The 72,089-nt window shown below is 40.0% G+C and overlaps 2 long non-coding RNA genes across 2 annotated transcripts; both read right to left on the reverse strand.

The window, feature by feature from the left end:
• Window positions 1–14,584: 14,584 nt before the first annotated feature.
• Window positions 14,585–49,716, reverse strand: LOC101693520. The gene is made up of 4 exons (XR_001182111.2): window positions 49,507–49,716; window positions 39,599–40,328; window positions 38,443–38,602; window positions 14,585–14,768 (listed from the first exon to the last, which is right to left on the reverse strand). It is a non-coding gene; the product is annotated as an uncharacterized LOC101693520 (long non-coding RNA).
• An 18,291-nt stretch (window positions 49,717–68,007) lies between these two features.
• Window positions 68,008–70,536, reverse strand: LOC123390932. The gene is made up of 3 exons (XR_006605518.1): window positions 70,419–70,536; window positions 69,060–69,364; window positions 68,008–68,087 (listed from the first exon to the last, which is right to left on the reverse strand). It is a non-coding gene; the product is annotated as an uncharacterized LOC123390932 (long non-coding RNA).
• Between the last annotated feature and the right edge of the window lie 1,553 nt (window positions 70,537–72,089).

The following is a 72,089-nucleotide window of genomic DNA, read 5'->3' on the forward strand; positions in this document are numbered from 1 at the left end:
AATAGGTGGGATGAATATCCATGATACCTAGATTGAATCCTGGCCTTGTCACTGATTATCTGTGTGACCTTGGGCAAATTACTTAACCTCTTTATGGTTAAGTTTCCCCGTATGCAAAATGGAAGGTCCTGATTCAAACTTTTCCTAACTCAGAGAAATTTGGAAATATTTTATTTGTCCCTAACACAGAGCTAATGAGATTGTCTTTTGGGTGATAGTTTACGGCAATAAGCTGTACCAAAATGTATTTTTGAGAGCAGTGTTAAACATATTAAAATATTCTCACTTGCATAAATCGACTTTCTTATCTCAACTGACTTATCTGACATTTGGTAGGAACAAAAGTTCACCTGTCAATGCAAAAGACAAAGAAGTGAGAAAAAAAAGGGGGGGTGGTAATTTTGAGGAATTTTAAAATTTATTGGAAGAAAGAAAGACTCTCTCTTTAAAACAAAACAAATAAAACAAAACAAAACAAAAAACAATTATTCCACCCTGTATGTGAGTGTTATATAAACTGAGAAGGACCATGTATACATAAACTGTTTTGTTTAGACTTAGTGCTCACCCTTATCTGAGTCTCTTCATTTAATTTCTGGGAGAATGATAACTTCTTGTCCTTTTACAGTTAGATAAGATCTTGCAACTAGTTTGACCAATAAGCTGGACCATTCATTACTTCCTGGTTGAAGCACTGAATTACTGGTGGGAAACTAACACTTTCTTCCCATGCTGGATAGAACAAGGACAATATTCTAGATGATACATCAGCAAGATGGCAACTCCTCTCTTAGCCTGGATTACTGAGTCACTATATGGGGGCAAGTTGCTCCGGAGTGTTGCCTGGACCCACAATAGATTTTTTGATGGTGAGCAATGAACTTCAACTGGATTCAATCATAGACATTTGGGGGTTGTTTGTTATTGCACATAATCTAGCCTCTCCTGGATTATGATTCTATAAGAGAAGAATGACTTTTTCTCCCTTCATGCGCTTAGACAGCAAAATTAAGTGGATACCCTGGTGGGTAGAGCTGGTTCCCAGTACTAAGTCTTGTGTGGGGCACTGGAAGGAGCTGTTGTATAGTTCTATGCTGATGAGGAAGCGATGCCCCTTTGTGATCGACTCCGGGTTGTTTTCCCTCTTTTAATTAGCAGTTTTTGTTATTGTACTTGGGAGGCAAAGCTTTAGGAGCAAAGGCCATGGCTTTAATGATAAATGCCTCCTCAAACATTTCTAACCTGAAAATAAAATAACATAAAACCTCTCAAATGAATGTGGGAGCAACCTGCAAATGTCAATTCTGCCATTGTATGGATTTAAAATCAAATGTAAACAATGTTTGAGGAAACACTGACCTGAATCAAGTCTTTTTTTTTCACACTAGTAATTAGTTCTCCAGCAGCAGGCTCAGGCTGAAAGCTGGGTCAGTGCCCCCTTCCCCTAGGAAGCCGAGAAAATTCTCACCGCAGCCAGACCACAAGACAAGGCCCCTGGGGATGTTGTCTGCCGCTGTTGCCTCTTGGCCCACTTCTGGTAAAGGGCAGGTTTCTTGGCAAATGTCCCCTACCTTGATTTGCAGGGCGTGGATAGAAATTCTTTCTTTCTTCAGTGTGGACAGTAACAAAGTGGAGAGGCTTGAGTAGGGATGATAGAGGTTAACATTCTAGAAATCGGATGACAGACTTAACCAACACTGGGGCTGTCAGAACTGAAAAGATATTTTAACTAAAAAGAAAGGTAAATAGCCACAGTGTTATATACCTTTGCTCTTACTCTGGAACACAGTGCAACTATGAAGTCAAATGATCTGAGGGTTTCTTATTTTGATTTTTATTCTGCAGCTTTTTCAAGTACCAGAACTTTTGATAATGCATTTTTCTGATTCCTGATGGTTTTTTAAAAATTTGAGACTGAATAGCTAGTTCACCTTTCCCACAGTGAGCATCATCTCTTTAAGTCCAAGAAACAGATACCAAATTTTGTGTCAAAAGTACACACCAGCTAATCAAGGAGAACTCTGGAGTTCTTTAACCTCTGAAGCTATTACTCAGAACTCAAAAATTCGGACATGTCCTTGTGAACATCCGTGCCATTTCCAAGTTTATTTGAGAGCCTTTGGTCAGGAAAACATTTTCAGACCATCAAGATTATCCTCTTTGTTTCAAATTCACAGAACGAAAAGAAAGTAAGGCCCTACCTAATGAGGTGGAAAAATCATTTAAAAATCAGATAAATACCAAAGACTTCAGTATTAACAATTTATTATTATAGTATTCACTAACCTTAGGCAGGATGGATATAAATGTTCTCTAAAGTGCTAAGTAGAAAGAATTTAATGATTTCAGTTTAATTCCCTGTTGCACTGAAGTCCATTCTGGAAAGAAAAAATAAAAACCATCAACGTACATTATATTAAAGGTCTGAGTCTCAAAAGGAACTCTAATCTTTGGCTGAGAAAACAAAGTATTTGAAAATGCATCCTGAGTCTACTGAAACTCCATCGCTCTGGAACAAGTCTGCTGTTATCAATGGCCAGTTCGTCTGTTCTGACAGTAAATTAAAATACCATTCTTCGCCTTAACAAAAAAAAAAATGAATAAGAAGAATAAGAAATTTAAATGACTTTGCCGAATCAATTCTTGGGCTTGCTTTTCATATCTTCTTCCTTTATTGAGGCCTTAAATCTGATATCCTTCAAATAGGCAGGCCAGAGAGGCCAATGGCTCTTACCTGTCTGCTCCCCTTTCTCTCTCCTGATGCTTCTGGTCTTTGTTCATCATTTTTTTCAGGTCATTACATCCCTTCTGGATTAATTTCTTTAATATCCCATTGGCTGGGCTGCCAGAACTCATTTCTTCATTACTGTTCTTTGCTTAAGGGTAGTGGTTGTTGAATCCTCTACCACATCCCCTTTCATCTGCTTTGGATTTTTTTTTTTTTATAACATCTATTTCTTTTTCCTTCTTTGTTTATCCCAGTGGCAGAAAAAGAGGATTAATTATTTCTATGAAGCCAGCACTTCTCTTTGTGTCAAAGTGCTGGCAAACAAAACATATTTATCTCAAGAAAGAGCATTTCTCCCTTGGCTGCGGTGGATGGATTTCTCCGTCGGCTGGACGTTGGATTCACTGAGGGCAGGGTCTGTGTTTGTGGATTCCCTTGGCAGAGCCAGTGAAACAGGGACAGTGTCTGCAGGTCGAAGTCCAACTCCTTAATAAGTCTCCTTGTCGCTAACCATGCATACCTCCAAACCCATTCCAGAATAATCTTTCTGAAATACAAATGGGAACTGTTATTTCTTGGCTCTGAACGTTTCATGGGCTCTCCGAGGTCTTCAGAAGAAACCCCAGCTTTTCAGAACTGCATGATTAAAAACACCGTTTTTCTCCACCTTACTTCGTATCTTCCCACTTCAGTCCTATTGAAATAGATGGGTTTCCAGGCAGAAGAGTTGGGTTTCCATCTCTGGCCTTTTGAGCCTATTAGTCTCTCTTTTGGGAGTGCCTTCCCCTCCTTTCCACAGTTGGCAAAGTCCTCACACTTTTTAGGACTCAGTGCAAGATCAGCCACTCTGAACCTTCTCCTATTTGCCCAGGACCCACAGGGTCACTGTCCCCGTAGCACTTTATGTTCTAGTCTGGTGTTGTGCTCATGACGTTTCATCTGAGTACCTACCTGCCTGGATCACCCACTAGGTTTTGAGCTGCTTGTGGACAGGATCTCCAACTTACTTAGCTTTTGGATTTCCATGCCCTATTAAAGAGCCAATATTATCGTAGTGGTTCAAAAGTATTACATGCAGATGAACGAATGAATGAGTGGGTAATAAAATAACTCAATATTTCTCATTAGTTGCATCGCATAAATTATAAATCACTCTAGCTTTATTTTTCTTTTTGGTTGGCAATAAGAATATTCCCATGTGCATGTATTTAGTAGTTGTTACTGCTTTTAATTCTAATTAATTAAGAAGCATATTTTGAATAATATGAATTGATTACATACACAGTCTGAATTTATCAGAGAAGTGTGGCTTCCTTTTTAATAATTTTATATAGTTTCTCATCTTTTTTCTTGGTAAGCCACCCTTCTGTTGGTTTTCTGTAGAGTAAATAAGATTTGGACCTGTTTGCATTAAGAAGGTCTTCTTTTCTTCTAAATTCTAAAGAAAAAAAATGCATCATTGGTTTGAATTTATCGAGATAGCATTGAATTAAAAATTGGGGTCATACTATACATACACAATTGTTTTCTTACATTTTCTATTTTCCATTTTATTGTTTTATTGTGAGCATTGTAACATGGTATTAAATATTTTAGGTAAGTATAATTATTGACTGCATAATACATTATTTCTTCATTTCTACAGTCATCACTTACTATAGTATTATTGCATTGAGTATATGTAATGTGTATACTTTTGTATATATATTTATATGTTTGTACTATATCACAACATAAAACATATTTCTTATTAGAGATCAGGATCCAAAAAGTCTGATAGCCAATGACTTCCTTATAGACTAGTTCTGAGACTACCTATTCCTCTTTAATATTTTTTCTTACAAAAGAAAATCAGGTTAAGATGAACCTTAAGGAAGGCAACTTTGAAAGGTTTGACAAATACAAAATTTGTGAGTAGAAGTTAGAATAGTCCTACTGTAGAATTAAGTGAAGAAAGTCCTACCAGAGAAGAGTCAAACATGTGATAGATAAACATATTGTGTTTGATTTCCTTGTGTGACTTATGGGAGCCATACTCATTATTTTTAACTTCACTTGCTTTACCTCCATTAGGTCGCCTGTCTTCTTCTACCACCCTGAGTCACTGTGCCATTTACTACAGCAGATCGGGGACCTCTCAAATGAGGAGCCAAAGTTATAGACTCAGTACAACACAGTCAAGTGTTGTTTCTATATTTAACCAGCTAGCCTGGGCCCTCTGCTGTCCTTCCCACTGTGCTCTATGTATCATCAAAACTGAAGCATATCTTAAGAGTGAGAAGTTTCAATTAAGGATATCAGGGGGAGGTCCCCACTTTTAAAAAGTCTATCCTACCTTCCTGCATAGCAGTAGGCTTCTTGATTCAGAAGAAGGAGGAGATCTTTTAGAATCCTTGTATCTTACTTTCCTTGCATTAACACCTAGCATTAGCACATCTCACAAACATGGGACCTGGTAAGTCCTCTTGTGTAAGTTTTCCACAATTCATCTTTGTGATTCACCATTTCTAATGTGAGTAATTTACAGTAATGAGCCATGAGCTGACACCCAGGCTGGGTGAGACAGAGGCAATGTTCAATCTACAACAAGTGGCAAAGAATACTTGAGGGATACATTCTCTGCATTCTGAAAGCATCTTAATGATCCTAAGTGCTTTAGATGTTTAGAGGAAGTTCAAAGGCACTGAATCAATTGTACATCATTAAAAGAAAACAATACATAAAACTCGGGAGCTGGAGGAATGGTATCTACTTTCCTGTTTTAGAGACTGCAGAGACTGAGGAGATGGAAGGGTGGGAAACTGTTGAAGTGCTTTTGTTCCCTGGAAGCACAGGGTAAATGCATGTTTCCTTATGTGTTCATGGCTGGGTTCCAAATGGACCTGGGTAAGGATGAGTGAATTCAGGCGTGTTTTGGAATCATAGAACCTATCAAGCTATTGCTTTTTTCCAGAGGTATTGCATTCAGCAAAAAGCCAAACTCGTTAGCTGAACACTACTTCATATTTAATTTTTAAATTGATTCATGTATGTGACAGGATGGAATTTACATGTTTCCGAAGACTTTTACATTTTTTACAATACGGGTAGTTGGGTAACTTTGGAACTGTGTCTCTTATAACAGATGACTTATTTTGTGATAACAAGAATGGCAGATATATTAATATCAGAACATAAATATTATCACCAGGTAGGTGGACACCCTCGGTTCAGAAGGTCAATTTCTTAATATAAGAACACAAGCCATTAATTTGATGAATGGCATTTTCCTTTCTCTCAGAGTAGGCTTTTTAATATGAATCCATTATTGAATAGGGGAGAGAATACTAGTGCCAGCAAACCCCTGCCAGTTATTTTTAGATTCATATTTATGTTTGCCTTGGGTACCCACTGAAGGCAGCGGAGTACCTACAAAGTGGGAGAAACATGGCCATTGACTTCAGATGGCACTGGGTTTGAATCTTGCCTTGCCACTGATTGGTTGAGTGGCCCTGAGCAAATCACTTCACTTCTTTAAGACTTACCTTTCCTTTCTGTGGAAAGAGCATGGTAGGGTTCCTGGTTGTGCTCTTGTGAGAATTAAATGTACGTGCAAATTGTTGAACATAAGGCCTTTTGGAAGTTGTAGCAAATGGCTCAGAGATACTGCCCTCATGACTTCCCTCAGCACGGTACAGAGATGGATGTGGAGGTGGGCAGCTTTCCTCCGCTTGGCCACCATTTGCTCCCTGACTTGCCGCCATTGACTTATTTTCTAGCCCGGCCATGTTGAAGTTGTGCCCTTTAGGTGTCAGGCAGGCCTAAACCTATTCAGAGTCCACCATGTCCCTATTGATGGCCACACAGCAGAGCTGTCTTCTCGGGAGATCCTAGTCAGAGTTTGCCACTCCTGCCCTCTTTGCCTTGTTTTGACTTCCTCACTGTGTTTCCCCCGTGCGTGTTGTGGGTAATAGCCTCCCTTTCCCTATGCTGAAGGACATGGTAATCTGAGAGGGAATGAAGTCCTTGTGTAAAATACATCCTCATCTCTCTTTTTACATTGGTTCTGTGCCCACAGTATTATTTGGGTAATGAAACATGGAGACCAGAATTTAACTATGTCTGCCTGACAGTTTCTATCGATAGACTGGAGACTGAATATGGAAATAGAGATTCGTGGCGGTGTCTCTTATCTACCAGTGGATCAGCCTTTTCTCACCAAGCTGGTCTTTTTTCTCTTCTCAAGAGATCAGACGTAAAAGATCATTCCTACGACATGCTATAATATGATCAGGGGATCCTCATCGTTCACAGATTCCATATTTGTGAATTTGCCTACTTACTAACATTTATTTGTAATTCCAAATCAATATTCTCATGCCTTCCCCATCATTCACAGACATAAGCAGACTGAGAAAGGTCTGAGTCCCCTCCAAGCACAAATTCCCCACTGAGGTCCAACAAGGCATCCTTCAGTGCCTGTCTTTCTCTCATACAGAGAATGGAGCAGAGAATGGTGGCAGGAGGGGGCAGTGCAGTGTAGTATGAGAAGCTCTGGCTCTGGGGGCCTTGGACCAGAATCCCAAATCCGGCACCTATTAGTGGAGTGCCCATAGGGAAATCATTCAACACGTCTGAGCTTCATTTTTTCTTTTGTAAAATAAAGAAAATAGAATCCACTGATTAGAGCCATTTTTAGGATTTAAGATTATGATCTATGTGATATAGATGTATATGCACAGATCTACCTCTTAGGAGCAATTGTTCCGTATTCACTAATTCAGTGTTTGCAGAGACCTTGTAAAATGTAACTACCACAAATGATAAGCATCAACTGTTAATATGTATATTGTGCGTGTGTGTGTATGTGTGCGCAAATATCTGTCTGTGAAAGAGTACATAGGGAATAACAACTAGACCTTGGATTCAGTTCTGTTTCTATTGATAGACTCTACTGATGTGTAGATTGAGACAGGTTACTTTACCTCTATGCCTAGAGGTATACCTCTATGCCTCAATTCCTAATATGTAAAGTTAGGGTCAAGGTGTCTGCTGTCCCCATAACAAGAAGTCATTGTGGGGATAAAATGAATTTAATAGTCATAAACTTTCTTAGTAACTTTTAAAGCACCCTCATAATGGAAAGTTGTATTTTCATCTGGCTCCTTTCCAGGCAGCAGGAGCCATCAAGACACTGGGATGGTGATTCTGCAGGGTCTCTAATCCACAATGGACCATTCGAATTTAGAGTTCATTTATCCCTTGGTTTGTTTATTCGCTCTTTCAATGAACTGGTATTGAAACGGACCATGTGCCCAGGCCTATGCAAGATGGGGATGCAAATGAATAAGCCAGACCCACTTCTGAGGATGCTTACTGCAGGAGACAAAACATGCTTTTTGGATTCTAGGATAGGGGTATCACAGGCTCCCATGCTTCCGCCAGGCCCAAATTCTTCACACGGCCCTGGGTCTTCATCTGACGATGGGGACTTACCCATACTCATGTGAGTTACATATGTGTGTGTACTTGTGAGTGTGTGAGAGTGGGTATGACTCTGTCTAGAGAAAGAAATGGGGACGCAAACTCCCCTGACACTTTCTCCAGGTGCAGTCTGCTTTATGTTCTTTCATTCACATGCATCCCCTTGGAGTCCCATGGAATGTCTCTGGGATCTTAGTCATAATCCCTCATGCTACAGCTGCCAGCATATAGAACTTCAAAGATGTCCAGGTGACAGTTCCTGCATAAACTTCATGCACCTCAGGTAGTGTTTTGTGGGAAGCAGGTTGGGTCCTTTTTGTGTTTGAAACCCAGAGTAAATAATAAATAAACCCACTAATGTGATTCCCTTTGAGGAATCATTATTTGTCTTGCAACTTCAATTCTCTGATTATATATGAAAGCAATTCTTGGACAACATGTGTGCATAGGAAACCCCCTCAAGTTGTTTAAAGGGTCTATAATTTTGCAACTGGACTTTCAAATTGTCTTGATGATGGATGTAAAATAGGGAGAAAAATTACAGACTTCCTTGGAAACTGCTTTGACACAAGGTTTGAGTGGACATGAAACTGATCTTAAAAGACCTAGAAGGAAACACAGTAATCATGTGAACTCAATCCCTTTGGAGAGAAAGTCTGGAGTGGTGAAATAGATATCCTTATTTTTGGATTATTAGTTTGAAAATGTAATGCAATTTAGTCACTATACAATATACGTCTTTTCCTCTAGCCTTCTTCTCTTTGGTTTCTCCCTCATCAATTTGACTAGTTCGTCATCTTTTTTTTTTTTTTTTAAGATTTTATTTCTTTATTTGACAGAGAGAGAGAGACAGTGAGAAAGGGACACAAGCAGGGGGAGGGGGAGGGTAGAAGCAGGCTTCCCACAGAGCAGGGAGCCCAGTTTGGGGCTTGATCCCAGGACCCTGGGATCATGACCTGAGCTGTAGGCAGACGCCTAACGACTGACCGACCCAGGCGTCCCTTGACTAGTCATTCTTATCAAACTAATCAACACTGATTATTTATTCATTCTTTCATGCCTTCATCTATTACTAAGAGTGAATTATAAGCCTGTAACGTGCACAGCACTATCAGGACTTAAATTCCTCTCCTGGAACATGACCTGTGTGGATAAATGAAGTAGATATCCTGATGCGTAGCGTCTTTCTGTGTAGTCTTTCAATATTATATGTTTATTAAATTCTAGTAGATTCATTCGCTTTTATTAAAGATTTCAAAGATTTTTCTCCCAGTCTGTAAAAGGTAACATCAGCTCAGCCAAAGTAGGTTTGGGGTTTCTGTTCTAATAGCTGTTGAATTCAAACTGTCTTTTCCAAGGTCTGGCAAGATAGTGAGGAGGTTAAGAGCACGGGCTCTGAAGTCAGACTGCCTGGATCCAAAGTCTGGCTTGGCATTTTTCTACCTGTATAACTTCAGGCAAGTTACCTAACTCCTTTACACCTCCATCTTATTATCTGTAAAGTGAGAATGATGTTATCTACGTCCTAGGGCTGTCCTGGGTATTAAGTGGGAGGTCCTGTAAGCACATGGTAGAGCAGCTGAACCATACTGACCCCAGTAAGTACTTGTTAGATGTCAGTTGTTATTGCTGGTGTTGTATCATGGAAACCAATTGTTTGATTCCTGGATTAATTCGCTAGCACATTGGATATTCTCTGCCTGAAATTTTACATTTCCCCTAATATGACACATGATGCTCGTTTGGATAAACTAGAGCCCCTGAGTTAATTATTGTTAACGTCATAAATGCAAGGGTGCAGCTATGGGACGGATGGGCCCTACGTCCCTGAGTGAGGTTTGGGAAAGATACATCCTGTATCTGTACCTCTGGGAATAAATGTACTAAACTACCAATACTGTGACTAGGGAAATGGAAACCTAAGGAATGAATCTGGTGGGAATTTCATTCAGATTCTTAAATTGAGGAAAAAATTGGTGGTTTTTAGAAACTTAGACTTGATCAGTATTGCATGGGAGATTTCTAATAATATAGATTTCTGAGCCCCGATTAAGACCTAGTGAATTAGAATTTCCTGGAATTTCTATTTAACAAAAAAGTTCCCACCAGTAATTTGTATGCAGCTAGCTGGATCCCAGCATGTGAGAAGCATTGACTTATGGTAGTAGTGGGTTGTTGATAGCTAAATGCCATTAGTAGGCAGACATTCTAGACCAGGTAGAAGAGATTAATTTCAACCTTCATTTGGTTTACCTTGAGGGAATCCTAGGGCCCCTATGCTCCCACTTCTGGACCGGTGACATCAGAGGACAAGGAGGAAAGAGGCTCATTGAAGGGCTTTATAATTTGAGTGGATAGCCTTTGTTCTCTGTGAATCCCTTGGAACTTCCTCCTAAAGCTTAGAAGAAGGTCTCACATCTCACCCTTTGACAATAGTTCCTGGGTGTTCTGGGTGTATGTGGAAAACCTCCAGGAAACATGCAGCTCACAGTTATAAAGCACGATTTGACAAAAACAACAAAACAGAACAACCCCCCCCCCAAAAAAAACAAACCCTCCAAACACAAAACACTAGAAAGCTGAAAGACAGAAATAAAAAATTAAGAAAACACAGCAGAGCAAACCACCATTGTCTCAAGAAAGCAGTTGGCTTACACAGTTTAGACAATACATTTTGTAAGTGAAATGGTGGCCCTTTTCATTTGGATGCTAGAAAGTGCAGAGTCAAGTTTATGGGTCACATCCCACCAATATTGTGTGGCTGTCTGGCCAGATATTTTATGTACTTGTCTCCCTCTTATACTCTTCACATTATTTTTCTTACACTTATTTATCATTTGCCCATATTTCCTCAGTGAGGTATTTTTAATCCTCTTCTAGTACATATGGTACAAAGCATATAAAATCATTTTGGAAACAAGTTGGGATTTTAATGTATAAGCAAATATATAGTAGGCAATTGGCACATAAGATATTATTTTTGCCCTAATTTACACAACTTAGTGCTCAGAGAGTCATAGAAACATGTGCAACTAACTGCAGTGTGGTTTTCTAAGTGCTCTGAAGGCAGTGGTGGGGGAACGTGTGCTTCAAACGTGGTTGTTCACAGTGAAGGAGGAACCCCCCATTTGCCCAGGAGCAATTATTCTGCACCTGTTGTGTGCCAACAATTCTTTCAGGCCCCAAAGATAAAAACTCCCTGAGCCCCAAGGAGTATAAGTCAATGGGCATGGGGAAGACAAATATGTAGGCAAATAACTATACTATAACACGATTCATTCCAAAACTGAGTATATATAAAAGGCTGTGAAAACACAGAGAAGGGGCAATTAATTATATCTGGGAAAGGAAGTCTCAAGGAGAGAGAGCTATGGAGAGGTGATGACATTTCAGCTTGATCTTGTGCATAACAAATGACTTCCTATAAGGTATTTTCCACCTGTTTTGAATTAACTAAAATGATTAGGTCTTAGAATTTATAAAGGTCATCTCTACTAGAATGGGAAAAGTGGATCACTCTTGTAAAATAACCATTTAAAAAGCGCCGGCCTGATTCTGGATGGCTATCAGAACGAATTAATGCTAAAAACACAGAAGAAAGAAGACTCTTGAAACTGATATGGGGATTTGATAAAAAATAGTGCTGATAAATAATTGTATATAATTAAAATAAGGAATGTGATATCAAAATAATTTTATCTTCCTACTCTACCACATTGTCTTTTAGTTTGTGTTTGACTGATTTAGGCACAATTACAGGGAAAAACCACTGACTAAGGAGATAAACAGAAATGTTGCCAACCCTTAGGACAGAAGTAATGCTATGTGTGCTCCAAATCCACTTCGTTTTCTTCCTGGGTCCACCAGGAAACTCTGTTTTCTCATCACCCTTGCTGATCTCTGTCACTTCAGAACTGTCCTAAAAAATCTTCCACGCTTGATCTTTGACTCTCTCACTTTCTCTTCCATGGAGACTGCATGTGAAAAACAATGGCATCAGGAGCTGGGAAAAGCTCAGGTCCCTGGGGTACGCTTAGAGGAGGGCTCACTCAGAAAGCGAACTAGGAACGTCCGCACTCAGAAAGCGAACTAGGAACGTCCGTCCGCACTGGATTTTGCCTGAGCAAAGTAGTATCGTACATTGCGCAAGACTGCTGAGATTTGCGATAGTTTGTTACATAGTGGTTATTCTGTTCTCCCACACATCTCGTGTCCTCCTCCCTCCACGAGATGATGTCAGCACTTTTCCTTTACAGTTACCTTCTTTTGTTTCCCTCCATCCATCCATCCTCAGAATCACATAACACACTGTGGTTCATTCAAGACATGTTTACAGAATTTATGAATTAAGGTTTTCAGGCACTAAGATTGGTACTGTAATGCCAAACTATCAAGTATGCATAAAATAGGTCATGAAAATAAGCAGATCTCACTTCTCAGAGGAGCTACATTACATTGGCTGTGATTCATGTAGCACACGTATGGGACATCTCAAAGTCTGGCCCCTGTGCCAGGCCCAGGGCACACACGGAGTGTAAGGGCAGCATGTTCTGCTGTCATGGCTGTGAACATACTTGGAAGAGGGCCACCCAGCCTGTAAAGAATGAGTCAGGTTACTTTTTAGTCCTCAGAGTCTCAGATTCGTTTGGCAAAACAGTAAGGTTTTTAAATAGCTGTTTCCATGTGTGAATTCTGAAATTATTTCTGTGACATTCTCATGTACCTGAATGAACAATTTATTCAATCAAGAATATTTCATAAGCATATCCTGCATTTCAGCTAGGCATTGCTCTAGTTATTGGGATGAACACAGTGAACAGACTGGCCCCTGCCTTCAAGAGTCATATAATCTAGGAAGGAGAAACATTTAAAATAGCGCCATGAGTGTTTTCGCGGAGGCAAGGCACAGTACGTTGCCTTTATTTCCCACGTTTTCTCTTCTTTCTGGACAAAAAGTTATGTTCATACTTCTGTTTTTTAAAGCCAAAGCAACACCAAAAAGAACTGAATGTGCAAAATTCAGTTCACTTATTAAGATCTCTAAATTTATTTTTTCTCCTTGGTCATCATGGCTGTGGTTTGGGTAGAGAGTTGGGAGTTAGTGGAGGGGTATTTTTGTATCAAACATGCTGATTGATTTTAAGCTCCTGATGAACCATGTATGTGCATTTATCTGTGAATAGGTAGCCTTCCATATAGCTCTATGTAATATATAAGATATATATAAGATATATAAGAATGCTCTTTTTTATCCCTATCACTAGGTTGCTCAGTGGCAAAGGCCTAATTAATTCCTCAGTTCCTTAATACAATATCAAAAATAGTGAACCATTGAACCTGCAAGTATGTCTGGTTTTCTTGCACTCAAATTCCCATGCCTCCAATTCATCCCTTGCATTGAGGAATGCCAGTCTCTGAGATTCATTTCCCCAAGCTCATCTCATTGTACCTATTTACCTATTGAAAATACCCTCAGGGGCTCCCATTGCTTATTGAATTATATCCAATTTCATGCCCTCCTTTGCCCCATATAGACTGTGAATCTCCTTAGCACCCTTGTCATCTCTCACTGCAGGTGCAAAGTCCTGAATGTTCTTTCAGTTCCACATACCCATTAATCCTTATTCCCACTTCGTTATGGTATCCCAAGTCTGTCCCTGGCCTCCTCACCCATTGTGCATCCTGGGTGCCAGTTTCCTGCAGAAATACCTGTTTTCAAGCACTGGAAATGGAGTAGGGTGCCCATGGACTGGTCCCAGTGGAGATGGCTCCTGTGCTATCAGAGGGCATCTGTGGATCTTCATGCAATGAGGGGATATCTCATCCATTCCACCCCATCTGGCCTTTCCCTGGAGGGTCTCTGCCTGTTCCTTAAGGTCAGCATCTTCTGATCTGCTGTCTTCCAAAGAATGGGTTTGGGGGGATAGATATTGAGCCAGTGATGCCCAAGGACTGAGAATTTGGAAGTCTAGTCTCTTCCTCATGGCTGCCATCCATCACCTGCCTCGGCATCATCTGGAAACTGAAAAATGCAGAATCCTGGCCCACAACAGACCAACCAAAGCAGAATTTATAGGGTGATCTCAGACAACCACAGTTTAAATAATTATTCTGTGTAGGTGACTTAAGTCTGAGAGCCACCCTCCACAGATGGGAGACAGTCTGTGAGAGGATCCTGGTGTTAGTCCCGTTACGGCCGAATAAGAAGGGTTAATGGCTTTCATTTCTTTGTTCACCTTAGTGTTTGACTTCCTGGCTGCCATGTGGATAGTAGGAGAGTGGAGTCCAAGGAGTGGGGGAGTGAGGGCAAATCAAGGCCATATCTCCTTAACAAAGGGGACTGTCCTTGACAATCACAAGGAAAGGAATAAAGTATTATTGGGGGGGGGGGGAATTACACAGACAATCCTCAATGTCCACTCATGATTTTCTTGAGCACTAGGCCTTGGGCAGGCAAAGCAGAAGGGGTTTGCAGTCCTTGATGTGTTGTCCTACTTTGTGCCCCCCACCACATCTCGTTCTATTTCCAGAACTTCATCTTCATCTTTCAAGCTTGGCGACATTGCTGTAACCAGTGCTGACATATTGGAAGAATAAAAAAGAACATATGATTGTATTTACTTATTATTGCTTTATAAGTTCTTACTTTAGCATGGGTTTTATAACATATATGATGCATAGTGGAACATATATATTCATAAATTAAAATACATACGTTCGCATGATGCATATAGTCCCCTTTCTTTCCCTGATCCTGTATCCCTTTAAAAAAAACTTCACTATCAGCTATCTTGACCATGCAGCAACCTGGTCCTCTAAGTTAGAACCAACCGCTGACTCCTCTTTCCCAATGACTCTCTAAGGCCTGGGAATTTTGTATTTTGGACTCTCCCAGGGCTTTAATGAATTTCCTTTTGATGCTCGTCCAATGGAACCAGCATTGCTATTTGACATTTTGAATTTTTCATTTCAGTATGTGACCTTGTAGGGTGTTGTTTTGAAGTAACCAAATCCTGATCTTAATCTAGTGAGTTTAACCCTTGCTTGTTTCTCTGCCAATGTCATAGCCAGTTAAATACTTTGGTAGTCACATAACGTGCCAGAAAATTAAAGCTGGTCCTTAATTAAAAGTCCATCCTCTTCCCCCTATGACTTAACTCAAATTATTTTGTGTGACCTTACAAATTTGAGATACATACAGTTTATATTCTTAGCTTCTTGAACCTCCACCAGTTAAATATATAACAAATACCTGCCTCTTTCCATAAAGAGCAGCATGTGTGGGTACATTCCATAGTCATTTAATTTCTTTTTAAGTTGGGCTTTTTTTGGTCCAAGGATCATTTTTTTTCATAATAGATCTAAATTTATACCAGTTGGTTACTATTTCCAGGACAGCCTTGTCACCGACATAAATCATCTCATTTCAGCAGCTACAGTAAATAATTGGGCCCCTGAGACATTGTTTTCCATCTTCTTTGCAGAGAGCTCCCTACAACCTCTGGGTTCTCCCCTGGGTGAGCAGGGTGATGGTGCCATTGCCTCTGGCCTTTTCATTTATTATTTATTTCATTTATTGCAGGACTCAGAACAAATTGGAATTGGCAAAAAATGGAGAGAGAGTTTGTGGAATGATAATGTCCAAGGTTCTCAATGATTACCAGAAACTGTGGGCAGAGCAGACAGGGAGAAGAGAATAAGAGAAACACAAAATGCACTATCATTTCAAAGCAGAGCACCTAAGAAAAAAATGCTTCTAAGTGCACGAATTTTCATGTCTTAATAACAAAAGGCTGGTTTAAGAAAGTTTTTTGTGTTGTTTTGTTTTTAGAAGTCAAATGTAGGCTCCATTGCTAGAAGGAGCTCTAGCAGGAAGTTGACAGACTTGCAGGATTGGCTCCCTGGGGCTAAGCTTCTCCCCTGTAAGTCTCAGTTTTTCTGGTAGTAAACACCCATGGATTGATTACTTTTCTGGCTCCCTGGAGTATAAAAGGGTCAGCTCACCACTAGGTTGTAATAAAGCTTCCTCCTTGGTTTCTGGTTGATGAAATACTTTCCAGCTTTTGCGCAAAGATTAATTTGCTACACTAGAACTTGATTACAATTCAGTAGCTTTTTATCATACAGCTTTCATCTTGGACCAATTCTTAAAATAGGGAGCTTTTAAATGATATGATCCTGATGGATACCAAGTAGGATTTTACTCAAAGGCAGCCTAAAATGTATAAAGTATCTGGCCTAATAACCGAAACAGAGTAAATGCTTAATAAAACAGTTATCTCCTGTCTTTTGGTGTGTGTGTGTGTGTGTGTGTGTGTATCCTTTCTTCCAGAATTTCAGAGTTTGACTAGATCCTAGAGGTCATGTAGTCCAATGATGCATAATCTCAGATGCAATAATAGGTAGGTATTGTTTCTACTTTTTTTTTTATTAACAGTTTTTAATTTTAATTCTAGCATTGTTAACATATAGTGTTATATTAGTTTCAGGTGTACTATACAGTGATTTAACAATTTTGTACATTGCTCAGTGCTTATCATAGTAAGTGTACTCTTAATCCCCATTATCTCTTTCATGTTTTCCCCCTCCCACCTACCTCACCTTTGATAAACGTTAGTTTGTTTTCTATTGGTAAGAGTCTGTCTCTTGGTTTCTCTCTCTCTCTCTTTCCTTTGCTTATTTTGTTTCTTAAATTCCACATGTGTGAAATTATATGGTATTTGTCTTTCTCTGACTAGCTTATTTCACTTAATGTTATATTCTCTAGGTCCATCCATGTCATTGCAAATGACAAGATTTCATTCTTTTGTAGGGCTGAATAATATTCAATTGTAGATATAAACCACTTCTTTATCCATTCATCTATTGATGGACACTTGGGTTCCTTCCATAATTTGGCTATTGTGAACAATGCTGCAGTAAACATCTTTGTATTAGTGTTCTTGTATTTAGAGGGTAAAAACCCAGTAATGTGGTTACTGGATTGTAGGGTACTTCCATTTTTAATTTTTTGAGGAACCTCCATACTGTTTTCCAGAGTGGCTAAGACAGTTTGCCTCCCCACCAACAGAGAGCACCCTCACCAACACTTGTTGTTTCTTGTGTTTTTTATTTTAACTATTCTGACAGGTGTGAAATGATATCTCACTGAGGTTTTGATTTGCATTTCCCTAATGTTGAGTGATGTTGAGCAACTTCTCACGTGTCTGTTAGCCATCTGGATGTCTTCTTTGGCAAAGTGTCTGTTCATGTCTTCTGCCCATTTTTAATTGGATTATTTGTTTTTTTTTTTGTTGTTGTTGTTGAATTGTAGAAGTTCTTTATATACTTTGGATACTAGCTCTTTATCTGATATGTTATTTGCAAATATCTTCTCCCATTCCCTTTTAATTAAAAGGAAACCTATGTTGCCTTTTGTTAGTCATTCCCTTTGCTTAGCAGAAGTACGTATTGTTATTAACCATAGTCTTCAGATGAGAAAACCGAAATCTTAGAAGATGAAATAATTTACAGAATCATTCAGCTAAGACGAAACTCAGACCTAACTCTAATAACTGTGTTCCTCACTATTATCCTAGATGCCTTTTAGGTAATATTTAAACTCATGCTATCAAGTTGAAAGTATTAGTTATCTGTTGCTGTTTTACAAACCCACCCCAAAACTTGGACATACCCAAATACAATCATGAGTTATTTTCTTGCATGGTTTCTGGTGGGTCAGGAATTCAGGAGGATCCTGACGAGGCAATTCTCACTCAAGGTCTTTTATGAAGTTGTGGTCGGATGTTGGCTGAGGTTGTAGTTGCCTGAAGTCTGGACTGGGGCTAGAAAATTCACCTCCAAGGTGGCTCATTCACACACCTGGCAGATTGATGCTGGCTCTAGCAGGGGTCTTCCATTGCCCTCCATGTGGATTTCTTCCCAGAGCTGTTGAGTGTCCTTCCAGCATGGTGGCAGGCTTCCCTTATGATATGTGATTCAAAAGGTCAAGGCTAAAGCAATAATGCCTTTCATGATGTAGCCTTAGAAATAACATACTATTATTCCCACCACATTCTGTTGGTCACATGGGAAATTCCAATTCAGTATGTGAAGGACTATATATGGGTATGAATACCAGGAGGCATGAGTCGTTGGGGGTCATCTTAAAGGCTGGCTTCAATTGCAGACTACTACTTATTCTATTCTTTCATAAGCCCTTTCTAAACATGACTCTAGTCTATTATTCTTAGCCTTTATTGATCCATTATAGACATTCAATAAATATCAGCATAGCCAATGAACTCAATAAATATTTGGACCTAGGAAAGTGAAGAAACCCAATTTTTTGAGCTGTTGCTAGAGGAAATTACCTTACTTGGGCCTTCACCAATGACTCACTTTTTTCTGCCAGCCTTTTCCTTTTCAAAATCAGTTTACCTTCCCTCTAAGCTTATAATCTAGTGATTGTGCAAGGGAACCTTTCACTGATGCCGCTCCATCTGATTGAGAGACCTGAGAATAGGTTTGACAAATGGGTTCTTCCCGACTAATCAGAGTCTTCTCCAGGATGATGTCCCTGAGACAGCTTCTGTAGTAGCTTCTAGTCCTACAGAAAGCCATGAACCAGGTCTCTTAGATACTCCATTTCAGAGTCAACCATGAGTCAATTCTGTAATGTATAAAGAGCTATAAATATCTCCATGCATTAATAATGCTGGTTGTTGGTAAATAGAAATACAGTATATAGAAAAAAAAATGTTTCTTTGGGAAGAAAGCCATTTTATTTTGTCATCTCTAATTTACTCGCATTTTTCATCCTATATGTTACTTAATGAAGATAAGCCATTGAAGCTTTAGTTAGGACAGGAACTCTGCTTTTCCAGAAGCAGTGCCTGGTGTGATGTTTAAAAATACAGTTCTCTTCCAGTCCCTGCTCCTTACTTGTTCCAAGGATGTCATTATCAATACTAATATAAATTTTTCATTGCTTGAGCCATTACAATATACTGGGAATAGATTTTTCAATTTTTCAAGTTCCACTGAGTATATTAGCAAAATTATCTGTCTGTCAGTGGGCATGTGGTGACGCCAGTAGCATCTCTGATTTTGATTGTTCTGAATCTTTTATTTTTACAGGTCTCCAGTAGAGAAAAAGCCAAGGATTTATTTGCAAACCATCCTCTCCCCCTTTTCTTCTGATTGCTTTCTCTTATGCCTTTTATTCTCTTATCTGAGTCTTTAAGAAGATGGATACCAAGAGTAATATTAGAGAAAGGATGTGTATACTTCATTGGTAAAATTGTGAGCTTTTAAAAATCATGCTTCAAGGTGTTTTATTTTATTTTATTATTTGTAATATCCTTATAAGTTAGAGCAAAGAATTTGTTAAGGAGGAGGTTCTTGACCCATGCAGAAACTTACTATGCTTCAGGGGGCAGACTCAGAGTGTAGACATATTTTAACACTCAGTATAGTGACAATTCTGGATGCAAATGACCTATGGCAGGTTGAACTCCATATTCTTTTGTAATCATCATGAACTACAAGTGGGATGCTACCTTTAGAATGCATTGTAGACTTCAGTGTGGGGTGTTATGCAAGAAGAAGCTAAGAGAGGGTGATGGTGAGAGGGACAAATTTTACAAGCATTCTTAACTGAAAAAGCTAAGAAATAGAATGATGGGGTCATAGAATGCTAGATTTGGGAGGAACAGAGGGAGGGGGAGAAGCAGTCTCCCTGCATGGCAGGAAGCCTGATGGAAAACTCGATCCCAGGACCCTGGGATCATGACCTGAGCCAAAGGCAGATGCTTAACCGACTGAGGCACCCAGGTACCCAGGACTAAATAGATTTTTTTGTTTGGAATATTTGGTCTGAGTAACTAACTGCAGAGATCAAATTCAACAAATGGTCTTTTATTATTATGTGTTATTTATACCTATCCACTGAACTTGATCTTGCCGTGTAATGTCAGTGGTGCTCCATGGTTACACACCATGCAGACAACCTGTCAATGGACCTGAGGTCATTAACATCTGCCTTAGGTTCCTGTTGCTGCTGTGAGCAAATTACTGGCTCCAAACACTTGACATAAATTTATTATCATAAAGTTCTGAGAGTCAGAAGTCCGAAAATAGGTCTGAGGTGGCTAAAAACAAGGAAGGTGTTGGCAGGGCTAGTTCCTTCTGGAAACTCTAGGGAGATGCCATCCATTTCCTTTCCAATCTTCTACTTTTTTTTTTTTTTTTTTAAAGAGAGCACAGGAGTGCAGTTGGGGAGGGGCAGAGGCAGAGGGAGAGAATCTCAAGCACACCCCGTGCCTGAGCCACCCTGGAAGCCCCTACTTTCCTGTCTTCTGGAGGCTGGCTGCATTCCTTCACTTAGGGCCTCTTTCCAGCAATGGCATCACTCGGACACCTGCTTCTGTTCATCACAACTCCTTTTCTGACTCTCATACTCCTGCCTCCCTCTTATAAGAATCCTTGTGGTTGCTCCTCTCCAGAAAATCCAGGATAATCTTCCCATCTCAAGATCATTACTCACATCTACAAAGTCTGTTTTGCTATGGAAGGTAACAAAGTCACAGGTTCTGCAGATTGCAACATGGACATCCTTTGCGGAGGGGCGGCATTCTTTCATCATATCTAAATTTAATATTCAGTTTACAACATTGAGTGTGATGGTGAGAGCCTTGCAGAAAGCCTGAAAGCTTTAGTTTGCGTCTTATTTAGAATGCATCATCTGCGTGACCTCAGGTTGCTTACATAAACTGACAAGCCTTAGTTTCTTGGTCTGCACACTAACGGATAGAAATAAGAGCCAAAATGCATTACGCTCTTGGTATAGTCACTCATTCACCATTAAAAATATATATATATTCTTGCATACCTCCTTTGTGGCAGGGAGAGTGCTAGTTGCTGGGGGCACCCCCAGGATGAGCAGGCGCTGACACTAGGGCCTGTCTCAAGAGCCTACGGTGCCGTGGGGAAGACAGTTCTTCATCACATTTGTAGTCCTACGAAGTATTCTAAAACTTCAAGTCGGACAGCATTGTACTGTAGAGGGGCTTGGGCCGGGGGAGCTGGTCATGGATGATTTGATCTACGAAGGAGCATGGGAGAGACTGTCCTGAGGCAGTGCTTCCTGAATTGAGACATGGAGACTCTGTAGAGATGAGGAAGGCAGAGAGGGGAGGGAAGAGCATTGCAGGCAGAGAGACCAGCAGGTGCAAAGGGAGAAGGGAGCAGGGCATGGGTGGAGGATCCGAAGAAAGGTGGGGTGATGGACTGGGGAGAGTACATATATCCCAAGTACTACGCCAATGGCTGAAAGGGCACATTCCAAACACTGGCTTACTGGAGGAGGTGACCTCAGGCAAGTCATTAAACTCCGCTAAGCCTCAGTTCCCTCTCGGGTAAAATGCAAAGAATAGTTGTAGCTCTTAGGGTGTTGCAGGTTAGATAACAAAATGCCCATAATTGCAAAGCACTGGAATCTTCGCAATTTTCCTGATCATTAACTCCTTTATTCTTGCATCAACCTGATGAGGTATTATTAACCCTATCTTAACCCTATTTTATAGATGAAGAAACTGAGGCATGGACCCTTAAATAACCTATCAGGAAACACCACAACCTTGTAGCAGAGCCAGGATTTCAGGCAAGATCAATCTACCTGCAAGGAGCCAGCATTCCTTACCACAGTGTCACTTGCCCCAGGGGGGTGGCTTCAGGGATGGATGGGATAACATGGGCGTTTTGTAAAGTAAATGTAAATCCATAAGTAAAAGCTTATGATTATTCATACTTCCCTCCCGACCATTATGTTTCCTCCCATTATTACATTGAGCGGATTCATTTTATTTCTTTCCCAATTCATTTTCTCTCTACATAAATTCTGATGAAAGCTACAGAGAACAAGAATAAGTGAGAGATGTGAAGTGCATTTGTGTCCCATTGATTCTGTGGCCTTGTTCCTTTTGGGCCGGGTGCCAGAGCTTCTTTCCGAAGGAACAGGGAGACGAGAACAACTTACTGTCTGTTATACTCTTAGATTCAGTAATCAAGTGTTTGGGGCAACTAAATATTCTGGTAAATTGAGATAACCAAATAAACCATATGAGGTTTATGTAATTTCAAATATTTAGCATACAAAGATATATTTAACACTAAAACGATATATTTAATCTTCCTTTAATAATTTCAGAGATGTTTCCGAACCATGCTGGTTTTCCGGATTCCCATCACCAGGTCAATTATCTTTGCCTTGAGGAAGTGCAGGAGTGCTGGCTTAATAGTCATTTGTAGTCTGTAGGACGCCAGAGAACCGTCCCTTACTAGAAATTGTCATAGATTGAAATTTAAATTCAATTTCTTGATTAATTCTGTAAATTTAAAACAATACAGGGAGGCTTTTGCAATTGTCTCCTTTTAATCTCAGCATTAATGTGAAACAATAAAAAGGTTTATATCTTGTGGAAAATACATAACCCCCAAATGCTTCACCAATCCAATCAACAAGATGCAAAACGAAGAGAGAAGGATCTTCCATTTGTCAGGTTATAGATTGTTTTTAGCGTTCATCCAGGTGTCTGACGATGTCAGAACGCAAGTTTTTAGCAATTCTGATGCCAGAAGATATTCAAGGATAGATCTATTTTCATCAAGAACCACACAAAAAAAATGTATTTTCTTTTCTGCTGTTGTTTTGAGATCACCCAGTATTTAAGAGGAGTCCAACATCAATGGACACTTCTTAATTTCTATGATCCCAGATTTCTCATTGCTCCTACAAATTCAAGGTCTGAAGAAGCCACTGACAGCTTGGAGCTAGGCTCTCAAATTTGGAGCCAGCGGCATGTCTTCTGCAATGACTGAAATAACTCAGTGAAATTTCTTTCTCCCTTAACTAAAAGCTTCCTCCAGTCGTGAAATTCCCTTTGCTCTGCCGCAAACCCCAATGTAAAAGGAGAACATGTTCAGATATTGAAAAACCGTAGGCCATTACCTACTTTATCACTCATATCAAAGACACTGGAAAGATAGCACATGTACAAGTGATGGATTATTCTGATCATGAAAGTCTGATGACCCCACTTGGGTTTTCAAACAAGGCATTTAATAACCACTGCCTTGTTAAAAGGTGGAAAATGATCTGGCTGGTGGCCTGATAGGACGAGGTTTTATTGATTTTACTGAGGCCCTTGACTTGGGAGATCACAGGCTTCTTAAGGGCAAACTTAAAAGGAACCATTAAGATGGATGAGTAATTACCTGTGTGATGGCTGTCATTCTGTAAAAACATCAGGATTGGGGAGCTTCTCCTTTGGGTATCACTTGATGGGGGAGGGCAAGACCATAGACGAAGTCTTGTTTCAACCACTTTTAGTCCTTTGCATATATATATGAATTAGCTTTGTTCTGTTAGAAATATTGGGTGTAGATGATTTTTAAAGACATAGGCTTTGTTTTATTCATTGAATGTCAGTGTACAAGGAAGAATAGATAGTTACAGGGGCTAAAACAGCTAAATGATGTTTCAAATGTTCCTGAAAAAAAGAAAGAACTTTATAAATGCCTTTAGTGCTCATGGTTCCGAATCCACGCTGGAATGAGGATCTCCGAAGCTTGGGACTCCCAAGGGGCCCGGTTGGACTTGAGACAACGTCAGAAAAGAGAGCACTGCTGGCAGACTGGGGTAGGAGGTACTGGGTTGGACTCAGTGCTCAGGAAATGTGGAGGCGGCCTAGGGTGCTGGAGAATGGAGCTGATGATCAGCACCCTGAGCAGTAAGACAGGCATTCGGGACCCCAGGGAGCAAGGGCTCCGAGTGCATGATGTCCTGTGGACTGGGAAATGGCTGTCTGAGAGATTGTGCAGTGGAGTTCTCAGGCCCTCTCTCCTTTGTTCCTTGCCCTCTTTGAATTGGCATCACTCACTGAGTTGCCAAGACTATCCCCAGGGTGGAGAGGGAGTAGAGGAAGAGGTTATGTTTACTGGAAACCATTGGACTACTGAACCTGGGTGAAGCAAGACTTTCCATCAGTGTTAAAATAATCACTTATCTATCATTCACTTATTCATTTATTTGTCACATATCTATGGGGCAAATATTGTATACAAGTGCCAGAATCACTATGTTGTGTAATAGAGATCGACAATGATATTAACCTGATTGTCGTTCTCAAAGAGATTCTAGCTTAATAGAGATGGTCACATATGTAAATAAATGCATTATTACTATAGGTGCTGTCATGTACTGTATAGAGAATATACTGGACAGAGCAAAGCCATAAGAAAATGTGGCAACTGAATTTTCTGAACAGGGAATGGAGCTGGGAATGACTCAGAAAGGAGATAATGTGTAACTGAGTCCTGAAAGATGATTGGCCATTAGCCGGAACTGTGGTTAGCTGAGGTGGGCAGACGTGGAGTCACGCAGGGGGCTAGAGTAACTCCAGGGAGAAGGAGGAATCTCGCCATCAGGGGTGTTTTCGTGTGGGGGATAAGAGGGTCTTTATACATGGTCTGGGGTCAGGGAGAGGACAGGTATCTGCAAAGCAAGGTTTCCTTGGGTGAAAGATTATATGAACTTGTTGCAGAGCTTCCTTCTAAAACTCCAAATTCTATTAGGAAGAAGAAAGTGTGGACTCACCATTGACATCTTTGTCTGTTTTACTGAGCTTGGGTACCTAAGTTTTTGCCTTCTCGAGGGGATCCCAAATGGGTAGCATTCCGTCATGTTCGTATAATGTTTTGGGCCTCCCCTTTGCTAGGAGGGATGACTTGGCTGCTATCATCCTCTGAATCTAAGTGAAAGTTTGTTCTTGGCAGGTCTTTGTAGGAGATGCTGAATCTTCCTACTCATCCATGCAGATGGAAAGTTTTTGCTCTTTATGTGGGTGTGATTCTGCTGGCTGCTATTTTGTGGGTTAAAGAACAGAGTTCTTCTGTATCCTATAGCAAGATGAATCAGCCACCAAAGAGCTCACTGTGACATGAGAATTATTTGTAAGCTATCATACAGGTTTAACTTGATTTATACTAGATGAAAGCATTACCACAGCATGTGTGAGCTTAGGAGAGGAGAGGAAATCCCTTGCTTTATTTCCTACTTGGAAATACATTTTTTAAAAGGTCAGATCCAAGAGTGAAATCATGGAGGTGAGGTGCTAAAAATATGTATTAATTCCATCATTAAATGAGCTGATCATTGTTAGACAAAGAAAAAAAATGGATGGGATAGCACTTGGGAAAATGATTTACAAAGTATTATAATGACAATATTGCAATTAGATTCCAACGATGTGATATTACATAGTAGAGGAATATTTGGGAGGTTATATTTCTATGTAAGGAACTAATCAATGATTACATTTTTCATTATATGAATTTTTATATATTTGTGTACATTGGCTTTCTTCCCAGAGAAAAAATTAATACATAAGATATTTCACTTTGTTAGAAGCCATCTCTAGTAAAGGATCGTTAAAAATAATGAATGTGTCTGAAGAGAATTTGAACTGTTTTTTTCTCCTTGTCTTTTATAAATGTTATAAAGTATAGCACTACCACAGGGTGACCTGTATTGGAAGAGTAAACTGCCAGAAATTTATTGATATCACACAGAAAAGAAGAGAGAAATCAGAGACCAATTTAATGTATTTCTCTTATTTTCATTATTCTTTTATATTTTAAGCCCACTGCGCATTCTTTGCCTTTGAATTTCAATTCCAGTATACTCATGAACACTTCCTTAATTGTTAGTATCTGTGGGGTAGAATTCACTGGAAGGCCTACACCTATGGCTGTGGTTTAGCTCTAGAAACTAATTCTCTACAATGGCTTATTTCATATATTGTTGATAAATATGAATTATTTCATATATTGTTGGCTTATTTCATATATTGTTGAGGGCAAACTGCTGAAGTGCAGATCCTATATTCCAAATGCATTCATGCGTAATTCATTTGGGAGGACATCTGTCTGTTGAACATGTTTTGGGGAGCAATTTTTATGCACACGATTTGTATCCGAGAACGCACAATAATTTTAGGAATAAAATTATCTACATCTTTTTTTTTAAAAGAGATCCATAAATGTTGGGAGTCTTTTGTGTGATGAAAAACAATGTCTCCTAAAATAAGTAAGGATTGTCAGTGAAGGTGCTCCAAATAGCTTGATTGGAAACAATGGGAAATCCTAGGGAGAGCCCAGAGACTTGGCAGGAAGTAGGCCTGCACTCAAATACCGGTTCCACCATTTGCATGGATTGTGTCATATTACATAACCTCCTAAGCCCTTGATTCTTCATCAGTAAAATGGGATTACTAATCTAATCAAGGGATATTTATTAAGGTTCTTACCATTGCCAGTTGCATTGTGAGTTTTAATAAATGATGGTTATTGTCATTAAATGTAAATTCATGAGTAGTTTTGAAAGACTACCTTCTCTCCTATGGAGGTGAACTGACTAGATTGTAAATATAACTTAGTTTATTTCAGAATAACCCTGACTTGAGGATCTCTGAGAGTCTGATTTTCGTAGAATCTGCTTAGGTGGCTGTGATAATTTCACTGGCAGCCCAGCAAGACAGTTTCCAACATGGTTGGGAAGTTGACTTGAGCCACATCATGTCGACTTCTGACAGCTAGAGCATCAATGTTAAGAAGTACCAGACCAGAAATGGAAAAAGGAAATGCATATGCAGATTTAAGTATCATACTCCCAAATATCATTACATGACATTCAAATAACAACTTCTATTTTTCTCACAATATGTGCTTACTGTAGAAAATTTAGAAAATACCAATATGAAAAAATGTTTCTTTCACCCATTATTCAGATATAATTTATAACTGTTAATATTTCAGTATATATCTGTCTAGTACTTTCTCTAATTATGCAGCAGATTTCTCCCAACGAAAATGGACTCATGTTGAACGTATTTCTTTGAAGTATGCTTTTTTGATTTAATGCTTTATTATGATCATATTTTCAAGTCTTTAGAGTACTCAAACATATTTTAATGCGTATATGATATTCCAGCATACTTTAATCAATCCTCTCCTTTTGGACATTTATGTTGTACCCAGCACTCCTCACTCTTTGTCTGATGGGTGAGTCGCAGGGAATAGTAGTGGAGTCATTGGACTAGGTCAGGGCAGCAAACTGATCAACGTGTTCACATCTAACTATGTGAGTCAGTCATTTCCTCATTACTAGAGCAGTTTGCTTAAGGGTTTTGTTTAATTATAGCCCAACTTGTGGCCCAAGGAACACCTACCTGGTAATCAGAATTTGAAGATTTTCATGCCTAAGGTTCTGATTTTAAGACTTTGAAATCATAAATACCTCCTACCAACTGAAAATTCATATTAATTCAATTCCTACAAGCAAGTGGTACAGCATCTTAGAAAATATGCTAAAGTTTATTCTGCATTTCATGAAAGTGAGCTTATCACCAAAGTATATGGCGATCCATGGATCTTTTGTGTCACTGTTCGGGGAAATGCAAACTATCCTTTTTCCAAACAAGTTCTGTTCATTGCCCTTGCCCCCCCTCCCCCCCTTGCCTTTATTTACATTAAGGCTTGGTTTAAAAAGAACTAGAACTGTTTCCCAAGAGTCCTGGGTTAGCATTCTTTCATTGGCCATTAATTCTCTGTGGTGTTATATAATTCATGAACTCTCTGTGACCTACTCTCTTTACTTGCTCTCCCTAACTTACAGTGCACGTATATAGACAAAAGGAAGTAATAGGTTCAAAATTTCTTTGAAAAAATACACAAGTACTATCCATTTATCTTTCATCTTTAGCCTTGTTTTCTTGGAAAACTTTAGTCTCAGTTGCCTAATTTTCAGTGATTGCAGGTCATTCTACTGTGGAAGATGACACTTGAGTAAAACACTGAAGGAAATGAGAGATATTTCTCAAGAGGGAAAGTCTTGCCAGGCAGAAAAAAACAGCAAGTGCAAAGGCTCTGGATCAGGAACATGTTTCGGTAATTGTAAGTTGTTCAGGAGGGTCTCTGCTGCCTACCATGTGATGCCAACATTCTTTCTCTCTTCTACTTTGACTCTTTGTAGCTATGTCTTCCATCACTGCTGATAGGCCACAGGTACAGTAAGGACACATATCTGAGCACAACTGTTAGTGCTGTCCTCACAAAAGCCAATGCCTAAGGACTGATGTCATGATACTCCCCCCATGGAAAAAAAAGCCTGGTGTCTGATTTTGAATATGGCCATTGCGACCATCATTTGTCAATGATTCAGATAACACAAGCACCAATCCCACTGAACCGTCTTACATATTGTTCTTTGACTCTAAGAATATTTTCTGTCCCATCTCCCCCAAAGTCACTTGACTCTAGCTAATTCTTACTCTTTCTGAAAATTTCAGCTTAAAAGTCTCTTCTTCCATTTGTAAGCTTCTCTGCTCTGTCCCTGTCCTATCATTTCTGAGATCCCATCTTTATTGAGCTCATGTCACTCTTCTGTTCAACTCCTCCATGGCTTTCCATCAGGTAAAAATAGGTCACATTGGCCTATTGGGTCCTACCTGAATGGCTTGTTCTCATCATTTCTCCCTGGCTCCACCCTCTACTATAATCCCATCAATTCACTCTACTGGAACAGTCTGTCTCAGGGCCTTTGCACTTGCTGTTCCTTTTACCTGGAAAGCTCTTCCCTCAGGTGTCTCTCATTTCTTCCAGTATTTTACTTAAGGGTCATCTTTTCAGGTAGACTCTCTTTGGTCAACTTATCTAAAATTTCGACATACCTCCTCAGTCTCATAGTCACTTCCCTGATTTATTTTTTTCCTTTAGAACTAGTTACATTATAAATATATTATGCATGTTACTTACATATATTTTCTCCCCACTACTCTCCACTACTCCCACCAGATTACAAGCTTAGGGTGGGCAGGGATTTGTGTCCTTCGTTAATGTAACTGCTGTGTTCTCAGTGCCAGGAACCCAATAAATACTTGCTGAAGGATTGAACATTGAGTCTATGTATGCATTTATGTATGCATTTATTATCTACTTATTTATTAATTTTACTTTGTTTTATTGAAGATTTCTTTTCTCAGGACCCAGGCAGGAGGCCAAGAAGGCTGGCGCAGAGGATGATCTGAATGAGGATTGCCTTGCTGAGCTCAGAATTGTTATATACTTTTTTAACTCACAGCGTCAAAGAAGCTCTTGATTCCATACACCCTGTCCCCATAATCTTCCGGACATTTTCAGGAACACCCCAATTCTGGGATATAAAGCTAATGAGCCCCCTTGTGCATTAAAGTTAATAGAAATGAGGAAACCCTCATATATTCTACTATAACAAAATTTAAACATAGGATAGCAACTACTTCTGACATTCTCATCAAACTTGTAAAAAGAACATATATTAAGATACATAGACAAAGAAAAGAAAACCCTTTCCCTAAATGTTAAAAATTCCTTTTATAGTGAAAAATCAACACACTAGATCTTTTATTCCATTTAAAGAAAAGCACTTGCAATGCAGGAATGAGAAATCTAGTATGTTAAAATTTATAATAATCTATTTTTTAAGGCTTGAATCACAGATTTTTTTTTTTGATGGATATGGGCAGGTTGTGTCTTTCAAACAGAATTTTAAAGATTCCTGTGATGTTAGTGGGAAATTGCTCACTACTTTGCTCTTCAAATGGCATCCCTGGCTCTTGAGAAAGATTTCTGAAAGCCTTTATTTGATTCTTGACAGCTGTGCATTCTTCCAGGCTGCCAGATGAGACTCTATCTTGTCTAAATGTAAATACCTGGTTACTTGACTCCCTGGCATGGAGGGCAGTTTATTCTTTTTGTAGGAAGCCTTGATTTTAAAGAGAGGAGAGACTGAGGGCCTTTCATTAGCAGGCAGGCTTCAAACTGTTTCCAGACCCTGTGTTTACTCCTATAGAGCAGACTTGGTTTTCATGCCCAATAAGTTTGAGAAAGCAGTAAACTCTGTCCGGTAAATGGGTCACTGATAGAGAGTGGGAGGTCACTCTGGTCTTGCAGAATATGAAACTGTTACTCTCCTGGGACTGAGGACACCGGTGGGTCAGTGTTCACCATGCAGCACACTAGGGAGGACTGAGTTTCCCCTCTGCCCTGGGCAATTAGGATCACAAGGTGCTCCGGTCAGTAGACGGAGAAGGGCAACCCTGGGAGGAGGAACGGTTCTGACTTCGTCTTGGGCAATCTGAAGGTCTTGAATGAGGGAACTTTAGAAATGCCTCTTTTAATATACACAGGCACACGTTCACATACACACTCATAAGGCTATTAAACGCTCACCCCTCTTTTTTGGGGGCAGTTGGGGGTGGCCTGAAATTGCACAATTGATGCTGTCATTTCGGCAGCACTTCTTGTGAAGTATCTAGGTGTTTCTCCTAATATCTCCACTGCAACTTCCAAATCATAGTCTTCCTGTGTTAGCTGAAAGCATTAAAACCAGAAATTACCATAATAGTGCTATTTACCCCTCATTTATGGAGCTACTAGTGTTATTTTTCCACTGACTTTACAGAATGCATTTCAACCCACAGTATTTTTGGTCTGGTTGATGAAACTCAATTGTACTTAAAAAACACAGTTGGGCATTGTATCCGAAGACGAAACCAGCAGGCTTGTCATTTCACAAAAGGGACTTCCAGAGGTTGCAGTCCCTGTAATCGGAGAGTATTTCATTTGGTGTTTGATGCTGTGGACTAATGCCTTATTTCACAGCTAATCATCTCCATGTGCTTATGTAACTGGACCAGGGTTGGAAGGAAGACTGTGCATTTCAACAGCACTATGAACTAGGTGCAAGAAATTCAGTTTCTCTTTATGTAAAAACAGATCTGAAAGGGGGGGCTGGTGAGTGGGACATCAGCCCTGGAAGAGTTGTACCAAGATGTTGAAAGAAAAAAGTGTGTGTTTGTGTGTGTGTGCGCACATGCATGATGCGTGCGTGTGTGCGTGTGACATCCCTGAGGTTGTTAGCAAGGATTTACTTCATTGATGTTTTATGCTCAGGCATAGCACTTGGAGACTCTCTCTGAACTCACAAACAGCCCTGATTATGGTGTTTGTGACAATGCCACGGGGTCTTTGCATTATTTATCCCCGTCTGCTTTACTCATCCAGCTTTCTGGGAATATTTTCAGATGGAATCACTAATTAGCACATATGTGGAAACTTCTCAAAGCAGTTTGGCCCCCTCCTCATTATTTTTTAATTTTTTTTTCTCTATTTGCCTAATGTATGTCAAAGATAACATTTTACACGATGGGTCGGGGAAATGTTCACACTGAAATGGGCACGTTTCGTGGAAGAAAAAAATTAGTCAAGCAGGGGACCTTTTATAGGATCAGAAAGAAAGCAGCTCAAATGCATACTAATGAAGAATGGTGTTCGTTTGGTCCATAAGGTGTTCTATGGAGTATTTTATTAGTTGACCTCTAGGAGAGCTTTCTCAAATTGCCTCACAAATATGTTAACTTTCCTGTAAACTGTGCCTTTATTGATCAGTGCACATCCTGACTTTGCTAGATTACACGGGGGGCTCCTTCTGCTTCCCAGAGCTTTGAATTCTGTACATTTGGGACACATATTTTCCTAGTTAAAGCGCAATCCACATGTGTAAGAACATGCCTTTTTTTTTTTCCATTTTGAAAAACCAAGGAAAACGTGAAAACAAGGTCTCTGAATTTCTGCATCTCCTTTCCCAGGTTTCTTCCTATCTCTCTACATCAAAAACTGAAATGACTTCCTGTGTCTCACAGTAAACCTAGGGCTTGAAATGTGAATTCTCAAGCAATGGCATTCTTAAGATGACAGAAAAATCTAGGTTCAGCCAGAAGAGGAAATATTAACACTGGAAGAATTAAAAAAAAATAAAAAGAAAGAAAAAGAAAACAAACAAACAAAAAAACCCCATGGGGATATTTAACAATAAATCATCAAGATAAAACAGATATCTTAGACAAAAAATGTAAACTTGGCAATACAATGTTGAATTAGGTAGACTGTTATTTTCTGTGTAACATATGCCTACCAAATATATATATTTTTAAGTGGAGCAGCAGCACCCGTGTGTGAATGACTGGATTGTGGTGTCTAAAGGATTTGCTACCCAGTGTATTTATTACAGTCACATTTGCTTTCTGAAGAACTCAGTGTAAGTATGGGTGGGAACCCTTCAGAGTGTTCTCTATGGAAGTCCAAAATACATCCGTATACAGTCTTTTACACAGTGCAATTTAACTTCAGGCATAAAATGTCTCGTCATTTGTGAAGTGTCCAAGTTACGATCATCACCTACAGAATCTCATAAATGATATTAATTGAAGAGATTTTCTTCTTTTTTAATTTACCGTCAGTGGCTCTTAGAGCGTTTTATCTCTAGTATCCTAAAGTCTAGAGTTTAAAGCTTAGTCTGGAATGGAGACTTAAGATTTGCTTCTCTGCTATAGTCTTAAAGAGGAGCCTGGGACAGCATGTGGACCCGTCTTCTATGCCAACTCCATTCTCTGAGAGCGGCTGCCTGTGGGCTTAGAGGGAAAGTGTGTTGGGATCTAGAAGTAATATCTGTAACCACTACAGTAAGGCGTTTGTGGCAGTAACAATGCACATGCCGGGCATTTTCCAGCCCTCATCTAAAAATTTACATTCAGTCATGCGAGCTTGCTAATTTAACAGCTGATTTACAGATGAGAAAACTGCATCACATTTTGTTCCAAACTCAAGCTAATTCAAAATGTTCTAAATCTGAACTGTCCAATATGGCAGCCATCAGCTACATTTGGGTATCGAGCCCTTGAAATGCGTGGCTGGTCCAAATTGAGGTACACCGTAACTGTAAAAATACGTGTTGGGTTTCAGAGACTCAGTATGAAAAACAGAATGTAAACATCTTACTAATACTTCTTACGTTGTTATATGTTGAAATGATAATATTTTGGATATATTGGGTTAAATAAACTATGTCAGTAAAATTAATCGCACCTATTTCTTTTGATTTCTAAAAAAATGTGGCTACTAGAAGACTTAAAATTACCTAGGGGGCTCACATTTCTGGCTCATGTGATATTTCCATTGGATCACATTGCTCTCAATTAACATGTCTTCTCTTCTTTCATTAGCTCTAATGTTTAAATATTTTAAACTTTAAAGACAGATTGTGGTTTCTTTTTGACAATTCTGTAGAAAGAGATTGTTCATTTTATCCCCTCCAAATATTTAACTTATTTTCCAGGTTGCTTTATGCCTTTGGGCCTTTGCTCTCATGTGTTGTCTGGAAAGCCAGCATGCCCCTGGCCCACCTCCGAGTGAAAGCCCCACTCACTGATTTTCCAAGACTTGCCTCAAGTATCACTGTGGTATCATGCCTAAAATTAAAGCCCAGTACAATGAGCTGCCTTAGGGTCTAGTGAGGTTAGCATGGCCTCTGATAGCCTCACCCCAAGTTCCCCTCCTCACTCTGCTTCTGCAGAGAAGGTACGAGAGCCAAACAACCTTCCTTGTCAGGAGGTCCAAGTGCAGCTCTCGCCTGTCCTTGAGTAGTGGGTTTCACTTCCCTGCCAGCCACACGATTATTCAAACAAGCCAATCGCAGCCTCCTGTGGGAACCAGAGGTGCCCGCCTTCTTGGTGTTACAAAGCCAGCCTTCCGCAATCTCATTCAACCTGCTCCAGAGTGCAAGACTGGTATGATCTCACGTATGACGAGACACCTTCCTCCCCCTGGACATGAGTCTATGTGACTCACAAATTGCTGTCCATTGAGACTGCCCAGGGCTGGTGTCGTGTTCGGACATCCCATTAACCCGAGGCTGGAATCTCTTGCTCACCAACAGGGCGAATAGGAGGTCATCGAAACAACTGCCTTCTTGCATAAACCTTCGCTCATCCAGATCCTCCAATGTGGAACTGGCCAGCCCTCTCCTTTGCGGCAGTGGCTGTACTGGGTATCCTTCGATCTTAGTAACCAGCCCTCTCGCTTGCACTCATTTGTTTATGCATCTCTGTTCTTCTATTAGAAACCGAAAGTTGATTGAAGGTAGCAGAATTTCTCCTGTGTGTTTATATTTCTGGTTCTGAGGGCTGTGCTGGTACCTAGCAGGCCCTCGGCAAGTGCTCGGTGAATGAACAATTCCAAAAACCATGGCATAGTTGATGCTGGTATTAGGATTTTCCTACTTTTTAAACACAAAGAAATAAATTGATTTTTCCTCAGCCTAAAGATTGCTAGTGGAGGGGCAGGGAGGGAATCTGCTTATGATGCAACCTGCTAAGGAAGAGAAGAGGTGGTCTGAGGTGATGGGGAGAGAGCTGGTGACTTCTATCTCTCCTCCTCCTGAAAGCTCTGGAGTGGTAGAAAGAAGAGGATGCCTTGGGGAATAAATTTAAAGAAACATCAGGTCCAAAGAGTTGTTTGAGCAACCACATTATATCTTTTAGGGAACCATAATTTAAGCAAAAAGATACTTTTTTAAAATTCAAAAGCAAAGAGGGGCATAGTTGGTTAAGCATCTGACTCTTGGTTTCAGCCGAGGTTATGATCTCAGGATTCTGGAACAGAGCCCTGCCTCCGGCTTTGTGCTCAGCGAAAATTTGCTTGAGATCCTCTCTCTCTCTCTCTCCCTCTGCCCTTCCTGCTTGGGCTAACTCTCTCTCTCAAATAAATAAATCAATCTTTAAAAATAAATAAATAAAAGCAAAAAAAATGCTCACTGTGATTATGGATAACTCAGATTAGTTTCAGAGGAGAAGTCCATGTCCACAGAGGGAAGGAGCCTAAAGTAGGTATGCATTTGGTTGGAGAACAATAAGATGAATCTAATCTCATAGAAAGAACTGGGCTGAATCCAGTGCAGTTGGCAAGCCTGGGCTTGTAACTGATAAAGCTTTTACAAGGCTAGGTCTTGCTCTCAAGCCACTATGGTGCCTGTACCCTAGGGACATGAGGACCTGCAGAGTCACAGATGGAAGAAGTCCCGCTGAATCAGTCATTAGCCTTTCTCTCAGCCCCTTCCAGGGCCAGACATCTGGTCTCCCACTGCTCTTCTCTGGCCCTTGCCCAGAAGACAGGAGGAGCATCCAAGGCCAAGAACACTGTTGCTCTGCTACTTCTCAGTTTTCTCAAATGTTCCCAGTTGAATGAAACAGTGATAGCATTATTATCTCTCTGCTATCTGATTTATACTGTCACTAATCTGTACAAGCTGGACTTCACCAATTAATAAATGACTATCAGCAATTCAAAACAATTAAAATGGTCAGATAAAATATCATAGTATGGTTTAACTGTATTAAAAATTAATACTGAGATGGCTTATATTTTCTAAAATGTCAGTAGTCATGGGCTAACTATCCTAGTTAGGACTTTCGTTTCTCATTTTTATCTCTATGTATTTTTCATGTTGAATTGTCCTGTCCTTTACATAATTATTGTGATAGTAGATAGTAGATTGTTTTCAAGTCTTCGCTTAGCAACAACAGCTTTATATTAGTCCCTAAATGGCTTTAGGGTATGGTTGGTCCCTGGCAACCCTAGTCTAAACTCACTGCTTTCCAATGGAGCTGCCCCTTGCTGCTGGGGTGTCTGTTATAGGAGTGGAGTGGAGATGCGGCAAACTAGTAAAGGTGTCACCAAAGCCAAAAGGGATTCAGTAGCTGGGCTCTCTCCTGGCCAAGTTTCAGTTCCCAAATAGTCTATTTCACTGATAATCATGGCCTCTGGCCCAGAGGATCTTTAGGGTGGAAAGATAAAATTCGGGGTTTATACTTCTGAGCTTCAGTTTCTATCTCAGCCTGCGGACTGCCCTCCATTTAGAATTAAATTAACTTAAAAAGAGAGTGCAAGTACTTTGTTTGAAAAATCTGTTCAGTTTGCCTGGTGATCTAATTTTCAGCCCAGATATGATTTGGCCTCCCTGTTGGATAGTGTCTGCTTTTCATTTGCTGGGTGTTGTTCACAAGGTCCCAGGACATCGCAGGCAGCTGCCAACAGAGCAGCAGACCTTGGAAGGCCAGCCCCCATGCATATTTCTTAACTTCAGAGTCATAAGACTGGCCTCTAGCTCTGCTGCGATCACCCTGGCTTCAAGAAGGAAGGCATGCTTTCTGTTCCGCAAAGCATCTTGTATTATTTTTTAAACATTTTTCTTTTGATACATACCCAAGCACCACACATTTTTCCCCCTTAATTTTTAAACCCACGTACACTTCCAGGGAAATTGAATCCATATGTTTCTGATTCATTTACACACAACTCATCAAAATATTGTTTTAAAAGAGCGAAACTCAAATCCCACAGGGCCTGAGCGGGGTTTCAGACTTGGCTGAAGGCTCTCCCTTCTCTGGTCATGGCTGGATGTGAGCAAACCCAGCTCCAGTGGAACAGGAACCCTCACACTTCCCAGAGTCTGCACTGAATAGCACCTTTCTTTGAGGTTCAGATAGAACATGGAGGCTCCTTCTCCCGAGCCAGCTTTCACTTGCGCAGTTGCTATGGCCCCTGCTTGCCTTAGCCCAGACCGTGGGGGAGCAAACTCATGGGAAAAGTCACTCTCTACATCATTCTAGCCAAATTGGAATGATCAGAAATCTTCCAGGGAGCCTACTGATGTATATTTTCCTGCCTGATTGTAGACTCATAACATCATGGAGCTGTCAGGGACCCTTCAGAAATCATTCTGCTACCTTCACATAAGCCTCACAAAACTCCTCATCAAACAGTAAAGCTATCCTAATTACAGTCGCCAGTCCTGTTGGATAGTAGAGGTTGGTTCTTATTTCCTTTTAGGTAATTCTGACCAAAGCTCCACAACTCTCAGTCAGTAATTCTGTTAAATTCAGATATATATCCAAGGTCTGTATGCTTGCCCTCAACTAAATTCTTGAGGTTCCACTAGTTCTCAGATAATGAACTGTGAAATTGTCCTATTGTGCCATTTGGTAACTGTCGAAGCAAGCATGGAGACTGGCAGGACAGCCAGCCCTGAGAAGCTTTGTCTGTGGTTCAGAACTCTTCTCTTATGCCTGACTTAATCGGGAAGCTCAGTCGGAATGGTTGAAAGAGCTGTCAACATCTGGACAGCTCTGCCCTGAAGATTCCCAAGGCAATCACGGCATGAAAAAACAGCGTCTGGGGGTCCATTCTTCCATTGCCGATACAGAGAATAGGAACACTGACGTTGCAGGCACCACCGAAAGGTTAGCGAGGGGGCTGAGATGCACTGGTGAGCGGGAGCTGGGAGCCTCCCACAGGGTTCAGGACTCCCAAAGGCAGCACATTTGCTCATTGGCAAGGGGGCTTCCAGAACTCAGGGCATGTCTCACTGCTATCCTGAAAGAACGGGTGAACCTTTCAATATATTTTTTTGATTAATGTCAATTAATGTAACTGCTCTGAAATAGTGGGGCCTCATTAGTATCAAAAAGTTCTGTGAGTTGGCATTAAAATGGCATCAGGCATTCAGTTAAATTCCTGCTTTCCTCAGGGGCCGCCAGCTTGCTCAATTTGCCTGGGGCTTTTGACTCGACAGCCTCTTCCTACATTAAACAAGTGAATCTGGGCACTCTGGTGGGTTCGCAAATCCTGACAGATGTTTCTTTACAAAAACATGCAGGCCCAACATCCCCTGAAAACCTGAAATGGATGAGGGTCTTCTTCTTTTTTCAAACTTTCTCCACATCGCTTATTTATTCATTTTACTCAAATCCACATGAAAGAGTCTGCTGAGCCCAGCTCCAATATACCATTTTGCATTATAACATAGATGTGTCGGAGCATTTAAAGATGTGTTTATTCTTATTTTTATTTGTCTCTCAGTTACTCAAGTGTTAGAACTGTTTAGTGGCCATGGACTATTCCTCTGGGTGATTCTTTCCTGGCATCATGTTATGATCTAAATTTATTATGATCGGGTTGGTTGGTGTAGCTAAAAATAAAAAAGGACAATGGGGCGTATCACCACGGCACACTTTGTATAGGCTTTAGAAGGCAGCTTTTAAAATCAGCTGAATCACTTAGCAACTGTATTGGAAATGAAACACATCCACTTCTAAGTATCCAGAACGTGGGTAGGGTACGTGATTTTCACAAAATCTTGCTATAATCAGGGTGTAGTTAGGCATGAGATTTGTGGCTCAACTTTTTTTTTTTTTTAAAGAGTACTATTAATAAAAATACCAGCAGCTACTGCCTTTGGTGCCAAGACATGTGTCAGTCTAGCACATCCCTGACATTACCTGATAAGATCACAGCAAGCAGTTGAAGAGAGCAGTCTATAACATCCATTAGACAGATGAGGACACTGAGGCCCACAGGAGTTGGCTCGTTTATCCAAGACAACACGGCTAGTAAACGGAAGAAGAGGGACTCAGATCCAAGCCAATCTGATTCCAAAGCCTATAAGGAAATGAAAAAAAAAAAAAACATGAAATCAGACAAAATCAAGTAAAATGGCCTTGGAAGTCATAGGCAGTACTATCAACTATACTTTATTTTAAAACATTTCATAAGAGAAGAGTACTTTTGCAAATGTTAGGTATTCTGCCTGTTAGATGGCTGTCGCACTGTAGAACAAGGATGGAATGCAGAAACCAGCCCCTCTGTGATCTTCTCCCTGCTGTCCAAGCAGTACCCCCTCCATCTCCCCTCTGCAGAGGACCACCCCCTTCCCTTCTACAGGATCCTCACTCAGCTCTATCTTTCTTCCGTGGTCTTTCTCCCCAGCCAGACAGTACTGCCCTCTGGGGAAGGGACGGAGTGCTCTGGTATTCCCCGCACCTGGCACAGGGCTTGGCATGGAGTGTAGCCATTCAGCAGGTGGGTAGTGAATGGGGATATTGAAGAAACTGAGCAGCCACCCCTGAAGCCAGAAGGCCATAGGGAAGAAAGAACAGGACTGTAACCTGAGCCAACTTCTGTTCGGAACAAAACCATCTTTAGGTAAGATCTGACAGAGGCTAGTTGGTCTAGTTGGTGCCTTTTGCCTTAGAGATCTAGTTAGAGGTCTAGTTGGTGCCATTTGCCTTTATTTTATTATCAGACAGAATTTTCCATCATCTTCCTACCTAGATGCCAAATTACCTATAAACCAGGTGTGGCTTTTATGGAGAAACTTCTGGCTAACCTTTGGGCTGTGCGGAGGCTTAAGAAAATCGTCAAAGCTTATTAAGAACTTATTTATTTAGACAAAAGAGATCAAAACCCTTCTAGGCCATGCTTTGTTCAAACTGCAAGCTGTTGGCTGGTCCCAGCACGGTCCTTTGGTACAATCCAACTGACACCCCTCTCCTTTCAGAACACAGAACATGACACAGGCGGACAAGCAAACATAATTAAACACTGGCCCAGATAGGGTTTTTCTTAATTAGTTGTGAGTTTCTATAATGAAAATACCTGGAGATTTATCTGACTTCAAAGTCCCATTAAAGCTGTGCTGCTTTTGTTGCTTTGAAAATTTGGGAGTTGAGGACTCCTCGCCTCGTGCCTCTTAATGATGATAATTATATGATATGCTTAAAAGTGCTTTTGATCTTGGCCTCTCAAAGCACTCAAGTGAGGCATCAATTCCCTCAACCCCACTCGGAGGCAGGCCTTCCTTGTTTACGGACAATGCGCGCTGACACGGATGTCACAGGCGTCGCTGCTTCGGAGGGAGGCTGCCGGCCGCTTTAGCGAGAAGGCACAGGGATACTTCGCAGTCGCCGGCCGAAATATCAGTCCGCGGGCATGATGGCAAAACCTCACACATGTAGCATGTCTTATGTAGCTTCTGATCGCATTTAAACAAAACAAAAAATTCATAGAGGAACCAAGTAATACAACACCGACTGAACCTATGACAAGGTTAATAGAATTTCTCACTCTGTCTTTTCCTTTCTCCGGGAGTTTCTCAGAAGGCAGGGCACCAACCAGGTGACAGGTGTGCGGCGTAAATCTCATCTCGGGCTACAAGGAGCGAGTCCCCACCTTTCCTACAGTTCCCCAATCTTGCTAATGAAACAATTGGTGGAGTACAGCCATTCCTTCATGCATCCGTAACTGATTTTGTTGACTTTGTATCTCGCTAGCATGTTAGCTTCTGCTGTCCTCATTCACAGAGCAGGCCTCAGACAGACATTAATACCTATTATGGAAAAATGAATTACAAGTTAGGCAATTAAAGCTGGATTTTGGCACCCACCTTTTCAAGGAAATATATTATGAGCAAGTTGAAGTTGAGTGAGTGTCCCTTGTACATGATATAATTTGTACATTTTTTTTTTAACCTAGAGTGATTAAATAAATCTTTGATTTGAGCAGATGGCTCAGGAGCCTAGTTTGGGGGACTTCTCAAGATCCATACAGAGGAGAACTTGATGGAGGGGAATAAAACATGAAGACCATCCTTGCTTGTTCATCAGCAGGTCCTAGAGTACCATGCCTTCACCTTATTCCTGCCTCTGAGAGGAAGATGACCGGGGATCCAGTGACATCAGAGATGAGTGTTATAAACACATATAACCGGGAACTTCTGGCACATTGGAAGAGAGACTTATTGTCAGCAAAGCATCCCTATTTTTACATATCCAGATCCACGGAGAGGCTGCAAAATCCAAGAAAATCCAGAGCAAAATAAATAAAACACAACAGAACAAACCTAGAACTTATTTAAAGATTGTTAAATTAGACCAAGAGTAGCAATGTTATTGTAATTACCTTGAACATCCTATAAAATACAATGTACATTTTTAAAAAAATCTCAAAGACCTTGGTATATTATTTTCTTTGTGGTGAGGGGTTTTGTAAAGTTAAGAAAAAGGAACAACTGATGTGTATTGTATTCTTTTCCTATGTGCCAGAATTGTTCTAAGTTCTTCCGGTGTAATCTTCCCATCAGCCCTACAATGTGGGTTTTGTTTTCTCATTTAGAGATGCAGAAACCGGGATTCAGGAAGGTTAACTAACTTGCTAGAGGACAGTGTTAATAAAAGAGCCAGGATTATTACTCAAAGCTGTCTGACTCGAAAGCTCACGTTCTTATCCAGGAGATTATTCTGCCTGGAGGATGCAATTTGAGCTGGAAGACAAGGGAGCTGGAACCAATAATGCTAGCACAAGAAAAATCCATCTCATCATCTCATATATTGTTCCTTCTATGGAGCGGTAAGTGTGCGTGCGCGCATGCGCATACACACACACACACACACACACACACACACACACAAGAGAGAGAAAGACATAGGTCCCATCATTACATTTTCTAAGTCTGGGAAAACTGTACAGATTAGCCTAAGGTTTTAAAGTTATCACAGTGGGTGTTAAATGAGTACTCAAAATATAACCAATAATCAAGCATTAGACACAATAATACATTTTTTTCTTTTTTCTTTTTTGGTCATTCTGGTCTTTCAGAAAGCAAAACCCTGTGTTGGATAAGACTATTCAAGTTTTGGAAATGAGGCAAAGGCAGGTAGTTGCAATGTTGCATTGGAGTACTGCGTACCAGGTCCTCTTCGGGGGGAAATCTTTGCTTTATCTTCTCTTTACTCTTGGTTAGAGCCCCGACTCTATGAAAGTATAAGTCAACTTTGAGATTCTCATTCAAGAGACACAGAGATGATCCTGTGCACAGAGTAGATAACCATAACCCTAAAGCTTAGGACTGCGTTGTCCTGAAGGACATTGGCCAGATTTGTCTTTATTTTATTTTTTTAATATTTTATTCATTTATTTGACAGAGAAGTAGGCAGAGAGAGAGAGAGAGAGGAGGAAGCAGGCCCCCTGCTGATCAGAGAGCCTGATGTGGGCTCAATCCCAGGATCCTGGGATCATGATCTGAGCAGAAGGAAGAGACTTTAACCCACTGAGCCACCCAGGGGCCCCTAGGTTTGTCTTTAACTGAGAAAACCCACCTTAACACTCCTTAGCTGAGTGATGAAATGAAACTCCGGTCCTCAAATTTGCCTTTCAGCCAGGCTTACCTCTCCCTGATGTTTCCCTCATTAGTAAGGTAAGTGAACTTTTGATGTATGCTAACGTTTTATTTGTATAAGAGTCATGCACTTTTACTTGTTCGAAAATTAAACTCTGGCATCTGAGAAAGCTGAGTAGGTGAGCGAGATACATCTGAAATGTGATTTTATTTCTTTTAAAGATTTTATTTATTTATTTGTTTGTTTATTTGACAGGGGTGGGGTGGGGCACAAGCAGGGGGAGTAGCAGGCAGAGGGAGAGGGAGAAGCAGGCTCCCTGCCAAGCAGGGAGCCCGATGTGGGCCTCCATCCCAGGACCCCAAGATCGTGACCTGTCCTGAAAGCAGATGCTTAGCAGACTGAGTCCCCTAGGCACCCCTGAAATGAGATTTTAACAACAGGTCCAGTACAGAAGAACTCCAGATAAATAAAACACAAGAGACCAGGTACATCAGAAACACCTTAAGCCTATGTAGCTGAGACTTCAACACTAGACAAGCTTCCTCTCTGCTCAGGCCGGGCCTAGCCTCTTTGATGGAGAGAGCTGCCAGGGGCAGTATTGCCCAAAGTGCCCCAATTGAAGAAGACAATCCAATCTTTTCTCAGGCACGGGAAAGCAGAACAGTGCACACTTCTGGCATCTCTTATCCTCTAAGACTGAATAGATCAGAGTCAGGCTGATATGCTCCATGCATGCCAACAGAGAGGGATAAAACGCTCGAAGTTGTTTCAGGATGTCAAAGGTCAAATTATTCTGGCAGTTATCTGCGATGATCTAAGTGATATGTTTTAGAGAAGTGTTTCTCAAGTATAATATACGGCCCCGCTGGAGAGAGCAATTACCCTCCTAATGGACCACAGACTCATCCGAAATGTAAGACATTTTTTGAGTGTCAATGAAACACGGTTCTTTAGAGTTCCTCTTTTATATGTGGCCAAGCCTACTTGATAGCAACCTATCAAGTTTTTATATTAAGAACAAAATTAAGACTCACCAGAGTTTACTGAGGATTCCAAAGTAGACTACAGGCTGCGCTCACTTGGCAATATGGCAGCTCTGGGAGAGGAAGGACTTTGTTTGTTCCCTGCTGTATCCCAGGGTAGCCAGAGGGATGCTCCGCGCACCTAGCATGTGGATGATAATGAGGATGGACTGAACTATTCGAAGAGATGGTGGCTCCTCCTTCACATGGGCTTAGGCCTCAAGTTTTATTTCCCACCATCTTGGGGAAAGGATACATTGTTATTAGAACATCCACAGTTTGTTGTGATTTTCAGTTGCGGCGGAACTTGCTTTAGAATTATAAATTACTGCTAGATTGGCTTCATTGTTACTAATTTTGGTATGAGGTGGGTTGTTTGGCTAACCCTAAATGTGTAGCTCTGCACATTTGCATCAACATTATTTTGGTCTATAATTTTCCAATAACTAGATTTTAAGGCATGCCTGCAGTGAGTTCAATAATGAATCATCTATATGTCTAAAGATAAGAGAGACACATACAGGCATCATTTGCCAAACTGTGTTGCCTTCACTAGTTATGTGCTGTCTCTCCATTTGCTCTATTTAAATAAAATGCACTACCAAATGTAACAGAAGTACTAGATTATTTTTAACTTTGTTTCATTGTTTTATAATAGAAAACTGTAGTAAGTTTATAATTAGTTTCTGAATATTTCTCATCATCTTTAATCAGTCAGTGGGTTCCTATACATTGAAAGTTAGGAAACAGGTGGGAAAGGATGGTGTCTGTCCTACTAAATGGTCTCTGATGTCTCCTGGCCCACCAAACTGTGTTCACCAAAAACGGAGAATCACAATTTCAGAGCCCAGTGCCTTTGTATGTAGACACTATCCAAAAACACTGTCTAAAAAGGTACCAAAGAACCTCAAAGTCTTTAGAGAATCCCTCTGAGCTCACCTCCTCCCTAAATCGATCCTCCTTTTATTAGTTTCCTCAGGCTGCTGTAACAAATCCTCACAGACAAGCTTGCTTAAAACATCAGAAATTAATTTCTTAGAGTTCTGGCCAAAAGTTGGAAATCAAGGTGTTGGCAGAACTGGCTCCTCCATGCCCTTCTCCGAGCTTCTGATGGCTGCTGGCCGACCTCAGTGCTCCTCAGCTTGTAGACACATGACTCCAGTGTCTGCCTCTGTATTCATATGGTGTTCTTGCCTGTACATCTGTGTCTCTGTGTCCAAATTTTTCTCTTCTTATAAGGATACAATTCATTGATATTCTTTTTTAAATTATTTTTTTAAGATTTATTTATTTTTGAGAGAAAGAGAGGGAGAGAGCTTGAGCAGGTGGAGGAACAAAGGGAGAGGGACCCCTTGTTGAGCATGGAGTCCTACACTAGGCCCCACATGGGCCTTGAGGTTGGGCTCCAGCCCAGGACCCTACGATCTTGACCTGAGCTGAAATTGACAATAGGCTGCTTGACCAACTGAACCACACGTGTGCCCCTCATTGATATTCTTTCAGATGACCCTGGTCATTGCATTAAGGCAAGCTCTAATCTAACATGATTTCATCTTGATTATGTCTGCAAAAACCTTATTTTCGAAAAGGGTCCCATTTACAAGTAGTGGGGATTAGGACTTGAAAGTATCTTTCTGGGGGACACAGTTCAACCCACAGCATTCTTATTTGATCCCCCCCCCCCATGATTATTATCTTGGCTCTATGTCTTATCTTCCTCTCCTTAATTAATCTTACCCTTTGGTACTTGAAGGCTACTTGGAACCTTCTGGCTTGACCGCCTCCAACACCCTGCAGTCCACACACCCAAGATAGAACTATGCTTGCATAAAGTAGGCCCTTGATGAATGTCTGTGGCATGACTTCCTGGTTCCTAAAATCTCCAAATGTTAATTCTCTTATTTGAAAGAATCAATACTCCAGAATGTCCCCCAGATTATCACTAATCACAGAAATGGTCAGGATTTAAAATATATTTTATTCTTTTTCACTGAAAACAACCATTTTCTAATGGCCACTGGAGAAGATAAAGCACGTGTTGTTGGTCCACTAATATACTTCTCTGAGGCTGGATGCCTCCTAAGTTCCCTAAGGCAGACTTAATGACCTAGTCATATGGCATACCTCACTGCATCTTTTTGTTTAATCATGTTTCAGACAAACTCAGTTAAAGCACATACACTGCTTTTTAAAGAGTGACTTGAGGGGTGCCTGGGTGGCTCAGTCAGTAATCCCAGGGTTCCAGGATTGAGTCCTGCATTGAGCTCCTTGCTCAGCAGGGAGCCTGCTTCTCTCTCTGCCTCTGCCTGCCACTCTGCCTACTTGTGCTCTCTCTCTGATAAAAAATAAATAAAATCTTAAAAAAAAAAGTGACTTGAAGAGAATTTTTATTTCTTATGCAAACTGGTATTTTTTAAAGGATGTCTAAGTTAATCTAAATAAATCTGTTCAGAAGGCAGAGAGTGACTGTACAGCAGAGATTGGACTCTGTAGCTAACTGCTTTCCCTGTGATGGTCAACGTGCATAGAACCTGGATGTCCTTCTTGCAGAAAGCACTGGGATTCTTCCCCAGGTCTTGTAGAGTCACGGTTAGAGTGTGACCTCAGCAAGAAAGCTTATCAAGTGCATACCATTACCTTAGGATTTGCCCTTTATAAAGCAATTATCTGCTAATAATGGTCGGCACAATAGTTTTAGAGGTATTTTAGGAAAAGAAATCATGTCTTATTTAACTTTGTATTATTGGTAGGGTGGTGTGTGAGTCAATTAATAAATGTGGAAGTAAGTGGGTGCCTGGGTGGTTCAGATGTTAAGCATCTGCCTTCAACTCAGATCATGATCCCAGGGTCCTGGGATCCAGCGCCATGTCGGGCTCCCTGCTCAGAGGGAGGCCTGTTTCTCCCTCTCCCCTTCCCCCTGATTGTGTTCTCTCTCTTGTTGTTTCTCTCTCTCTGTCAAATAATAACATATTAAAAAAAAATGGGAAAGTGAAGTTCAATTAGATGAAACAGAGCAAGGCATCATCCGGAGGCGAAGTGGCCCTCCAGATGTTATTTTGTCTTAAGAAGACAAGATCAAAAAATAATGATTAAAGAAGAGGTTTAAGGTAAAGCCATGAAAAAAAGTGCACTAGATAAATACGAGGTAAAAGAAAGTTGAGTACAGTTCAATACCAGAAACATAGATTTAGTAGAAGCAGTAGTCACATTGCATTTAATTAAGATAGGTTATTAGAATAACACAATTATAAGCTTTATGTAATAAACAAGTACAAAGTCGGAAATTCACATTTAGTGGGTATTCAAGCATATGTGGAATATTTCCAAAAAATTACCATATAGTAGTCTAAAATGTAAATTTTAACAAATACCCAAGAATCAGAATAATTAAGATCATGTTTTGTTTTTTTTTCACTAGAATGAAATTTTACTAGAAATTAAAAATAAGAAATAAAAATACATCCAAAAGAAGGCCGTACATTTGGAAACTAAAAAACACACTTCTAAATAATTCATGGATTAAAGAAGAAATCATTATAGAAATAAAGTATTTAGAAGGAAAATAATAAAACTACTAACATCAAGACTTGTAGGATGAAGCTAAATTAATGGTTGAGGGTTTTTTATAGTTTTAAATGTCTGCTGAAGGAAATCAGAAAAATTGATAATTACAAGCTAAGCTTTCAACTCAAGAAATTAGAAAAAGGGTGTCACAGTCACTCCAAAGAAAATAGAAAGAAAGAAATATAAATGAGCATACATTAAAGAAATTAAAAAAATTTAAAATAGAAAAGATTGACAAAAGCAAAAACTGATTTCTTTGAAAAGACTAATAACAGTAAGAAACTTCCAGTAAAATCAATCAAGGAAGTAAGTAGAAAATAGCAGAAAAGTAGAAAACAGTAATGTTAGAAATTTAAAATTGAAAAGTAAATGAAATAGAAATGAAAAACACAAAAGAATCGTATTCACAATTTATGCCAAGAAATTTGAAATCAATAAAACAATTTCATAAAAATTGTAACAATTGCCAAAGTGAACTCAGGAAATACTGGAAAATGTGAATACACTAGGGAGTTTATACCAATAATCAAAAACCTACCATGAAAGAAATACCAGAGGCAGATGACTTTACAGGTGAGTTTTCTTCAAAAGAATAAATAGCTTATATCTTGTACAAGGTGTTTCTGTAAACAAAAAAGCTGGGAACTCTTTTTATGATGTTTGTATAGCCTTGATACCAAATCCAGACGATACGAGGAAGGAAATTTATAAACTAACCTCATTTACCATGATAAAGGCAATAACCTGTATTCAAATAGAATATTTAATATGATATGAACACTTTATGTGTATTGTGTTATTAATACTAGCAAAAACCTTAGGAAGGGGATAGTGGGTGCTATTTTTGACTCTGATTCCCCGCTGGGAAAACTGAAGCATACATTGTCAGAACTTGGCTTTTAATGCCAAAATCATAATTTAAGGGAATCAAATCAAGATGTGTGTGTGTGTGTGTGTGTGTATCTATATTATAGATACACACACACACATATAGATATATACATATCTATCTACATATAATATATAATATTATATCAAATTATTAACATAATATTTATTTATTATATATTTATAATATAAATATATAATGATTTATATATTTATAATATAATCATTACATATATTATATGTATATATTAGATATATACATATAATACATATATAGATCTATATCTATATATGTGTGTATCTATAATATAGATATCTATATTATAGATATATAATATAGATATATAATATAGATATTATAATATATAATATATATAATATAGATATATGATATAGATATTATAATATATAATATAGATATATAATATAGATATTACAGATATCTATATTATAGATTCACACACACATATATAGTCTACAACATGTAGTGACTAAAGATGGAAAAACAACCACATTCATGTTGAAAATGAAATATGACACCTGTTAGTATCATTAGTGTATGCATCAACACTGTACTAGAACTTTTTTCCAACATGATAAAATAAGGAAGAGGAATGAAATATACAAGAACTAGAATATAAGAAATAAAATGTTCACACATGATATGATGGCCTACACAGAAAAACTAAGAGGATCTACAAACTATTAAAACAGGTAAGAGTCCCACAATGATGCCAGATATATAAACTATAAATAAAAATCAATGTGTGCCCCATAACCATGCATACTAGATCAGAAAACATTATTAAAAAAAGAAAAACATAGCTATTAAAAATCATGATTGTAAAGAATATTTAAATGACATAGGGCAGTGGAAAGATAATCATGATGTCATGTTGAGTGAAAAGAAGTCATACAAAATTATATTTATCCCTACATCATTATTTTTATCCCTACATATATTTATCCCTACATCATTATTTTCTTTACAATTTATAAAATCCAATCTTGCACAAGTTTTGGTTGTGATTCCCTGATATATGGAAATGAAGTCCAGTAACATGTCAAATGAATCACGGGATTTGGAATGATATTTTTTCTTCCATTTTCCTGTGTCTTTCAAGTGTTTGTAACAAGCTATATTTTGAAAATGAATAAAAACCTATGAAAAAGTCTTAATTGAACATGCTGAATAGAACCTGAAAAGAAGTCTTGGACAAATGCTTTTGGTGAAGATGGTAATCATTCTTGAAGGGAAAGAAGACCTAATTGCCCTTATAAAAGCTACAATTCCAGTGTCAAATCAAAGCCATGACCTTGGGGAAAGGAGATTCATTGGTACCCTAATACCTCAAAACCATTCATTCCCCAACACTTTCTAATATCTGCTAAATGATTCCGAGCCCTGGCCAAACACTACATTGGAAAGAGAAGGAAATGGATCTAATAATCAAGGCAATTGATAGATCTGTTTTTGGTTGCAATTTAAATTAAGCGTGGGATAGAGCAACAGCCTGAAATCTACACAGAGCTTTCCTTTTGTCAATCAAAGCTACGAGTCTTCTAATGGTGGTGTGATTCTCTGGTAGGTACCAGGTCACAAAAATAAATTTATCAAAAACTACTTTTAAATATTTTAAAATATTGGGGTACCTAGGTGGTTTACTTCGTTAACCCCTGCCTTCAGCTCAGGTCATGATCCCAGAGTCCTGGGATCAAGTCCTGCATCAGGCTCCCAGCTCCATGGGGAGTCTGCTTCTCCCACTGACCTTCTCCCCTCTCATGCTCTCTCTCACTCTCTTTCTATCTCAAATAAATAAATAATCTTAAAAAATTTTTTTAAATATTTTAAAACATTAAATAAATCACAACCTTATAGGAACTCCAGCTCAGTCTTTTTTCCTGGAGATTTTACCTAAGGTCCTCTTGCATTGCTGATGTCAGCATGTGGGGCTGCAGTTCTTGAGGTAGATCTGTGGGGCCCTCAGTTTAAAATGTGCCGGGGCTGGGATGGTGGAAGCCTTTCATGGCAGTAGGATGCAGTGGACAGGAGACCTTGCTTCAGAATACTTTGAGTCTTGTTCTGGCACTTTCCAGCTATGTGACTCTGGGCAAGGCACTTCGGTTTCTGAGCCTCAGTTATCTTGTAAAATGGAAATAATGAGAACACTTATGTTGCAGAATTGTGAACATTTGACTAAAGAACAGGAAGAACTTAGTGTGCTCTTATTAAGTTAACTATTGTTTCATAAGCTAAATACAAATTTCCAACCTTTGTCTGATAATCTGTTGTCATAGATAGGTCAGTTGATTTAAAAAAAAAAAAGTCTGCCAGTTTAGCACCTGGGTGGCTTAGTTGGTTGAGCTGCCGACTCTTGATTTCGGCTCAGGACATGATCTCAGGGTCCTGGGATTGGGCTCCAGGCTCAGTGGGTTCTGCTTGAGGATTTTCTCTCTCCCCACCTCCCCATATCCACCCTCCTGCTTGCTCTCTTTCTTTCTGTAAAATAAATTAAAAACCTTTTTTAAAAAATCTGCCAGCTTTATTGTCCTCTCCAGACACTCCAACCTTCAAAAAATTCCCTTTCTCTGAATTTATGTATTGTAAGAGCACTCATAGATAAAGCCCAGATTTCTTCATTCTTGAAGAAAATTAGCAAATGCTGAAGGGTATCCGGACTGTATAGCCTTATTCTCTAATTTAGGTTGAAAGCAGTCTTCAGGAAAATGCTCAGAAACAGGAAAAGTCCAGAAGGTACGCATAAGCCAAGTACGGATGAGGCTCGAAACGAGGCAAACCCACTAAGCTCAGCTTGAGTACATCCCCAGAATAGGGAAACGAAGCCAAAGGGTTGGGAGCCAGGCGGCTTCTGGAAACAATCTGGGAGAAAAGCTAGAGGTTCTAAATAAAACTGAGGATGCTTGGCTGGCTGGTTGATGGTTAGCACCAACTTCGAGGTGAATCTGCCTCTTTTGAGGACTCGGAGGAGGGTGGGCAATGTATTTTTCTAATAGCTGTCGACTGTGAAATTGTTTTTGAAAGAAAAAAGAAAAGTCAGTGGCTATCACAACAATCGAGAAACCAGATTACAAAATCTTTTATCTGCTTATCCGCTGCCGTGGCCCTCATGGTAATAAGTATGGAATGCTTAGAAGGAGAAATTTTGGGCAGTCAGTCCAAGGAGAGAAGTGAAATCAATGGAATTATACAGGACACATTCACAGAGCTCTTATTTTGTTCATCTCCGACAAATCTGGAAGTTGCTTTTTTGCCTGACAAATGGCATTGGCTTTGTAAGTCCCTTCTCTTAGATAGTTGAGCAAGATACCTTTGACCCTAAAAGAAGCCAGAACACCAAAAAAAAAACAGAGTTTGGAGGGAGAACCGTTCTATCTGCAGGCATTTGAGGAGTGTGTTGGAATAATTCCTTGTCTGAGGTTGTATGGACTTAGAATTTAGACTTATGCAGAAATGAGGAATTTTAAGTGCCTTAGTGACTAAAGTTTTTAAGAAAAAGACTGAATTTATCAGCATATTCCCCTCCTCCTCCCCCCCAAAAGGTCTAAAACCTAAAACATGGTGAGGATTTGGAAGACTAGAGAAGAAAAGCCTGAGTAGTGGCAATTTTGTACCACTAACAAATGAGAATCTTGGTGAAAACCAGGACTGGTGCGTTTGCAGTCGCTATTTCCTGTCTGTGTCCACCTAAACTGCATTTCCACTTCTCAAAACAGAATGACAGAAGTATCCTTGCGCATTCCTCAGATCAATGTATAAATAAAAAGTAACTGTACTAGAGTCCATATTTACCTTGGATGAATGCCCTGATGTTTTTGGTGCCCCTTTAAAGCAAACATCTTTAGAGAAGATGACTTGTCTGTATTATGTCTTTCCCTCCTGTCCTCTCTAGCCCGATCAGATTTTGTTCCCACAGCTTCACTTAGGGCTCTCATCTCACCAAATCCAGGAATCCGTTCCCTCCTGGGTGTTAGCTGGCAAATCAGCGCTTGTTTTTTTTTTTTTTTTTTAAAGATTTTATTTATTTATTTGACAGAGAGGGATCACAAGTAGACGGACAGGCAGGCAGAGAGAGAGAGGGAAGCAGGTTCCCTGCTGAGCAGAGAGCTCAGGACCCTGAGATCATGACCTGAGCGGAAGGCAGCGGCTTAACCCACCGAGCCACGCAGGCGCCCCAGCAGCTTGTTCTTGACTGCAGGGATTCCCCTTTCTTTTTTGGAATATATTCTTCTCTGGAACCCTGAGACATCACCCATCTTCTCATTCTTCCTCTTCCTCCGGACATGACATTGTGGATGCCTCCAGGGCTTGATTCACAGTCCTATCCACTGCTCTGTCTACCTTCTTTTTGTAGAGAATGTATTTCATTGAATCCCCCAGTTTTAAACATCATAGAACACAAAGCAATCCCAGTTTTTGCTTCTACCCTGACCTTTTCTTGAGGCACCAGACTCATGTATTCGATTGCCTGCTTAATATCCTCACTTTTAGGTCTGCATATTTCAAACTAAACAAGTCCATTATGGAACTCTTGAGTTTTTCATCTTGATTTTTCCCCAGGTTTTTTTTTTTTTTAAACTAAATTAGTCTCACTATCATCAAACCATTCTCTCAAGCCCAAATCCAGGACTCATTCTTGCTACCTCTTTTTCTTGCAATCTCCCATCCAATGCAACAGCAAGTCAACCCCCCCCCCCCACCAAGAAAACCATATTTGGAAAAATATATTCTCACTCTAATACCATTCAAGTAGGAGCCAGCAGCATCTCTGACCCAGACCATGGTACCCACGGCTGGTTTCCTGGCTTCCGTTGTTGCTCACATAGTCTGTTTGACGTACAGCCAACTGACTCTTAAAATACATCTCAGATCATGTCATTTTCCTGCTCAAAACTCACTGCTTCTCATTTCATTTTGAATAAAACTCGAAATCCTTCCTCACACACAAGAGGTTCTCCATACATTTGTCCCGGCCTATTTCTCTGCTCGTTTCCTACCCGTCAGTGCATAGGACCCTTCTATTGACGTTACATTTCCTATGGAGGGGATGAGACACCCTCATTTCTCATCTGTTGGTCCCTCTTCCTGAAGGACTCTGCCCCCAGGCCTTTGCACAGCTGGCAGCACTCACATCTTTGCTCCAGCACCACCTCCTAAAAGACTTCCCAGGCCACCCTAGGGAAGTCGTGGCACTCCCTCTCCTATCCTTCTCTGCGTTTTAATTGCTCATAGCACTGTCCCTAGGTCAGTTCATCTTTTTCACTCGTTTGCTTGTCTGCTTCTCTCACTGGAATGTAAACTCCATGAGGACAGGGGCATTGTCCTTTTTCCCCTGTTGGAGCCCCTGCATCTTGAAGAATGTCTGGCACAGAGCAGTCACACTGGTAACTGGTGGCAGGTATAAAGTGCCTCTTTACACATCTACAGCCAACTTTCTCTTTTGTAGGATAGAAACCGTTGTGTAGTGTTTAGTGTGAATCTCTATCCCATCCCCCCACCCCCAAAATGGGTTAACATCATGCAGAATGAAAGACCATTTTGTTTTCCCATCACTGCATGAATTAAAACTAACAGGTAGATAACAGACGGCCAACTTCCAATGCAGAGAAAACACTCGTGACGCTTCCATGTCATTAGCCAAGTGCAACCACGCTTCCTTGTCCAGTGTCGGTTCCGTTACCATTGCTTCCTTTCTTTCCTCTGGCGTTCCTGCCCCCCACCGCAGCTCATTTGGAAGTTATAAGCCCACAGACACCGGTGGCAGGTGGCAGGGCTGACAAACAGTAGGTATTTTGCTCCAAGGCACCCTGTAATTTAATGTACCAGTAGAACCTGTCTCCTGATTTATAGATTGATGGATCACAAGGACTGCCTGCGTAGATATTGGGGAGGCGACATCAGAATTCACAAGGCTGGTTGTCCAAAGCATGAGCCAATATCATTTAACTAATGAAACTGGGAGTCCTGGTGCTTCTTTCCACTCAAAACCAGAAACAAAACAACCCCACAGTCTTTAATCACCAAAGATTTGCAGACCTGAATAAGATCGGGTAACTTTTTGTCTAAATCGCTCTACGTGTAGAGAAAGAGTCTAAGGTAAAAAAGTTATGAAACTTGCCCAGAATCATGCACCAGCCCAGACTTCCCCCTATGTGTTGGATCACATATGAATCGCTGGACACCATGGTCCCTGTCTAATGACTGGCTTCCACCAAAATATGTTCCCATTGGAATTATATGTCCCTGGATGGTTATCCCCAATCCACACCTACCCCAATATTTATTTCATATTAACATATCAAGTACCTTGACTTTGGGTTTTATTAATATAGACTCATGAGACCTGAAAGAAATTGTTTGCTCTTGTCCTCATTTCTACAGAACTCAAGTAACATCATCTTTTCCAAGAAGTATAACTAAAATCCTTCCTCAGAGTGACCTTGTGTGGTATTTCCCTCACATTCATAAGCAAAAATAGCTCTACAGAATTCATCTTTATAAATGTTGTCAAGCCGTCCTCCATTTCCATCTGACTGGCTACGAGGCAGGACCATGGGTTGGCGGGACCCTGCGCCCTGCAGTCACATCTTGGGGTCCTATCCTCTTTTGATTGTCAGCAATCACTCATTCTGCTATTTTAGGAAAGGTGCTTCATCTTTCCCTCCGTCAGTTTTCATGTTTATAAAATAAAGATAATAATAACTTACTCATAGGATTTATAAGGGCCGATTGACTTAACCAACATAAAACATTTAGAACAATACCTGGCACACATTAAGTGTCACATAATGTTACCAAAAAGGGAAAATACTTAGGTGATGAAATACTTTCTAGAAAGGCTTCATTTTTCTGCCCTTCAATGTTTACTACAAGGAAGGTGGCGCACTGAGATTGACCTCCCCAAGACACAGCGAAGCAGTAAACACTACAATTACTGTTTGTAAGTTTGTAACAAAGTTTGGAATGAAGAAATTTGATTATAAAATTATCCCACTTTTTCTCCATTACCAAAACCAGAAGGGCAAACATAAGGCAAAAAGCAGCAACTGGGGCAATGGACTCATTATTTCAACGCTTAGGCACTCTCTGAACAATTTGGAAATTGAATCCTGTGTAATATTTTGGCAACAATTTAAAAAGCAATAATAATGGATGTTTGCCAAATCATCATATTTGCTTTAGTAAAGGGATAGCTTAATATCTGACAAGAGTTGTGGCTACGTTTAACTTTTCTTCAAGTAAGAGTTTAGTAAATTAATACATGTAGAATTTATTTACAAAAGTCTTTGGTTAGTTTGTGAAAACACGCAGCAAGGAAACCCCATTTTACAGAGAGAGTGTAAGAGGGAGAGAAAGTAAGCTTTCTTACTTTCTTAAGTAAGCTTTTTAAAGCAGAATGGAAGCTTTTCTAAACTCTTACCATTTGTGAAAGACTCAGATCTGAGACTCTGAAAGTCAAGTCTGTTTCTCGAAGATGATAAGCAGACTCTGACACCAAAGTTCCTTAAACAAGTTACTTAACTTCTCTGCCTCAATTTCCTTTCCTTATAAAATGAGGACAATAACAGTACCTATATCTAAGGTTGTTGGGAGAATTGAATGAGTTAATACATGCAAAGCACTTAGAACAATACTTGATAAGTGAGTGCTCCATAAATTCATCAATTTCTATGTCAGAAGTTTATTGGTCAAAGGAATTAGGATGAGAAACTACAAAGGAGAGAGGGAGGGGGGAGAGAGGAAGGAGGGGGAGTGAAAAGAAGAAGAAGAAGAAAAGGGAGGAAGGAGGGGAGGAGGAAGGCTGAGAAGCCGCCAGACGGGTGGGCAGGCTGGCGGTGGGAAGCCGAGCACATTCCAGGGTTACAGAGGGGATTGGGTTCCCCAGCTGCAGACCCTGTGCCAGTAACTTAAGAATGTGCTTCCGGGACGCCTGGGTGGCTCAGTGGGTTAAGGCTTCTGCCTTCGGCTCAGGTCGTGATCCCAGAGTCCTGGGATCGAGCCCCGCATCGGGCTCTCTGCTCTGCAGGGAGTCTGCTTCCCTTCCTTTCTCTCTCCCTGCCTCTGCCTACTTGTGATCTCTGTCTGTCAAGTAAATAAATAAAATCTTTAAAAAAAAAAAAAAAAGAAAGAAAGAATGTGCTCCCAGCAGAGCCTGGAAAGAAGAGGGAAGAAGCGGGACTAGGAAGGGCAGGAAGCTGAATGAAAGTAGGAGTCCAGTCAAAGTCCAGTGTGGGCCTGACCCCACAGGGGGTTGTGAAGTCTAAATGCCACTTTGGAGTTTGTCCCAAGTCTGGCAAGAGCTTTCATACTTCTCTACCTGTCAGTCCCCAACTGGCATGCTTCTGGGACATGTAAACTCGGGCACTGTTTAAAGCCCTCCAGGCAAGCAGAAGGTTCCTGTATTCTCCAAACTCTCCAGTCCTAGGTGGGGTATTTAGAAGGTACACCCAAAGAGGGAAGCACAGCGAGGTTAACTTGGCTTGGAGGGACGTGAGAGGGGCTGCCACACGGGGTTGGCCCCCATCTTTCTCCTGACGGGAGGCTGGTGATGAGCCCGTAGCTTGAAAGCCAGTGAAGGTCAAATGCAAAGAGAGGGGAGGCTCAGCTGAGAAAGCAGGTGTTTTGTAAGCACAGACACATGAACACGAGCCACAAGTAGTGACTGGAGTGGTTAAAATGGTTTGCATGCTCTGTCAGAACAATGAAAACTTCTGGAAACAAGTAAACCAATATGACGTTTGATTTGCAGTGGATGGTTTTCATTCATTTCATTCTCCCACTTTTTAATAGGCCCAGTGAGGGAGTGGTGTTAATTTTGTCTTGTGTACGGCATGTATGACATTTCGCAGGGCGATCTGTTATGCTTCTCACACTCTACATAGTAACAGAACTCATGCAGACTGCCTGTTTTGGTATTTAGGAAGTGGCATCTATATTTACATATTACTATGTATATACAAATACGTATGTGTATAGATATAAATATATGTGCATCTGCATACTTCTCATTTGCATACACATACATGGTCATGTGGAGAGACAGGTCAGAGGCCAGAGTGCGATTCAAGATAAACTTTCTGGATTTGGCTTTTGGTGGTTAAGCTGCCTCTCAGACTTCAGATGCATGAAGACGCACAATAACAGATTACATGTGCTCTGCCTTCTGACATTCTTTACCTAACCCAGACATTCCGCAGGCAAATTAGAAGAGCAATTAGTATTTTCCTTTACATATTAAAAAAAAAAAGTATTGTTCTTTATAGCCAAGAGTTTCTGGCAAATTCCAAAAAGTCAAGTCATGAACAAGGAAAGAAAATCTAGTTTCAACTTAAACTTTTTGCAGTCACCATGAGGATGAGATTAAGTTTTACCTCAGTGACTTCAGGTGAAGATACTTATGTAAATAGTTTCATCATCAGGGAATAAATATGCTATGAACTGTCCCAAACATGGTCACAAATATAATACAGTAGAAGCAGAAGACCTAGGTTGGAATCTCAGCTTATTGTAGATGTGACTTGGGTCACATCCATTTCCAGAGCTTCACCTGTAAAGGGACAATAACAATAGAGGGTAGTTTTCAGAATTAAATGAGATGGTACATGATATGGCACTTCATGAACTGTCACGTACAACACATTGTAAAGTTTCAGGATCGTAGCAGCCATAGTCATAATCAAGGTCAAAGTGATAATGGGCACAGAAGATACCCAACTCCTGATTCTAACTTATATTCTTCAGGTGGAAGCTCCAATATTGTGAGATCCATTCATTCTATCTGAACAGAGACAACACTGTGGATCTATAAAAATCACAGGGAAAAGAAATATCTTTAAAAATTTGAGTTATTTGTAGCATTTTCTTGCATTTTATGACTTGTTATTTCCAAAGTAGATCTTGATAAAGGCATCTATTTTTTTTTTTTTCCCTAGCCAGTAAGAACCTTCTGGATGAGTTATAATTTTGGGATATGCTTAACTAATTTGTTTTGATGCATGCAAATACTCTTCTACTTGCTAGAATCTGACTCAGAGAGCAGGAGATTTGGGTGATAGTTTCCCAATATTTGGGGGCTGTGGGAATTTAGAAATGGACATGAGCAGTTGTACAAGGTTCAAGCACCAGGGATGCAAGGCCCTCCAGTATTTTTTCTGAATTTCTGTGAACTCCTCAGCCCCCACCTTCTTGCCCTGCTGATTTTCTCAACCTGAATGCAGTGTGCTGTCAGACAACAGTATCTGTGTACACCTGGTCAGACCAGCAGGCTCCTTAACCTTCAGTTCCCTCACCTGTAACCGTGAGACAATAAATATGCACCTCACAGGGTTCTGTGCAATAAATGAAAGGGTTATCTTGGTCCTAGGCATTTAATAAATGCTTCTTCTATTTCTTCTTCCTCCTCCCACTCTGTGTCCTCCTCCTTCTCATTTTTTTCCCTTTCATTACGATTAGTCTTCCACATACTCACTCTTCTCCCTGTATTTGCTCATTTATTTAAACCCGAAATTTAAATCTCTCATATCTGAAAATCAGAAATACTCTAGGACACTCTGGCTTATGACCTGGGTGTTCCCTAGCTGAAGGGTCTGGGAGACCCTGTGCTTATTCTTAGAAGAAAGCAACAATGAATGCTGCCCTCAAAGGTCAAGATCCCTCCTTCAGTGGGCAGTTAGAGTGATGCATCAGAGAACACTTCTTTTTGTATGCCCAGGGTCCTAGAGAAGGGCCACAATATTAATAGCAGATTATGAGAAATTTGCTTGACAACACCAGGGGGATCATTCCATCCATCTTCTTGTGTCAGCCATTACCAGTCACTGGTCGAGTGTTAATGTCAGGTTTAACCTTGAAGCATATCTACTCAGATGGAAACAATAAAAGGCACTGAGATGAATAAATGGATATACTCATCATCAGGTGGGAAGGAGAAAAATTTAGAAGACCGTTCTCTGCTTCCTAAAATGTCAGTCAAGAAGAAATTCTTTGGGTTGTAGATGGAATGCCCTTCCAAAGTGTTTTATATGATTTGCACAACGTGTTCCTAGTTCCTCAGAACAAGGAGGAAATGCATTATTTTTGTGATTCCTCCCCTGATTTTCAGTAGGTCTGCCTTAGTTTGTTTGGCTTTGGTCCTGTGGTTAATGCTATCATAATACTCAGAGAACCATAAAATCTAAGTATTGAAGGGATTTTGAGGTCACTTAGTGCACTTAGTTTAAGGTATTGTTGTTGTTGTTTTTTTTTTCCCTAAAGCATTTCTGGAAAATGGCCATGCAGCTAGCCTTATATGCTCCCATAATCATATTCTCCACTGTATCGGTCCATGATCTGCAACTTGTTCAAGAATGGTTCCACAGCCTTGGCTTTTAGAAGAGAAAGAAAGCTTAGAGATGATGTGTGTCTGTACCTTTCAATCTTTTTCCTACTAGGATCATCCTTCTCTGTCTCCTCTGCCTGCTTCCCCTCCCAAACATACTTTTCTCGAACACGTTCTCTGTTTCAAGTGGTGGTACCAGCCACTGACCAAGTCAGAAATTTGGCAGGCTCCTTTAGGTCCTCTTGTTTGTTTTTCACATCTAACCAGTATACGGACAGAACTCTGGAAAATCTTAACAAGTAACATTTCGGGGCTTTAGGTATGGAGAGGAAACTAAAATGGAGAGTGGGTAAGAATGTTCAGAGAGGAAGTGAGCCCAGGAACAACAGGCCATACAAGACAAAGGTAGAGAGAGTGATTAGCGGTGTAAAGTACTGCAAGAAATTCATCTTTGATGAGGGCTACATGGTGTCTGTTAGATTTTGTATTTTAGAAGTCACAAGTGACCATTACCGAAATCGTTGCTATGGAAGTGTCTAGTCAGATGTTAGTTCAAAGGAACCAAAGAGTGAGGAAATAGAAACACAGAAAAAGCTTTGATTCTTTTCACAAGAACTTAGCTAAAAAGAGAAGTAGAGGGGCACCTGGGTGGCTCAGTGGGTTAAGCCTCTGCTTTCGGCTCAGGTCATGATCCCAGGGTCCTGGGATGGAGCCTCGCATCAGGCTCTCTGCTCAGCAGGGAGCCTGCTTCCTCCTCTCTCTCTGCCTGCCTCTCTGCCTACTTGTGATCTCTGTCAAATAAATAAATAAAATCTTTTTTTAAAAAAAAAGAGAGGTAAAGAGATAGTTGGTACTCAAATCAAGATATACGTAGATGTCTGATGTACACTTGTATTTGTAATTAAGTTATGTGCATTTTACAGAAACTAAATGATATATGTATAAATGAAATACAAATATATAAAATGCACATATGTTTTTAAATAAGATGAACTCATGCCCATTTATAGACTGAAGGGAATGGGTTCAAATGAGGAACAGTTTAAGAAGAGAAAATAAAGTATTTGAGGATAATCATGAAACTAAATAGTAGCTACAAGAGTTGACAGGAGTGAGGTTCCCTACTAGTGAAAGCCTTGAGGGAAGGAGTAAAATACAGGTAGAGATATAGCTTATTTGGCCTTCAGCTGAACAAAAAAGAGAGAAATAAATAAATTTTCTATTAATGCTAGGAAATTCCATAATTCACATCAGAAGAATTAAATTTTCAAAAAGAAAATGCCTTGATGGCCTCTTGATATGAAAAGATAGAAGTCTGCTACAGCATGGCCTGGGTGGTTCTCAAACTTTGTGGTCCTAGGATCCCTTTATATCCTTAAAAAATTGCTAAAGACTCCAAAGAGTTTCTGTTTATATGAGTTATAAGTATATGTATTTAGCAAATTTAAATTGAAACAGAAATTTAAGAAATATGTGTTTTTAAAATTTATTTAAAAATAACATTAAACCAAATGTTAACAGAATGACATATTTTTATGAAAAATAATGTTTTCAAAAACATTACTGAGAAGTGTTTTACCTTTTTGCAAATCTCTCTAGAGTCTCTCCTAATGGAAGACAGCTGGATTCCTATACCGAACTCTGCATTAGTCTATTGCAATATCTCCTGTCATGCATCTTCTAGAAAACTCAATATATGCTACCAAAAAGATAACAGTGAGAATGGCAAATAATTTCTTAATTACATTACGAAAATAGTTTTTCCCTTACAGATGACCCCTTAAAAAGGTCATAGTGACCCTACATGTCCCCAGACCACACTTTGAGGACTGCTATTCCATGATTAAACCAAGTTAGAGTGGAAGTATTCTGCATCATATAGAGAGAGAAGGAGGAATGCAGAGTTTCTGGAAGAGGCATTTCTGGAGAGGAGAGTTAGAAAGATATACCAAGGAGGGCTGGTTCTCAGGATCTGAGAAGGTATTTGGGAGAAAACCCTGAGAAAATGGCATCAAACTGGGGGGTTGGGAAGCTTGTGGTCAGTAGAGAATTCCAGGTCAGAAGGAATGCCCAGTGAGTGTTCAGGTGTGTAATGCCTAACATTCAATTTGAAGAATAGCTCCTGTTGTTCTGATCCCTAAATTCATGAGTGAAGAATGGTAACCACTGGTGTGAGAATAAGGTTTTTGCAGTAGAAAGAAAGTTCCTGTATAAACAGTTTCAAGGGATACACAAGCCATCTCCACCTTGGTAAACCATTTTGGTCTTCATCACAGATGTAGAATTGTGGTTAAGATATTTTTCTTTAAATGTCAAAGAAAGATCTTACCTGGGTATGAGGTCATCAGAAACAGGATGTAGGATAGTTGAATCAGGTCAGGCTAGATTGCCAAAACTTTCTGGAAGCACCAAACAAGATACATGAAAGTGAGAGAGTTGGTGACTGAGAAAGCAGTTGAGGAGAATAACAGATTTTTTTAATAGTTGCTGAGTGATATATTAGTCAGTATGCTCTAGAGGAACGGAACCAATAAGATGGATATATATATATATATATATATATATATATATATATAGAGAGAGAGAGAGAGAGAGAGAGAGTTTTACTTTAAGAAGTTGGCTCAGGGAACTGTGAGGAATGACGTGTCCAAAGTCCCCAGGTCAGATTGGCAGGCTGGAGATGGATGGGCGAGTCATGTTGCAGTCTGAAGTCTGAAGGCAGTATTTCTTCTTCCTTGGGAGACCTCAGATGAGGCCCACCCACATCAAGGAGGATAATCTGCTTTACTCAAAGCCTACTGATTAAACAGTTAATTACATCTAAAAAATACCTTTACCACAACACCTATTCTGGTGTTCGACCATTGACTAGCCAAGCTGACAAGTAGATAATATCAACTATTAAAAGGGATATTGATAGGTTGGACCAGGGTCCAAGAACAAATAAAGGAATTTCAGGTAATAATAAGGGCCCAGGAAGAGACTGGAGGCCAGTCTCTTTGTCATTACTCCATGTGGTGGCTGGGATTTTTCTCAAGTTAATACATGTGTTAGGAACATGATGACTTGGAGCTACAGAGGTGATCGTGACAGAGCTTGTTTGTTCCCTCATGGTGCTTAGGATTTAGGAACATTCTTAATTTCTTGATTATAATCAAGTTTAGCATGTAGCAAGGGGAAGCATGAAAACCTTGAAAAGGTATCAGTGACCATACCATGTGAGTTCATACCTCATTGGATGCACTGGGCAGGAGGCTGTGGGCAGGGGATCTCCGAATTTCACAATTCCATTAATCTCTTTCAAGCAACATTATGTATTGCTTCATCTCTCAACCTTGTCTTGTGTATCTGCCCTGATATGCCCTAGCAAAACCATGACACCAGGCACATGGCCCTTTTCCATTCAGGGTAAGGCTGGTTATCAGGACAGCATCAGTGGGCTGGAATCATGGTTCTAGAATTAAGGGTAGCTCTCCAGAGAACAAGGAACAGCTCTCCATGGGCCCAGAACATGTTAGTCAACATGCTTGTAGATGAGTTGGCAAAAGAGGAAGAAACCGTCAGCATTCAGGATGAATATGGGAGAAAACAACATGGTGCGTGTTGGACCATTTGATATATCAACAGAGGGATTTAAACAGCATCCCTCAGGCCATTCATCTGGAGAAGGAACATGAGTCTCAAGTCCCATGAGAAATGAAACAGCGATGATCAGCCCTGCTTCATTGACTCCTCTCCCCTCTCCGCTTTTCTTTCCCTTCCCTCCTTCCACTCAACTTTTGAAGATCTTACCTCTTTCTTCTTTGTCCCACAGAAAGAAATACTTGTAAGTCTGACCAACACTCTGGTCTTTCGGAGCCAGAGCAGCATGGCCTGTCCAGTCTCCTTCCCCCAGCCAAAAAGGAATGCTAGGCCCAGAGCAAGTGGAAATTCATTCCATGAGACTCTTAAGGGATAATCTTTACACTCTTTTCTGTGGGCCCTTCATCAGGATTCTATTGTCAGCCATGTGAGTTCAGCTGTTAACTGCTCACTTAAAAAAAATGATCTCTCTCCACTCTCATTTTCCCCAGTAAGAGACTGACAAGCAAACAGCACCTGCCATTGCTCACAGAGACAAATACAAGAAAATGGAAAACTAAAGGCGCGAAGCATGAGAATCCCACTAATGCTCGATGACTGATCTTGTTAGCACGCATAGTGCGTCCTCAGATTTTTCCAGAACCTCAGATCTCTCTACTGAACAACCACAAACACACACAAAAGCACTTTGGAGCAGGCTGCACAGCACAACCCCCCACCCCTGCCTAGAGCTTGATTGTCAGCCTCATACACAAACCCAGACAATGCTCTCAATAGGCGTCTTTGGGGGAGACAATCTCAGAAAGCATGATAACGGGATTTGTCACCCTGATGTGGCTGCTGTTTCAGCAAGCATTTCAATAATGAAAGAAAGTTTTACTAATTGTAAATGTGAATGAATTTCAGCTGTCTCTTAAAAAAAATTCTTTTGGAAGAAAGCCAATTAAGATCATCTGTCTAATGCATCTATTCACCCCCACTGCAACAATATGTCAGTTATAATAGATGTCTCATAAACTCAGACTTCTCAGGACAGGCTGCTGAGCCTGCTGCAACAAGGGAGGGGTGAGAGCCTCTACCTGCAAGATGTTTAGAGGTAACTGATCAAACTTTTCTCAGTGAAATGTTAGTCCACTGGGAAGTAGAGCTAGGGGGCATTCATAAGAGGCCAACACACCAAGAAGCAGTGGGTTTCAAAACAATGATCTGTAGGAACCAGAGCTGGTCTCTCTCCTACTGGCGGCCTGTGCGTGAATTGTGATCTCACCAGGGAACTGGGGAAGTTAATTGCCAGATCATGGGCCTGGCTACTGGATGCCTACTATTGTCTTACGGGCAGAGGGGAAGCGTTATGTTCAGAAGAGTGCACAAGAGCCTCCAGACCTTGGAGCAGAGGCAGTCATACTGACAAATTCTCTTGGGAGAAAGATCTTCACCCCTAAGGATGGGACTTTCTCTCTCACTATCTCAGCTCCTCCTCTAGACTGCTCTACTAGCTGTCGTGTTGAAGGTCATGTTGAAGGCCAATACGTAGTTAGTCCAGTGAGGACACGGGTCTGGTCTTTTCTTTGAGGTCATGCTCTGCACTGTGATGTGCTGTGCATGTGATGAGTGGCACCTGCTTCCCTAATGTCCCCAGTCTCGTCTTTCTGCTTACGGAACCCTACTATTGCCTTTGCCAACATCAGCATCACCTCCACTAGCACCATTTGTACAAACACCATGGAACTTGTCAACGCCCACAATAACATCATTGCTGTCCTCATTACCAGCGCCAATAGAACCATTAACATGCGTGTGGTAAATTCCATAATGGGCCCCAAAAATATCCAGGTTTTGATCCCTGGAACCTTTAAATATTACTTTTTGTACCAAAAGGCACGTGGAAGATGTGATCGATGATCTTGAGACAGGGAGGTTATCCTGGGTTATCTAGATCTTCCAATCTAATCACAAGGGAGACAGAGTTTCTATTTCCCAAATGACACCGACATTGTTCTCTACAAGGGAAAGGAGAAAGTTAAGATTAGCAGCTTAGATATTTATGCTCAGGTCCTAGATAGTAGTGCCCCTTCTCTTTTCAATCCCAGGTTGTTCCAGGAGTATGGTACAGAACTGATTCCACGTTTATATAAGGCACCTGTTCCTGAAGCAAAGCATAAATAGGTCCTGGCCTATGCATTTTCCTGCCTCAATAGTTTCAACTTCAAACAGGATGTAAAATCTCCTTGTTTTTTCTTTTTAAAGATTTTATTTATTTCACACACAGAGAGAGATCACAAGTAGGCAGGCAGAGAGAGAGGAGGAAGCAGACTCCCCGTTGAGCAGAGAGCCCGATGTGGGACTTGATCCAAGGACGTTGGGATCATGACCTGAGCGGAAGGCGGAGGCTTAACTCACTGAGCCACCCAGGTGCCCCAAGTCTCCTTTTTTATCCAATTTCCCTTGACCTATGGTCTCAGCCACGCATGGTATATGATTTTGAGAATATTCAGTTGTGGGTGGGTTACAAGTATAAAAATCAAAGACAGCCTCTTCAATAAATGGTGCTGGGAAAATTGGACAGCCACATGCAGAAAAATGAAATTGGACCATTTCCTTACACCACACACAAAAATAGACTCAAAATGGATGAAGGACCTCAATGTGCGAAAGGAATCCATCAAAATCCTTGAGGAGAACACGGGCAGCAACCTCTTCGACCTCTGCCGCAGCAACATCTTCCTAGGAACAACGCAAAAGGCAAGGGAAGCAAAGGAAAAAATGAACTATTGGGATTTCATCAAGATCAAAAGCTTTTGCACAGCAAAGGAAACAGTTAACAAAATCAAAAGACAACTGACAGAATGGGAGAAGATATTTGCAAACGACATATCAGATAAAGGACTAGTGTCCAGAATCTATAAAGAACTTAGCAAACTCAACACCCAAAGAATAAATAATCCAATCAAGAAATGGGCAGAGGACATGAACAGACATTTCTGCAAAGAAGACATCCAGATGGCCAACAGACACATGAAAAAGTGCTCCATATCACTCGGCATCAGGGAAATACAAATCAAAACCACAATGCGATATCACCTCACACCAGTCAGAATGGCTAAAATCAACAAGTCAGGAAATGACAGATGCTGGCGAGGATGTGGAGAAAGGGGAACCCTCCTACACTGTTGGTGGGAATGCAAGCTGGTGCAGCCACTCTGGAAAACAGCATGGAGTTTCCTCAAAATGTTGAAAATAGAACTGCCCTATGACCCAGCAATTGCACTATTGGGTATTTACCCTAAAGATACAAATGTAGTGATCCAAAGGGGCACATGCACCCGAATGTTTATAGCAGCAATGTCTACAATAGCCAAACTATGGAAAGAACCTAGATGTCCATCAACAGATGAATGGATCAAGAAGATGTGGTATATATACACAATGGAATACTATGCAGCCATCAAAAGAAATGAAATCTTGCCATTTGCGACAACATGGATGGAACTAGAGCGTATCATGCTTAGCGAAATAAGTCAAGCAGAGAAAGAGAACTATCATATGATCTCCCTGATATGAGGAAGTGGTGATGCAACATGGGGGCTTAAGTGGGTAGGAGAAGAATAAATGAAACAAGATGGGATTGGGAGGGAGACAAACCATAAGTGACTCTTAATCTCACAAAACAAACTGAGGGTTGCTGGGGGGAGGGGGTTAGGGAGAAGGGGGTGGGATTATGGACATCGGGGAGGGTATGTGCTTTGGTGAGTGCTGTGAAGTGTGTAAACCTGGTGATTCACAGACCTGTACCCCTGGGGATAAAAATATATGTTTATAAAAATAAAAAAAAAATCAATAGATATAGGAATGCTTTCTCAGTCTGTTTTTCTTGAGAAGAAACCTTGAGGAAATCATCTGATGCTTCATATTCCCACACATAAAAAGAAAGCAGCTAAGATGGGAAGGAAATCATCAATTTTGTTTATTACCATTGGCAGGATTTACTAACCATCTATTTTCACATGACTGGGTCCTGGGCAGGGTGGCCTTGCTTTTTTAGAGCTACAATGAGCCTGAATAATTTAGATTAGGTGACTACACTAATTGAATTTACCACATAATTAGCTCACGGTTTTCACTTCACTTTGCCATGCAAATCCTTTCTGAAAAGTAAAACCCATTCTAATTTAACTCTTTTATAAATACTTCAAATCAAAGCTTGGTCAACCAATTTATATATTTATATAAAGAATATATCTCTTCTGAGTTATTTTTTGAAGATTCAATTGTAGTGTTGATGTGACAATTTATATTTTCCTTCCTAGAGGTAGTAAGATTACATTATAAACAACTTGGAGAACTGGCAAAAAATATATAATCTTATGCCTTGGAGGTAACCATTTATAGCAATTTGACATTTTCCATTTGTTTTTTTTCCTCCACTTATAACTGTCACATAGTTAGAATTAGAGTATAGGACAAGTAGAAGTTAAAACACTTTAAGTAAAATATTTTTAAATGTTTGCATTAGTTTTCATTAAAAACTATGGATAACCATCATAGCCTATACACATATTTGCCTATTGCATAACAGAAATATAAAAAAAATATTTAAAAATGAAACAAAACTTTTTTTACCAATAATAATCTAAAAAGCAATCCTAGAAAGATGAAGTTACATCAAACACAGCTTAATTTGTCTCTTCCTATTTGGCATATTAAGTTTATTTATTAACTGTAAGCCATGTATAACCATCATCATTGGTTAGATGTAATGGAGTCTTCTCTGGGTGAACTGGAACCTTCACACAGTCTGTAAATAACCTGTCACTAGAGATCATGTTTGATACACAACAGTGCAAACTGGGAAATATAATTCTTAAACTTGAACCTATGAGCATTACCGTCAGTTTTTATATGATGTTTAAGTATATACTACTAAACCATACTACAAACTAAGCCTAGATGTCTGTAAAGTGGTTTGGTATTTTGTATGGGAATCAATGTTGTTAAAAATTAAAAATACTATTTGTGGGCATGTAGACGAATACTTACTCTTGTCCTTTAAGATACCCAGATAATATAAATGGCCAAAATTATTCTCATTTCTTGTCTTGACTGTATAGGTTTACAATGTCTTTGACAGAAAGCGGATACAGAATTTACTGCAAAAGCTTTTTTCTTTATGTTTCTGTTTCTCTATCAATAAAATGGAAACATCTACTTAATACTTGTATAAAAGTACAGTTGAAAAGAATGATCTCTTTCTTTCTCTCTCTCTCTATATATATGATCTATATGGAATTATAAGAATTATAAGAATATAATTATAAGAATTAAAAGATTTCCTTAAGAAGCAAAACAAAAACAATGAAATTCAGATTTGTACAAAGAGAAATAGCAAACATATTATCAAAAATAAAAAATACAGATAATATCATCAAATACTCATTTCTGTAGCATCTTGGAGATCGAAGAGAATCCTGGAAGAGACACACAGAGTTTAGAACTAGCTGTTTGGGTTTATTTGGCTTTAAGTCTTGACTCTGTGCTCACTTAGTTGTTCTTTTACCCATTAAAACTTGATTTTCTTCATCTGGTGAAGCAAAACAACATGATCGTTACACAATGGTTTACGAAAATGTCTAATCTTTGCAGTAGACATTGTTCTAGAGCTGTGCTGTCCAATATGGCAGCTGCTAGCCACATGTGACTATTTAAATTTAAATTTCTTAAAATTAAGTACAGTAAAAATTCATTTACTCAGTTAATTACATGTCAAGCGTTCTCCATGTGGTGAGTGGTGATTATACTGGACAGAGATAGAGAAAATGTTTCTAGCATCACAGAAAGTTCTACTGCATACCTGTTATGTAAAAAAGAAAGTTGTGTGTCAAAACCGTCAGAAGCAGAGAGTTAAAAAAAAGTGAAGCATATTTCTATCCCGCAGCACATCTCAGAGCCTTTGATATGTGTAACTCAGGACATCCCATAGAGTGATATTCAAGCAGAAACTCCTCCAGCTGTTTGCTAAAACTCTTTGCTAAAACAATTTGCTAAAAGTGTTTGCTAAAACTCTAGTCCCCCATTTTTTTTTTTTAATTATGACCCAAATTTTGTTATTTGGGATTCTGTTTTCTCACTATTTTATAAAAATTGTTTGTGATGTGAATATATTACATATACAAGAAAAAAATAAATTATTTATTTGGAAGAGATTCTTTGATCGCAGAGAAAGTAGGTCCAGCTCTTGGGCTGACAGTGTATCTGCAACTCAGTTCTGAAATGTTAAGAGAAATCTGGTACATTTCTGGAAGAATTTCCATTCCTGATGGAAGAGATAAGCTGTCAACATATAAGCTATAATAATTATTTTTAATTGCCCATTGATAATATATAGAAATGCTACTGGGCACACTTGATATTCCACGTGACCTTTCCATTCTGGCTGCCCAGAACCCTAACACCTCCCATTCTTGGGGGAGTTCTGGCCATGACTCGCTTGCTGTTTCCCTGGTGCTTGCTTTTTCCCCATTACTGTTCACCGACTGGCCTCTTGTGATCTCACCTTGAGATTGCGCAGATGGATGTTAAAATTCAAAGGGATTCCTGTCAGAACTCTGGAAACTCCTTTGTGAAGACCCCTCTTCTTTGCTTCTCTGTCCACCAAATTTGAGCCATCTCAGCCTCCTCGTGCTCATATCCCTGCTCCCATGCCTCCATGGGTCTTCTGTCCTGGATGCGGGCTCTCCTTTTGGCACCACAACTCAGAAAATGCTTCCACGCAGAGCGGGCAGGGGCTGCAGGTTCACCTGTCTGTTCCCCCCTCTCAGGGATCACAGTCCCACACTGTGTTTTATTCAGTCTCCATGTCTGTAGTGAGAAAACAGGTTTGGTATTAGCTGGAAGCACCATCACTGGTCGACTTTTATGTTGTACACCATGTTGAGGAAGGGTATGTATGCTAGATGTTACTCTAGTTGCTGATGCTTCCAAGAAGGGCGGTTGCTGTTACAATGAAACTGTTTGTTAGAGGCCCTATTAACTGTGTGGTAATGAGGCATTGTTTTTAATATTTTTCATTCTAACAAGGGTAGTTTTTACTTCTTTATAAGTGCTTTACTATTTTTTAGTGAGCATGGGGATCCGGTTTGGGGTTTTAGACCAAAATAAAATGCATTATAATTTTTTCCTACTTAAAACAATGGGAAATCGTTTCCTTAGCCAAAAATCACGCACAAGGTTTGAATCTCAGAAATGACTACTGTTAACTGGGAGCTGCCTTGATATGTTCACACCTTCTGTGTCGTTTTCACAACTATATGTTAAGGACCTAGAGTAGTTCCTGGGGCATAGGTGGGGGACCATGAATATTTGTTAAGCGAATGATAAGAGTTCAAGGTGGAATCTGCTATGATAATGGTGATGATGTAAGTGTGATTATTATCCAGTCTCTTTTAGATATTAATTGCTATTTTAGTTAAATGAATCACATTGAATCGCTCCATATGCCCTAACTTAGGGAGCCATGCTCCTTCTCCATGAGACATTAGAAATTGAGAAAGGATAATATCCAGGCCATAAGCACATTTAGCAGGACTTAGCAAAATACCAGTCAGGTTCGGTGGGGCTAACAATTTTACCATTTAACTAAATGTTTAGGGGAATGTCTAAACTACGGTCAGCTCTATCAGTGTCAATCTCCTCAAAGTGTGGAAGTACACAAAATCAATGCTAGAAATTAAGCCTCATTTTCTCAGAGTCCATGAATTTTTGGCCCTGTCTCACCCTTATCATTTGTGTAGCTGAGGGCAGGAGTACAAACGGAGGCCCACATAGCACAGGTCCAAATGAAAGTTTTAAATCAATTACTATACATTTCAATAAAATATGTCCTGTCCTGCTACCTTGGGACAGGTATACTTACATAATGACTAGAGAACCAAATCCAAATTTAGAATCTTCAAATTCCTCAGTGTTTCTATCCCAAGGTAGTGGGTCAGTGCATTCCCATCCCACAGCCTGTCCTCTGCTTTCTTTTTCCCCCTGGCTACCTTGGCTCTGTCCTGCCATACTGATGGTTGGATACACATTTGGAAACACCCTGCCTTTGTGACTAAGCTCTGGCCACACCCTATGCAAATGCATATCCCTTGGTCACCCCTCTGGCCTAAGGGCACTCACACCAGTAATGAACTGAGACTTCAGAGGCAGTGACCCAAGGACTCCTTAGTCATTTGGGCAGATAATTCCTTGGCTTAAGCATCAAGGACATCATCTGGCAAGGGTAGGACTATGACCTTCAGGTGCACATCTCCCCTTGGTCCAGCACAGCCTTTTCCCTTAGAGAGAGGAATGGCCCTGAAGAGCCAAAGTGGGCTCTCTAAAGTCGTAGGGCCAGCGCCCCTCTTGGCTGGACCTAAGACATTGGGATTATAAGTATTTGGGAAAAGGTAGAAGTTGAGAAGTTAAGCAATTCACAGGATGGTTTCAGTGGCTGGCACTTCTAGACATCTGACCAACATCTACATACACTTCTTTCCTATAAAGAGAAGTCTGATTTCATTTAGGCAGCAGTACCCCTAGCTAAGAAGCTATATTGCCAAGATGCTCTTGCAGTTAGGAATGTTCATACACTATGGCTCTGGCCAGTGAAGCTAAGCAGATTCTGGGGGTTTCTATGAGGGTTTTGTTCTCTTTGAGGCAGTCTCTTCCCCCTGCCTTCTTGGTGCTTTCTTTTTCCTGTCTGGAGCACATTTATGAACTTGAAGGTGGAATGGCACCTTTATAATCATGAGATGAACTCAAAGATGAAAGTCACATGGTAAAGCTGACATATAGCAGGAACATGAAGGAATCCTGGAACGTCGATGACATTCACCAGCCTTCTTTGTTAACATAAACCCTTATTTTGCTGAGCCCTTCGAAGCAGGTCTCATAAATAGTCCAAAACAACTACTAATAAAATGCAATCAGTTGTTTTTATAGAATCCCTACTTTCCAACAAATGTGTGTGTTTGTATGTTGCTTCTTAGTTTACACCAATAACGGGGAAATGATCAAAGTTATGAATTAAATTTATGAATGATCAAATTTATGAAAATTATGAATGATTTTTTTGTCTGTCTCCAACATATTCAGTATTGCATGGTCAAGGTGATACTAGATTTTAAGCTCCTTAAACATAAAGGCTGAAATTTATTTATTATTTTCCCCAGTGCTTTCCACATTATCTGAAATATAATCACATCAATGACACAAAGGTAGAGAAGTATTAAGTTTGAATAAAAAATATTAACTTCTGTAATCTGAGTTTTTTTTATTAGTTAGAATTTTATTAAATACATTATGAATTGTCTTTTTGGTCATAGAGAGGCCCTCAGTTTTCAGAATTATAAGTCACATATATTTGCATAAAATGAGTATTCTGCATATGATTTTCTACAGAAAAAATATAGGACCTTGCTGAAAAAGCAGCATACACAATGGCAGAATTTGGAATCTGATAAAGGAGATTTATCAAAAAATATAACTTTCTTTCACTTAATTCATTGTATCTTTTTTCTTTTTTTTTTTAAGAAAAGAAAGTCTCTAATCT

This window comes from Mustela putorius, unplaced genomic scaffold, assembly GCF_011764305.1.
Source record: "Mustela putorius furo isolate JIRA1106 unplaced genomic scaffold, ASM1176430v1.1 tig00000163_pilon_pilon_pilon, whole genome shotgun sequence".
Lineage (NCBI taxonomy): Eukaryota > Metazoa > Chordata > Mammalia > Carnivora > Mustelidae > Mustela > Mustela putorius.